This window comes from Neovison vison, chromosome 5 (genome assembly GCF_020171115.1).
Source record: "Neovison vison isolate M4711 chromosome 5, ASM_NN_V1, whole genome shotgun sequence".
Lineage (NCBI taxonomy): Eukaryota > Metazoa > Chordata > Mammalia > Carnivora > Mustelidae > Neogale > Neogale vison.
Genome location: NC_058095.1, coordinates 46,701,960 through 46,772,560, shown reverse-complemented (window position 1 = coordinate 46,772,560; position 70,601 = coordinate 46,701,960). Strand labels below are relative to the sequence as shown.

The 70,601-nt window shown below is 49.9% G+C and overlaps 2 protein-coding genes across 2 annotated transcripts; both read right to left on the bottom strand.

The window, feature by feature from the left end:
- Positions 1-1,599: 1,599 nt before the first annotated feature.
- Positions 1,600-3,287, bottom strand: HOXB13 (homeobox B13). Its single transcript, XM_044250541.1, has 2 exons — positions 2,675-3,287; positions 1,600-1,876 (listed from the first exon to the last, which is right to left on the bottom strand). The coding sequence occupies exons 1-2, from the start codon at positions 3,285-3,287 to the stop codon at positions 1,623-1,625; spliced, it is 867 nt and encodes a 288-aa protein (XP_044106476.1). The 3' UTR covers positions 1,600-1,622.
- A 31,131-nt stretch (positions 3,288-34,418) lies between these two features.
- Positions 34,419-69,451, bottom strand: TTLL6 (tubulin tyrosine ligase like 6). Its single transcript, XM_044250539.1, is given in 17 exon segments — positions 34,419-34,874; positions 38,009-38,268; positions 38,753-39,119; positions 44,331-44,600; positions 45,567-45,741; positions 46,594-46,782; positions 48,972-49,147; positions 50,460-50,685; positions 56,438-56,523; positions 57,182-57,325; positions 58,255-58,411; positions 59,937-60,067; positions 60,209-60,327; positions 61,241-61,281; positions 62,800-63,018; positions 65,245-65,340; positions 69,348-69,451. Coding segments are annotated over 16 exon segments (2,760 nt in total). The 3' UTR covers positions 34,419-34,874.
- Between the last annotated feature and the right edge of the window lie 1,150 nt (positions 69,452-70,601).

The following is a 70,601-nucleotide window of genomic DNA, read 5'->3' as shown; positions in this document are numbered from 1 at the left end:
TTGTGACAGTCACCGCGGGCCTCACAGGCTGCTCCGATGGCGGCTTGGATCGTGTGTGGTGCAGGTCCTCTCCACTTGGAACCTGGGCTGTGGATCGCTGGGAGTGTGTCTGCCCGGATGCCCCAGCCCAGGCTACAGGAAGACCCAGGGCAAACCCGCTGACTTGGCTGCGGGACCATGGTCTTGAATCCCACAGGGCCCCGGGCCCAGGTACACGGCAGGAGGGAGGCAGCACAGAGGTGAAGACTCCGTGTCAGGGTCCTGGGCTCTGCAGCTCTGCAAACAGCCAGTCTGCCCCAGGTTTCTGGAATTCCATACTATGAGTCTCTGTCTACGTGGATGGAGAAAAGAGAGTTGGCGCCAACGTGATCTTCCATCCACCCAGGGTTCAGGGCACTTGGACTAAACCAGGGCAACGTGACAAGGAAAGAAATCTGCAGCCCCAGTTGCCTAAGATGCCTGACCTTGGTCTCTGGGTTTCTGCCACCCGCTGTTCTCCCCTCCACACACACACACACACACACACACACACACACACACACAAAGGCCTGTCCCATTTCCCAGGCCTGGGGGGCCCCCTGCAAGCTTCTCTTGGTACCAAGGGGAGGCAACAGAGGGGGAATGGGTGGTGAAGGTTCGTTTTCCGGTTTTCTCTCCAGCCTGGCTATTCCAGCGTGTTTGCAACGTGCCTGCCAGTAGGGTCACATTCTACTCTCTAGTTCTGTTACTATTTGTGCCTGGAAGGGGCACGTCTACAACGCCACAAATACCTATCTCGTGCAGCTCCCAAATGCCCAATGAACCATAACCCAGACAAAACCACTGGGAAGGTTAAGGGAAGACTTGGAAAGTTTAGGGAAGGAAATGAGAGATGGAGAATTATCCAGGCACTTTCTCAAACTCAGTTTTTCTGGAGGAAGGAGGACTTGGACTCAGGAGAGCAGCTCTCTGGCTTCGTTTTCACCCAAGGACAAAATCTAAGAGTTCACAGTGGGACTTTTTGAGACGGCTGGGTACAACCTTGGGAGTGGGCAGCGAGGGAGGGAGGGAGGAAGGGAGAGGTGCCCTCCAGGGTTGTCCATCCTGCCCAAGGGTCATCTTAGAAAAATGCTAAATAAGAAACAGTAGTCACAGGGATGAATCTGCCTTTTCTCCTCTCTGCTGCAGTTACTGGGATGGGGGAAGGGATTTGGAAACGGAAGTGGATCCAGAGGAAGCTTCCCTGCCTTGGGTCTCCCTCCAAGTTTATTCATAATCAACTCAATTCATGCAAGCAGTTTCTAAAGTGCTCTTCAGAGCTCTAATTAGAAAATACGAAACTAATTATCATAGTAACTCATACTGGTTATGGTGGGTGGTTACTGCCACCACCAGGATGAATGATTATGACTGCCACTGGCCCTGTGGGTGGTGTGTTACTCTGGTGGACTGAACTATAACTCTGGGCCTCACGGGCACCCTAGAACACACAGGGGCACCCAGGCCATCCCTGAGGAACAGCCCAGGAGCTGTGGCCTGGGAGCCCCTCAACAGAGTCCTGTGCTCTAGCCTGGCACCCTTGGGCTCTGGGTCTCCCCAGGATACTCCCACTTCTCCCCCACCTCCCCAGCCAGGGATCTCCCTCACGGATTAGTGGTGGTCTTGACCTTGGCCAGGACTTTCTTCTCCTTAACCCGGCGGTTCTGAAACCAGATGGTGATCTGGCGCTCTGAGAGGCTGGTGGCTGCCGAGATCTTGCGCCTCTTGTCCTTGGTGATGAACTTGTTCGCTGAATATTCCCGCTCCAGCTCCCGCAACTGGCCCTTGCTGTAAGGAATGCGCTTCTTTCGGCCACGTCGGAAGGCGCAGCCATCTGGAGGGTGCTGCACTCCTGACTCTGCGCCCAGGAGAAGGAGGGAGAGAAAACCTCGTTCAGACCTCTGCCCACAAGCCCAGGCGAAGACCCCCGGCCCTACAAGCTGAGTAATCTACAGGAGCACCCAGATCAACTTCTGGACATGCATACACTCTCCCCCAGAGCACCAGGGGACACCTGGACTTCCGGCTGGTTTCTGATGACCGCTCAGGCTTCTGCAGGCCACCGTCACCTATCACTGTCCTCGCGAGTGACTGCAGGTCTGCAAACACACCCATCACGCATGGCCAGACCTTTGCCCACAGTCACACACACCCACCCTCACATGCATTTTCAGCCTCTTGGCCACTCTTATAGATCCTGCAGGCAAATTAAGTAGAGAAGGGCATGCATTTACGCGTGCGCGCACACACACACACACCACACATACACACAACGACATGCACACATATACGCACCCCTAAGTTATGACTTCAGGAAATCTAAAATTTGCTTTGGAAACTGAAAAATTCATCTGAGACAAAATGAGGGCTTGAATTCTTTATAGAATATCTGATATCTATGTTCCTACCCATCCCACCTCCCCTACTCACTGAATTGAGTAATTTTGGTGGAATTAAACCTGGGATCTGAGAGGTGGAAACAGCTTGAGCCCCGCAGCAGCAAAAAGAACCAAACACTCGGACCTAATGAAAAGCTGGTCCCAAGGCCTCCTAGGTTGGCAAAGCCCACAGCCCCGGCTCCCTTCACTTCCATGACAGCGCGGCCTACAACCTCCCTGACAGCACCAACGGGACCCAAAATAGCGGGGCAAGTTACCTGCAAATGCCGCCTTCCAGAAGGGACCCGGTGGGTTCTGTTCCCCCTGGCAACACATCTGGCCATTCCAGCCCCCGGTGAGGGCCCAGGGCTGGTAACTGTCCACAGGCAGCAGGGAGTCGTGGCGGGGCTCCCCCGGGGCGCCCAGAGTCTGCACCACCGACACATCCAGGTAACTGGCCATTGGCTGGTAGGGTCCTGGGTACCCCGGATAGAAGGCAAACTCGGTGGGCCGGCTGGGGTACTCCTCCCCGGGCGCGGCGGTCTCGGCGGGGTAGGCAGCGAGGGTGGCCGCCTGGGCACAGGGCTTCAGCGAGCTCCGGGACACCCGGCAGGAATAGTACCCGCCTCCAAAGTAGCCATAGGGCACCGCAGCGGGGGCCGTCCCCTGGGGCACCCCGGGGCACGGGTGGCACTGCTTTGGCGGTTCCGCAGAGCCCGGCAGGTCTAGGGGAGCATAGCTGACGGCGGCGGGCAGCAGTGGAGGCGCCCCGGCGGCGGCGGGGTGGCTAGGGAGGGGGGAGCGGGCGGCTAGATTCCGGCTCCCTCCGGCTCCGGGCAAGCCTTCCATGGCCTTGGCCCCGTCCAGGGTGGCATAATCGCCGGGCTCCATGGGGCCGAGGGTCGGCTCATGGGGTGCCGGGGGTGGGGGATCCGGGGGGCACCCAGCTCGCTCTCCCCACCCGGGCCCCCAGGAATCCAAGGCGTTTTTAAATCGCTCCCAGCTCGCAGGGCGCCTGCCTTCGCTCCAGCCCGTCCGTCCTGACGCAGGACACGCAGGTGCCAGGGCACGCGCGCTGATTGGCTGCGGCCCCGGGGAGAGAAGCTCATAAAATCTTCATGGCAGAAATTGCGAAAATACTTTACCCTGCTTCTGTCTTTCTCTCGCCCGCTCCTTCCTCTCTCCCTCCCTCTCTCCTCCCTTCCTCCCTCCTTCTCTTCCTCCTTCCCTCCCTCCCCCCTCCCTCCTTCCCTTCCTCCCTCCCTCCCTCTCTCTTCCCCTCTCTCCCTCTTCCCCTCTCCCTCTCCCTCTCCCTCTCTTTTATTGCATTGGAAAACGGGAACAGCAAGGAAAGCCTCTTCCCAGTTTGGGGAAACCGAGCTCCGAGGCGGGAGGGGGCGGGGAGAACTGGGAGGAGGAGGAGGGAGAGATGACAGGGAGCCAACCCCACCTCCGCCCGCCTCCTCTCCCTCCCTGTCTCCCGTGCTTTGGCAGGTTTAACGAGAGAATAAAAAGCTCTCCCTATAAAGTGCGCGTCGTCTCCTGGGCTGGGGGTGGGGTGGGGGGAGCCGGGGGTGGGGCCGGAGGCCGCTCTGCGCCTGAAAGGGGAACCTGGGAACGTGCGTGAACTAGAAGAGACTGGGAAATGGAGACTATAAGGTATTTCTGCGAGCCCCTGGCTTGGGATCCTGGGTACAAAAGCATCCCAGCTCTCTCCGGGTGTCCCTCCAGTTCCGGATGCGCATAGGAAGTGCCTAGGAAGCCCCTTCCCCAAGGATCCCAGCTACCGCCCAGGCGGCTCCCAGATCCGGGTGGGGCAGAAGGAGGGTGGGGAGGGACAAGATCTCCAGAAGGTGAGGGGAGGATCTGGGGCCTGGGACGTGCAACGTTCAGATCTGAAACGGACATGGAGTTTCTAGACGTAGCCTGTGAAAGAGGGTCTGGATTTTAATTTAATGATGTGGAAAGAGATACGGAGAGAGGCGACACACATGACCTCAATATCGAGAGAGAGACGGAGACCCAGGGACATCAGCACAAAGAGAAAAAGAGAAAAGTTGAAGGAAGGAATGGGAGAGGATCTTCCAAAATCCTTAAGTACCTGCCAGAAAAGAGGACCTCTTCTCCCCCCTTTTCTGGGTTTTAAAGAATTTCTGGGAAGCCAGGCCTAATTGACCATACATTAGTTGCAGGAGTTTTGGACCCCAAGAAAGAAGGAGATGTCCCGCCTCTCTGCCCTGCAGCTCTCTTCTTATACTGACCTGGCAACTGACCCTGGCACATTCCTACCCAAACTGAGTGTTCAGAAAGCCCAGGACCCCTATCTGCTTCATCCAGGCTTTACATTTCCTTAAAAGGAAAAAGGGAGGGAGAGAGAGAGAGCCCCACCTCTGCGAGAATTGCTGAAGGTCCCTCTGTAGGGCCCCTTTGTTCAGTGAAATTCAGAAGACTCAAACCCATTTCTTTCACAGACCTTCAGAGATTTTGTTTGCTTTGCTGTCCCTCCCAAATCAAATCCTTCTGACTCTACGTTTTCTCCAGTTTTTCTGGAGAGGACAGAAACTTTTCCACTCCACACCAACATCACAGCATTTATACAGAACAAACCATTCTGACTCTAGGTGGGCTCAGCCACGCTCAACCCTACCAACATGAACCTGAACCTGAGCCATCTTTCGGGAAAGGGCCCATGCAAACTGGAATTTCCCCAAGCTATGTGGCTGTACTGAGATTAAAACTCACCCTCAACAAACATCGGTAGTAACAGAAGACATCAAGCACAAAACCCTTGATAGATTTAATGGTATTTGAAAACAATATGAGAGAAAAAGGAGAAGATATATCTTTGATGCTTTCTAGTTTCTTGTCATAGCCTCTTGCTTGTGTAACAAGGAAAAGCAGATCAGGGAGTCTGGGTGGCTCAGTGGGTTAAGCCTCTGCCTTCAGCTTGGGTCATGATCTCGGGGTCCTGGGATCAAGCCCCACATCAGGCTCTGTGCTCAGGAGAGAGCCTGCTTCCCCCTCTCTCTCTGCCTGCCTCTCTGCCTACTTGTGATCTCTCTGTCAAATAAACAAAATCTTTAAAAAAAAGAAAAAAGAAAGAAAGAAAAGCAGAACTACCAGGATCTGTACCTACAGACTAAGGCTTCTTCACTTAATTGTTGGGATTTTTTTTAAGTATACCCTACACCCAATGTGGGTCTTGAACTTATAACCCCAAGATCAAGAGTTGCATGCTTCACCAAATGAGCCAGCCACGAGCCCCTTTTCACTGGTTTTAACTTGGTAGATGACAGGACAGGCATATAGATCCCTAAATTTAGAAATAAATAATTATTTTTTAAAAAGATTTTATTTATTTATTTGACAGACAGAGCTCTATCACAAGTAGACAGAGAAGCAGGCAGAGGTGGGGGAGGAGAAGGCTCCCTGCTGAGCAGAGAGCCCTATGTGGGGTTCCATCCCAGGACCCCAGGATGAGCCGAAGGCAGAGTCTTTAACCCACTGAGCCACCCAGGCACCCAGAAATAAATAATTCTAATCCTAGCTTATGACCCAGCAATTCCATTCCTGGACATATACCTAGCAGAAATGAATGCTTATGTCCACCAAAAGGCACGTACTAGAAAGTCCAAAGCTGCCCAGTTCACTGGAGCTTAAAAATAAAAACAAGCCAAAGGTCCATCAGTAGTAGAATAGGTAAGTAAATCGTGCACTAATTAAAGAAGGGAGTACTATGTAGCAATAAAAAAAACTACCATTACACACAACATGAATGAGTCACACAGATATGTGAATGAAAGTAGCCAGACACAAGACAGCAACTTTTGTATGATTCTATTTCTGTTCAGTTCAAGAGCAGGCAAAACTGGGGCATCTGGGTGGCTCAGTGAGTTAAAGCCTTTGCCTTCAGCTCAGGTCATGATCCCAGAGTCCTGGGATTGAGCCCCACATCTGGCTCTCTGCTCAGCAGGGAGCCTGCTCCCCACCCCCACACGCCTACTTGTGCCAATCTCTGTCTGTCAAATAAATAAATAAAATCTTTTTTTTTTTTTTTAAGAACAGGCAAAATTATCTATGGTGATAGAGATCAGAAGAGATTACCCTGGGGAGGGAGGTTCCTGACTGGGAGGTGACATAAGGAAGCCTTCGGGGGTGCTGGAAATGTTCCGGAGCTCAGTCTACTTGCTAGATACCTAGGTGTTCCCTTGCGAAAATTCAAGTTGTATGCTTGATATTTCTAGACTTTACTGTCCTTCTGTTTTATCTCTATTTTTTTAGAAGGAAAAATAATTAAACACAAGAATGTAAAGATTCCTAGCAACACTGCCTGTCACTGTGATTTGGGGATATGAAGTGCTCTAGTTCACATCCGTGGCCGTGGAAATAAGCAGCCAAATGCCCCGGGCTCTGCATTACTGTGGAATGCAGAGAGGATGAACTCACACCCAGTCCTCCCTAAGCTCCCCAGCTGTGCTGTGGACCCCTATGTAAACAGATATATTTCAGTACAAATAAGTACCACAGGATTTTTGTTTCTGTTTTCATTATAGTCTACAATTTATTTAGTATCTACTAGATCCCAGGGAATAGTTCTGGATGTCATGTTTATTAGCATATGAACATGTGTTCTCATAATCTGTACAGCATATGTATGTGCATCTGTCTGCGACCTATCATAGACCTTAACTGGAGTCAGCTAAGGTAGGACTAATTGTCCTTATCAGTAAAAATTATCTGTTTCCTCCTGGGGACAATGATTCACAGGAATGCTGTGAAGATTAAGTGGAAGCTTGCACTTGAGAGCATTTTATAAACTGAATAAAAATGAGTTCTATCTGTGCTTCTCTGTGTGTACCTGCGTCTAATCAACTACAGCCACCTGTTCTCAGTTGAAAAGGACAATTGCCCTAAAGCGTACCTGTCACTTCTCACTTGCCTCTCTCAGCCCTGAGTACATCTGAGGTGCCCACAAAGAGAAAAGAGACTCAGAGCTTCCAAATCCTCCCTGGAGCTCCACCTGAGCTCTGCTGAGGTCTCAGGACAACCCAGATCTCCTGACCTCCCAGCCTGAGGTGGGGGAGCGGAAGGGAATGTGGGGAGGGGGGGTGAGCCAACCCTTCCCACAGCCCCACAGGCTCCTTTGTGTCCTGCTGGGAGCCTCCACGCCGCCGACCCTCCGGGACCCCGGAGCCGCTCCCCACCCCCAGCTCCCTTTAGGGACCCAGCCAAACGCCCTGAAAGCCTCAGCTGCTCCTTTACATACCGCCCAGACACCTCCAGGAAGGTCAAGGCCAAGTTGAAAGTTAAGAGTCTGTTTACCTCCGGGAGCCCATTCAGCGCGGCCCCACAGACCGCCTATGTCCTTTATAGCCGGGCCTTTGAGCGCAGCCGCCGCGCCCCCAGGGGTTCCGGCCACGGGGACTTGGAACCTTCGTGTCAACTCCCGCCTCCGCCCCGGCTCAGGCCGCCGGCCAAGGGGGAGGGGGCGAGAGGCGCCCCGTCGCCCCACTTGGGCATTTGTGAAATTATGTATTTTTTTGCAAAGCGAGGTGAGAGCCTGGTGGCTTCGTTCTCCCACCTGGAACAGTGTATACGATCTCGACAACCGCAGGCCTCAGGACGGCCGTGAAGAATAATGCGAATTTATCTGTGGCGGCGACAATTCCTTTTCTGGAACGTTCGGGGCTCCGCTGCCGCTAAACTGCTTGGAGTCGCTTCCTTTACGAAAGGGCCTAATTGCGGGGAGGAAGGGGGTGCCCTTTTCTTTCATCATTTCTAACATTCTTTCTTCCCCTCTGAATTTTCTTTCGTCCGGTCTTAATTCTCTGATATCTTTCTTTTCTTTTATCTTTCCTTTTTGCATTCATAGTTTCCTTTATGACTTTCTTTCCTTCAGTTTTAATGAGCTTTCTTTTTGCACTTTCTTTCTTGCGTTCTTTCTGTTTGTAGTGCCTACCTCCTCGCCCACCCCCATCCCCGTGTGACTTTTTATTTATCCTTTGGTCGCCTTCGCTCTGTCTGTCCCTTACACCATTCCCTTCACCCTATCTGTCCCTTACATTATTTTTTCTTCGTTTGCTTTTTCTTCCTTTCGTTTTCCTTTTTTTTCCCTCTCTCCTTTTCTGTCTTTCCCTCTCATTTATTTCTTTGTTGTGGTTTTTTTTATTATTTATTTCTCCCTTATCTCTGATTTACTGCTCTCTGTCCCCTTCCCCACCAAGGCCCGCTCTCATTTTCTCCTTTCCGGTCCTCTCGATTTTCCATTGTTCTTCTCCAAGTCTAGAAGGGGTCGGCTCGGAGCCAGCCCCTGGCAAGGGCGATCGGCAGGGCGGCCTGGAGCTGGTTGTGGCAGCGGAGCCCTACCAGCAGCTGGGAGTGAGAGGGGGCCCAGGCCCTTCTCTCAGAAATGAAGTCAGGCGGGGCCTCCCCCGACCTTAGAGAAAAGTCTTTTGGGAAAAAATGATGGCTGGATACAGGAGCTACAAGAACCAGAGATTGGAGACAGGGATCTGCAGGAGGCCACTATTACCGTCACCGTCACCGTCCCTCCCCACCAAGGGACCCCCCGGCAACAACCCTGGGATCAGGGCCCACTCGGGACAAATCCAGATGCTTCAGAAGCAGGGACTGAGGAGAGAGCTACAAAAGGAGCTGATCAGGGCCTCCAGTATGGAACACTGGATCTGAGGAGCAATGAAAAGATGGTCTCCTAAGAGAAGCCGCTAGCCCCAACCGCAGGGCCTCTGCTGCCCGCCCTGCTGGCGCCTGGAAATCAGAGGAAGCGCCAAGCCAAGCCCCAGAACCGTGAGTGGGGTCTGGAGGGGAGGGAAGAGGGGGGGGGAGGAGAGGGGGCAAAACTCAGGGTCGCTGAACAGACACCAAGAACCTCCAGTCCTTTGGTCCAGCCGCTGTGGGCCAAACAGCCTGTTCCCTGCCTGCCATGGGTGTCCTGTCCCAGTTTGGAAGGCCCGCTGGCGCTAACGTCCCCAGGCCCCTCTTCCCACCCAGGCTTTGCTGGGGAGAGACTTCAGTCATCCCCACCCCGCACCGGGCTCTCAAGCGGGAAAAGCCCAGCGCAGACCTGGCCCAAACCTCTAGGAATTTGGGGCCTAGAGGGCAACAGTGCAGAGCCCAATTCTTAAGCAAGGTTTTCTTGGACAGTCATTTCCACTCTGCGAGCCTGTTTTCTCATCTGCCTGGGTAAGGAGAGAAGGGCTGGACCAGCTCTCTAAGTCCGCTTCAACGTTCCCTTCGGCCACAAGAGCGGGCACTAGGCAGGAGCAGAGAAGGGAGCATTCCTGGAGGTTGAGGGCCTTAGTGGGGGAGTAAAACCGCAGAGAGAGCCACAAATAGGCCACTGGGCTGGCCACTGATGATTCTGCAAGGATCTATGGTGGAACCCACATATGAGGTCCTTGAGGCGAGTGCTGCCCTGAGACCTGGCTCCGTGGGTCACCCTGGCTGATTAAGTGGGGATGGTCAGTTCTAGGGTGTAAACTCCACAGTGGCCCATTAAATGGTACCAGATTGGCGGGAGAGATCACCTCCTCTACCCTCATCCTGGAAGGCCCTGAGAAGCCCTCTAGCCTCCCTGCTTATACACGGGCTGGAAGTGGAGTAACAGAGGGGGGATTCTCAAATGGAGACTCACAACCAACGTCTTTGGAGTTTGCAGCAGTTTCTTGGGTCCTGAGAGACTCTGCCTTCGTTATTCTAGCCCCTGAGATCTTGGATGGGACTCAGGAATGGGGAATGTATTGAAAAACCCACCTACAAATTCCAGGAAGTGATAGGAGTCCCTTACAACCTCCCCACCCCCATCTCCATGTGTTTTTTTTTTTTTTTCCAAGGCAGAGGGTGGGGTGGGGGGGTGGGGAGATGGCTGTAGATAATAATTATCAGGTTAAATGCTGGCTACTGTTAGAGCTCCCAGTGTATAGACCCCACTAGAAATGAAGACTGAGTTTTCACCCTGCAATCAAGTGGAAAGTCAGCACCAAGGCACTGGCCTCTCGGAGTCCAAACCTACCCACTTGTCCTAGAGTGAAACTGTAGGTTGGAGGCTTAGGAGAGAGTACAGTTTGAGAGATTGAATTTTTTGCTCTGGTTCCCCCATTTCCCTTGTGGAGAGGCCTGAGACCGTTCCAGTGGTCCAGAACATGAACATCTTGTGGCCCACGTCCTTTTCCTCTGTCTCTCCTCCACCACTGTAGCAAAAGATTTCTCCTTTGCTTTTCACTAAGCTATCTGTTCCAGGAAACAAAGTTGGGAGAGGAGAAAGGTAGGCATTACACACACACACACACACACACACACACCATATGCATTTCTGAACCTCAGCCCCAGCCTGAGATGAACATCAAATAGTTCCTAGTTACTGTCTAAGTACTCTGATCTGGAGAAAAGTCCATCTTCGGCAGGCCACCAAGGTTCTGGGCCAGCCCTTTATCCCAGACCCCAACATGTTAAGAGTCTGGAAAATCTGGCAGGCAAAAGCCTGTCTACTCTGGACCGATATTGGGCTGTACACGGGGAACCCCTCCATTAAGGTGAGATTTGGGATTGGAACAGAGCTGTGGACTCTGGATCACATGGGCTTAAAATAGTATTTCTTCCCTTCTCACCTCCTTCAGGGATTTTCTAAGAGCTCTGAGAGGATAGATGAAATGTCCTCCACTTTATTTTTTTTAAGATTTTATTTATTTATCTGAGAGAGAGAGAGAGATCACAAGTAGGCAGAGAGGCAGGCAGAGAGAGAGGAGGAAGCAGGCTCCCCGCTGAGCAGAGAGCCTGATGCAGGGCTCAGTCCCAGGACCCTTAGATCATGACCTGAGCCCAAGGCAGAGGCTTAACCCACTGAGCCACCCAGGCACCCCAAATGTCCTCAACTTCAAATTGGAAAACCACCTGCCTTTTTTTTTTTTTTTTAATATTTTAACTCCACAGAGTCTATAGCTTTGTCCACAGTCAGAGGAAGCTGTAGCTGCTATTGGCGCTGGATTGGCCCTGGATGCCAGAAATCTTCCCCCTGAGACTTCCCCCCAAGAACACTGCTCTCCCTCAGGTTGTTTCTATGGCTGGGGCAGAGCTTGAGAGAAGATTCTGATCATGGAGGCTACTCTGCAGAAACTCACACCAGGCACTAAGGATCTAGGAGCTGAAGAGGATAGAAAAGCTTTCCTTTATGAAGTCATTAGAGTTATCTCTGATCGGGGAATATGTGGGCCCCCCCCTTTCTCTCTTCTCTCCTTGAAGAATAGGAAGTCCCAAATTCTGCAGTGACTCGAACTAGTCTATTGGTGTTTGAGGTTGGGAGGTCCTTAGAGATCACTCCATTTTAGTCCGTGGTGTGTTCAAGTGATTAGGTGGCAGATGCCTAGGGAAAGAAGCTGTCTTGCCCAAGTCAGAATGAATCGACTTCAGAACGAATGGCCCGTTCCATGGTTCCAGGTAGCTCTGAGCTGCCGTAGTAGGAGCAGGAGGACAGATGAAGAACACAGAAGGTAGACCGCTCTGGTGGCTAGATGCGATATTGGAACTTGCAGGGAGGCCCTGACTGTCCCTCTCCATGCCTGCCCCGGGGGAATCCCAAAAGCCAGGCTGGCTGGGACATGAGCATGTAGAAGGTCTACAAGCTACGTTTCATGTTTCCCAGGTTCTATGGGGGCCAAAACTTGGCTGGGACTGCTGGTCCGCCTGTTCCAGCCTCATTGAGCAAGACCAGGGTTCTCAGTTTCTTATTCCTAAGGTTAGCCTAGAAATTTCCCCTAAGAATGGGGCTCAGCCGCAGAGGCCCAGATGGAGGCCTGGACAAGAGCCATGGTAAGCAGGCCCCCATCTCTCCATCCCCCCTCAATTCCTTAATAACCCCTCGGGTCTGAGAAAGCACAGCCCAGGTCTCCAGCTACATGCTTGTGTGTTTGGGGGATGATGTCCACAGGGATTGGGGGCGCTTGCCCTCCAGCCTTGGCTCAGAATCTCCCACACCAGCCTACCTTCAGGTTCTGCCTCATGTGTCCCTTGCTTGCCTCTTCTGTGTGGTGTTTCTAGCGTCAGGAATCACCTGTCCCAGGGGTGCCGGCCAAGGCTTGGACCAGGGCAGCCACAGTTGGACAGCGGACCAGCTCTTCATCCGTGGGTACTCTGTGGTCTGAGATCTGTGCCAGGCGGCTAGGTGGCAACCTCCAGAGAGGAGATTTCATAGGAACCAAAGGGCCCTATGAACAACTGTCCGGCTAGAGAGGAGGGGCAACCGAAAAGACTTTTCCCTTTTAGTCCAAGAGCCTTGGACTTTACTTCCCTTCCTTCCGGGCATGTAAACACCTGGTGGGGCAGATTTTTCTGGAATGCGCCTGAACACTCCGCACCCTGCCAGGCTTACCCACCAGCTCTCAGATGGCCCTGCAGACGAGTGGCTCAGATGGAGCCGCTGGAGAGTGTGGGAGCCTCCTCCTAGACCATCCTTCCGCACACAGAGACCTCTGTGCCAGGAGGGAGCCCTCACCCTGAGGCAGAGGCCTGCCTCCTGGCGGAAGATCCCGCGGGACCAAAACCTGCTTTGTTCGCTCAGAGAGCCATGTGTGTGGTAGGCTGCTGTACCCGGCTTAGGATGGCATTCCCCGAAGGCCACTTTGGCCAGCACCAGGCCTGCAGACCCCCGCATCCCTGCCCCCTGCCCCTCGGGCTCCTGGGGGCTGCCGCTTCAGAATTCCTGGTATCCTAATCCAATGTCCTGCGCTGCTGGACTGTAAGTGCCCTATATGTAAATTTCATTTAATCCCCACAGCGCAAGATCTGGGTTGGGCAATTGTTACTACCGGTTTTGTAGATAAGAAAACTAGGTTGAGGAGGTTAATTTGTCCAACTTCTAGAAGCTAATGATAAATGCTGGACTCTAATACGTGTCTTTACGGAAACCAAATCCTGGCTCTGACCACATCACTTTCTCTTCCCTGTTCAAACGCCAAGCTTTTCCAGTGTTTGAAATGGAAATAAGGGGCGCCTGGGTGACTTAGTCCTTAAGCGCCTGCCTTCGCTCAGGTCGTGATCCTGGGGTCCTGGGATCGAGCCCCTGCCTCTGGCTCCCTAGTCAGTGGGAAGCCTGCTTCTCTCCCACTCCCCCTGCTTGTGTTCCCTCTCTTGCTGTCTCTCTCTCTCTGTCAAATAAATGAATAAAATCTTAAAAAAAAAAAGAAACAGAAATAAAAAGAAACAGAAATAAATCTCATGAAAAATACAAACTGATACTAGATAGACCTGAGATATTTGAGAGGTCCTCAAAGGGAAAAGGGAAAAATAAAGGGGTTTGAGAAAAATAAACTATTGACTCCAAAATAAAGGAACTCTAAGCACAATAATTTTAGACCAGTGACACCACCCCTCCCAATTTTCAAAACCATAAAGGTGGGGACTAAATTCAAATCCCTCTCTTCACCCCACTCTCCCCGCTCTTTCACTTCGGAGCTGAGTCTAGATGAGTAACAAGGAACGATACTGGGAAATTTTCACCTAAAGCTGAATGACTGAAGACCAGACTCCTTAGCCTCTCTGCCTGCCGGGTTGTCCACATCCACAGCACCTAAATCACTTTCCAGAGCTGTCCTGTCCTGCGGGGTAGCGGGGAAGCTGTTTGGTGAGCCTTAAGATTCTGCACCTGTTTCCATGTGCTCAGTCCTTGAAATGGAGGGTGAACGTTGGTGCATGTGTGCGGTTTTCTGGGAGATGGATTCACAACTTTACTGATTTGTTTTCTAGGGGCAAATTTCACATATACAGAAAAGTAAACAGTAAAAAAAAAAGGTAAAATTCACATATGTTGAAGAGGATAATAACCCCTTCTTTATCCTTATTATTCAGCCTCAATTATCATTCATAGCCAGTCTTATTTCATGGTTTTTTTTAGAGTATTTTAAAGCAAATCCTAGACATCATTTTACCCAAACTTACTTCAGTTGGAATGTTTAACAGATAAGGACTTCTACCTTTCTTTCTGTTTTCTGTTGTTGTTGTTTTTTTTTAAGATTTTATTTATTTATTTGACACAGAGAGACAGCAAGAGAAGGAACACAAGCAGGGGGAGTGGGAGAGGGAGTAGCCTGCTTCCCGCTGAGCAGGGAGCTAGATGCGGAGCTTCATTCCAGGACCCTGGGACCCCGACCCCAGCTGAAGGCAGCCGCCTAAGGACTGAGCCACCCAGGTGCCCCTCTGTTCTCTTTTAACAAATCCTCCATACGATTATTACACATAACAAAATTAACAATAATCCGTTAATACTATCCATGTTTCAATTTCCTCGCTGTCTCAAAGTTCTTTCCATGATTAGTTTTTCAAAGCATGACCTAAACAAAATCCACACCTTATATTTGATTGCTACATTTCTTAATTTGCCTATGACCTATACCAGTTTCCTCCTTTCCTTTTTCTCATGCCATTTATTCATTAATTGAGTCAACCCAATTCTCAAAGGACTGCCTTAGAAAAGTCCCCAAAGGACTTATCCTTACAGATTCCCTCCCCATTGTTCAGTACAGCTTGTGGCCTGGAAAGCTAACCTGGCTCCCTCTGCTCCCTCCCAGAGAGAGTGGAGTAGGGCTAGGCAGAGCCCCCTCCCCACCACCACCACTTCCGGACTCGCTTTGGTTCCTTTGCTGCTCTTGGAATGGGAAACCTCTCTCCCTTTCCCTCTCCCAGACAGACAAGAATAGGATCCTCTGATGAGTCTTTGGGTTATCCAGCTCTCAGACTGTCAAAGATAGAACATATAGTCAGACCTAGAGGCAAAATTGCTGCCATTGGGCCAGGACTAACCAGTTCCTTCCTTGGGGATGCCCCCAGAGACCTCCGTTCTCCCCAAAGGAACCAGAGCACCCTCGGTTTCTGAGGTGGAGTGGCCAGACTAGCTTCGCCATCTCTTATTCCTTTCTGCCTGCCCCTAGGGCATCATTGACAGGGGGGCCTTGAACTTCTGTCTCTGCTCGGTCGAGTGTTGCCAGCTGTGTGCCCTTGAGCTAGCCATCTCCTCTCTCTGACCCTCAGTCTCCTCATCGGTAAAATGGAAGTGATTTTCTCTGCCCCACCTTCCAGGCACTACTGCTATGAGACAGACAAAGAGGAAGGAAGCGAAGACAGTCAAGTGTACTATACATATGTAAAGATCATGTTGTTTCTCTCTCAGTTGGTGGTATCTGAGGTGAGGAACCAGCCTACCGCCTTGTTCTGGCCTCATTCCTAGAACAGGACTTCCCAAACTGGAGAGACCTGAGCTTGGTGGTGTCCAGCCTGCGCAGAAGCTGTGACTTCTAGGCTCCGAGAAGAGTTTCAGGATGCCCGTTCCTCTTTCCCAGGGACTGCCAAGGAGCTTGGAGCCAGAATTTTGTCTCATCCCTGAACTCCCTCCCTACAGCCCACACCCCTTCCCTCTTTCCAAGGCTCCCAGCTTTGCTGTATCACCCATCCCAAAACCCCAGCTTGTTTCCAGGAAGAACTCCAGAAAACAATGTTGGGGCCCTGGATAGGGCAGGGGTAGTTGCAACCCAGCTGCTCTGCTCTAGGCTTCCAATCTCAAGTCCCACCCACCGCTGGAAGATTTTGCTCTCTGGGACCTGGTGAGAGGGAGACTCCAGGAGCCAGAGCAGAATGCAGATGGCGTTCATTGAAGAATACTCACATTTTTCATTTCCAAACTACACTTAGCTCATAAAAAGCTGAAAAATGTAATAAATTCTCCCCTGCAGGACATGGTTTTAATTAATTATTGGGTTATTCAAGGTGACTCATGTGTGAAATACAATTTGCCCTCGTAAAGGGAACCTCACATAATCCATTCTGAGTAACAGGCTGCTTGTGATCCTCCCTGAGACATACGCAAAGCTTATATGGATCCTTTGAAAGTCTTGGGGGTGAAATTTGGCTTAGAGCAAGTTTACTCATCCCAGCAGCAGTGTCCTTGGAGGGGGGCGGGGGCAACTGGGGGAGCTCAGGCAGAGCGAATGAGCTCAGCCAGCTAGGGGTATTAAGAGATTGAGTCTGATTTTCTCAACTGCTGGTTTGATAGCATTTCTTTCTTAGAAAATCTGGTGTTGGGGCACCTGGGTGGCTCAGTGGGTTAAGTGTCTGCCTTCGGCTCAGGTCCTGATCTCAGGGTCCTGGGATTGAGCCCCCGCTTCTGGCTCTCTGCTCAGCAGGGAGCCTGCTTCCCCCTCTCTCTGCCTGCCTCTCTGCTTACTTGTGCTCTCTCTCTCTCTGTCAAGTAAATAAATAAAATTTTAAAAAAAGAAAATTTGGTGTTATATACCCGTTCCACATATATATTTATATACCTTATTCACTTGTTTTGCAATATCTGCAGAGAAAATGTGAAGCCATCTCATTGCAGAAAAGAAATTTATGCTGACTTTTCCTTCCACTGACCTGGGCAGCCTCAGCTCCTCCTGCTACTGAAGACGCTGGGTCTTTATCATCCAAGGTTCATGTTTGCCTTATAGCATGAGGTCTCTACTGTGCAGCCCGGAGTCTCCATTTGGGAGTTAAACTCACTTCTATCTAACTTAAAAGCCCTTTCCTCCAGGCCCCTCATCTACTGAGCGGGCTCCTTCCCCCCGGAGAGCTGGATCCCTACAGAGACATTAGCATTGCGGGGCTGGTTCCCCGCACCAGTGTATCTACATTTCCAAAACTTTTTTCCCCCCTGGGATTGGAAAGCTGATGCTCCAGAAGTACAATGGTGGGGGGCAGTCTGGGGACTCTGGGCAGCGACACCTGTATGTCAGACTCCTCCCCCCTGACCAAGGCAGTGCAGAGTGGAGTGGGGAAGGTAGGCGGAGGGCAGGATTCAAGGCGGACTTTGAGCGGGCCACCCAGACTTCAGCCACAGAAGGGGTGGAAGACTCAGGCACTGTGGCTGGGTTCCTGCCCCAGGGAAGTGTATGGGTCTTTGAGGGGCAAAAAGAAGGGGAGATTTAAGGAAGAACTGCAGATGCCTTCTTTTCTCTTTGGTCCCTGAGTTGGGTGTGGAAGGGCCTGCCAGGGGCCCTGTACTGAGCCAGTTCTGAGCTAAGAAAGGGCTCTCCCAGCTTTTTTTCCTTCCTGGTCTTCTCTTCCCTTTTGCGTTCTTTAATTTCCTTCCTTGATTTGGATGCCAGAACTTATTTATTTTTTAGTAAAAGGAAGGCTCGATTCGGAACACCCCCTGAACTCCCTCTGGACCCCCGAACTCTGTCCTGGCCAGTCCATACGGTTCCCCAGATCCTTCCAAATGGTGGGAGAAGTCATATCTCAACTGGAGTCTTGGCCTGGATTTTTTTTTTCCCCATTCACGGCCAGGCCAACAAGACTACAAACTGAAACGAAACAAAATCCTCTTCCATCTCTGACCTCCTCGAATGTTCAGTTTCAAGAGAAAAGAAATTTTTATACTATTTCGAAGTATGTGAATTTAGTAAACACAGGTGATGGTGGGTCACCCTCCTCATGAAGGTAAACTTTACCCCCAAGCACCTGCCGGGAAAAGACGGACTGAGGGAACGACAGGCAGCAGCTGCGTCCTCCCATTCAGGTGCTCTGACCTAGCATTTGAACAAGCCAGTTTTGCGTTAACCAGTTAATTCCATCACCAGACCTGTGGGACTGGACCCAGAGGACCCTCCCTCGCCTCCCAGAGAAATGGATGCAGAGTGTAACAGAGAAACAGGAGCATACATGGATGGGGGGGGCAGGGGATGAAACTCGAGGTTAAAGAACGTAGGGAATTTCAGTGCAAATTCCCTGAGCAAAGGGAAGTCTTGGCAAGCAGGACAGGAGGGCAGCAGCGGCTGGGATCATGCAGAACCCAGGTCGACACAGATACAGATCACGCAGCTCAGCACCCCCTAGGCTGGCTTTCTAAGATGTCAAAATAACCAGCCACTCAGCCAATTCTGGGAGAGATCAGCCAGAGCCATCATCGGGCTTTTCTTTGACCAAACACTATTTGATTGGCTGGAATCTTTACTTTACCTGAGTTGTTAACTCCGGTAGGGAGTCTGTCAGGCCCCCCTTTGCCCTTATCTAGGAACTGACCCACCCACATGGGGGAAAAATCTCTCACCTCCTCCTGATTGGATATCAGAGAGAAGACGGCCTGGTTCATTGTTTATAAACAAAACAATCCAGAACGATCCTGAAGTTTTATCAACTCTAATCTTAGATCGGAAGCAAGACCAGACACCCACCCACAATTTTAAAGTCCCCCAAAGCCAATGAGGTTTTGTTTTTATTTTTTTATTTTTAAAAGGTTTTGTTTATTCACTTGAAACAGAGAGAGAGAGAGAGAAGCAGACTCCCCTCTGAGCCGGGAACCCGAGGTGGGGTTCCATCCCATGACCTGGAGATCATGAAGGCAGACACTTAATTATCTGAGCCCCCCAGGTGCCCCTAGTTTTTATTTTTAGTATTAGTCTTATTCTTGGTCATTTCCTCTCTGGTGTGACAGTGTCACAGCCACATGGACACAAAGAAAGCTGGAGCACTCCCGTTCCAAGCCTCCCCCAGTTTTAGCCACACCAGTCAAATGGGGGGGGGAAGCATAGGGAGGTGGGACAGAGGAGTAAGAGTCCAAGGACCCTACTGGCTGACTCTAACCGTCCTTCATTTAGCAGTTTCTTTTGAGGGAACTGACTTGCTGACAGTCCCCAGGAAGGGACAGGAAGGAGAAAAGAGTGGACATTGCTGGTTTGGAGGGGGCGGCGGGGGGTGGGGGATTTAATCCAGTCGGTTTATCACTCCAGTAATGTTTGGGTCATTTTAGCATGTCAGAGGCTGCTTTTTGAGAAACACCAGAAGCTGGGGAGGCTGACCGCTAGCTCTCAAGTTAGAGTCCTCCACCCCAGGGCTCCTTGTGGGGCTCCTGGGGGCAGGCTGCTCCTGTCCTCCAGACCCCCTCTGGTAGCCCAGATGTTCCTCACCAACCCCCCACCCGCCCAGGGCCACCCTTACCTGTTTGTTTCCCTTCGCACGTTGCATCCTCCAGCCTTGCCAAGGATCCTGTTAACCAAGAAACCATCCCCAAGATCTCCTAATCCAGCAAATGTCTTTAACCTCGCGTGCCTCCGTTTCCCTCTATTTTTAGCGAGGGAGACTCAGCAGACAGCCCAGGCCTCGGTCTAGGCAAGAAAGAGGATTTGGGCAAAGCTGTGGGGAGGGGGTTTGACCGGAGGCCCAGGTTTCTCCCGCACGGGTCGGAATCGGTCGCTCCTCGCTCCAGGGACACGGAGAGCAAAGCGCCCAGAGTCGCCCCCACCGAAACGGGTGGGAGACCCGGACCCACGGGCGCCCGGCTCTTGCCCCGCGGGGGAGGCGGGGAGCCAGCTCAATGCAGGCAGCGTGAGAACCTCAGGCCCGAAGGCTCCTCCACCAAATCCTCGGATGACCCGCACCAGGGGCCGACCTCCTTTTGGATGAGGCGGGGGAACCGGCTCAACCCGGTGAGATTGCCCCGAAGCGGGGCCCCAGCGGCCGGGGTGGGTCGCGGAGCGGAGGGCTCCGGGTTTGGGCTCTCACCTCTCCCCTGAGGGTCGTTTAGGGGACGCATTTCCCTGGAGACGCATTTCTTTCGGTCAGGGGTACGGTGCACCCTCTCTCCGCAGGGTGTGGGTCCCCAGATGCCCTGGGACCCCAGCCTCCGCGGCCCAGTTGGCCCAGTAGCGGCGCCTCTGCGGCCCCAGGCGGGCGGGAGATCTACAGAGCCTCCCGCCCCGGGCGGGGGTAAGTCGGGGGGGGGGTGCCCAACAGGCACACAGGGCCTATGTTTCCACCGTTAGACTTCGGCTTCATTTTTAGTCTGAATGGTGCAAATTGTTCAATTGTTTGAAACGTTCAATTGTTTGAAAAAACAATTTCAGGGCGCCTGGGTGGCTCAGTGGGTTAAGCCGCTGCCTTCGGCTCAGGTCATGATCTCAGGGTCCTGGGATCGAGTCCCGCATCGGGCTCTCTGCTCAGCAGGGAGCCTGCTTCCTCCTATGTCTCTCTGCCTGCCTCTCTGCCTACTTGTAATCTCTCTCTGTCAAATAAATAAATAAAATCTTAAAAAAAAAAGAAAAAACAATTTCAATTGTTTTTTCATTCGGCCTTCGGAGGTCTCAGCTGTACAGACCTGGTGTGGGAGCTAAAAGAGCGAGTTGCTATACACCCTCCACCCCACCGAGTACATCTTTGCACGCAGACTACCAGCTAAGTACCTGCTTTGCCATCGTTCTCTTTCAGTTAAACTCAATTAAACTTAGTTCAGAAAAAAAAACAACTTTTTTTATGAATTAAGTCAACAATCTGATTTTTGTTAGTTCGAAGTATCTGAGAAAAGTCCACACTTTGGTTGTCATCTGGATTGTGTAGAGACCTTATAAACAGAAATGTAATTAGTTTCTAATTTTTCTGCTTTCAATTTTTTTATAAGAAACTTCTATTGCTTATAAAACTAAAAAGGAACAACATTAAAATAATAATTGCTGGATTTTAATCTATCTTTTTAAAAATCAGGTAATGTATGCTTAAGGAAAAATCCAAAATTTACCAAAGGACATACGTTGAAAAGAAAAGTAATTCTTTTTCCCACTTCTTAACTCCTTCCCAGAAGCAGCCACCGCCTTGAGTTTCATATGCACCCTTCCAAATATAGCCTTTACCACAAATGGCAGTATACTGTACACAAAGCTTTGTATTTTGTCTTTTTAAAAAAAAATCATGTTGATAATGGTTCTGTATCTTTACTAATGCCTCATTTTTAGTGACTCCATTTCATTGCATGGATGTGCTGTAACAATCAGGCAACTACGGATAGCTGTTTAAACTGCTTCCAATTTTTTTCTTCCTTTTTTTCTGCTACTGTATACAATAGTCACGACTCTGTATATATGCAATGTATCTGTATGGTATATTCTTAGAAATGGGTCGTATCAAAAGCCTTGTGCATTTTTAACGTTCACAGAGTTTAAACTTATTTTCTTAGTGTTACTTTTAACAATTTGCGTGTCCATTTTTAGAAAACTGTCTTTTTGTGTCCTCCCGTTTTCTATGTTTTTTGTTGATCTAGATTCTTACTGATCTGTTTTTGTGAAACTTGATTAAAATGTAAGATTGTGGTTTTGTTCTGTCGATAGGGTTAAGCATGTGACAGAGGATGTAAAATTTATCCATCCGTATGTACTGGAGTTTTCCCAACAATTTTTTCTGGGAGATGGAGAACAGAATAGAGGAAATGGGGTATAGATTTTGGACTATTGCCCACTTGGATTTTCTCTTGCAGAATTCCATCTGTATTGGAAAACAGGGGGAGATTTTCTTTCTCTTAATCATCTCCTCGTCTTCTCCACTCTCCTTAAGATTAGAGGACACAGGGGCACCTGGCTGTCTCTTTCATCCTGGGTTGTAAATTCAAGATTAAAGATTACTTTAAAGAAAAAGAAAAAGATTAGAAGACACAGAAAAGTCCCTCATGGGACTATGATGGAAACTTCAGTGCTGCAGATAGAGCCCTCAGGCCCAGTTCCCTGAATCCTGGCTCCCTCTGATCCTCACCCCAGGGCAACCCCCTCCCCAGCTCACCAGACTCTCACCCAGCAGCTTACAAAACACTAAAAATTGGGGTAGTGTCTAATATATGGCTCCTCCAGACATCTGGTAGCTGGGCTTCTGGAAATTCTACATTTTCACGAGGGGTGATGGTCTGTCTTCTAGCCCTCCACTTTTCTGGGGAACAGAGAGAAAACAGCTAGTGCCCCTGGCCGCTACCTCCCACCACCTAGCGACCTGTGCTTATTATGTCCCCAGAAGACCCATGGGAGACTGCAGACTGGCGGGGGCGGGAGGGGGGGGAATAGGAGGGTCGGTGGGGATGGAGTTGAGGGGCAAGAGGGGCAAGGGAGGGGTCAGAGGGATCCAGGGGGCCGCAGAGACCACTCTCAGCCTCAGGATCCCGGCGGTGAGCCGATCACCCCTCACCCCCGCAGCGCCGAACTCCAAGCTGGGGCTCCGCCGTCCCAGGCTAGGTCGCAAAAGCAGCCCCTTGAGGCTGCACCGGTTTTCGTCTGACCCACTTTCCAGCCGTAGCCAGCGCCTTGCTGGGGGGTTTGCTGCTTGGCCCCGCGCTCCCAGCGAGCTCTTTGGAAGGCAGAATGGTTGCGTCCGTTTACGCACTTGAGATACCAGTGGAGAAACTGGGCAAAACCCCTAAGCGGATCTTTAGAGGGAAGTCAAGAGAGAATTCGGGCCCTGCAGAGTCCATCGATGGGAGCCAAGCCCTCCGCAGTGGGGGAGAGGATGTTGCCAGCATTTCCTGAGCACTTCCTTGGAGCTGGGAACTTGCTAACAACTTCGGATGTGCCGGGTTCTCCCTTCTGCTCAAATGCTTGAGGGCAGTGTTGAAGGTTTGAAAATGAAATATATTCCCCCCTGGGTTTTGTTATCGAGTTTGATCTCTTCAGAATTGTTGGAAGTGTCATATAGGTTGGGGAAACTCAAATTTTAGAGGTTTTTTTTTTTAAGTATTCAGGTAATGACTTAATATCTATTTATTTCTTTTTTGTCAAAAGACCTCTCTCTCAGGAGAAGTCTTCAGGGCTATATTACCTAATTTCTGACCAAACGACATTGAACTTTTTGGTCCTTTCACTGCATTGTTTTAAGTTAGAAAATGTTCCGATGTATCCAAATAATTGTTCGAATTGTTCCAAGAAACTGCACACTTGGACTTAAGACCTGAGCTCCTGTCTAGAAAGGGGGTGACCGCTCCAGGAAGGATGAGCTCCCATCCCCTCCCCATCCGCCCTCTCCTGTGGATGCCACATCCCCACATCCCCACCCTGCTTCCTTGGCCAGAGCCTGTCTTCCAGGGGTCTTCTCCAGGAACCTTCTCTTTCTTTGGAGAAGGAGTGGGGAGAAGAGAGCTAAGAAAGGACTTGAGGGCAGAATCCATACTGCTGGTGGGAGTGGGGGTGCCTGGAGCAAGCAGCTGTAACAGTGACCAGCTTGCTTTCTTTCCTTCCTTTTTTCTTTCTTCTTAAGGCTTTTATTTATTTTAGAGAAAGAGAGAGCAAGTGGGGACAGGCAGAGGGACAGCAAGTCTCAGGCAGACTCTTGAGATTGGATACTCAGTGCCCAGCCCAACATGGGGTTCGATCCAGCGACCCTGAGATCCTGACCTGAGCTGAAACCAAGAGTCAGTAGGAGACTTAAACAACTATGCTACCCAGGGATAACCACCATCCCGATACCTCCCAGCAACTGGTTGTTTTGGGGTAGACATTTCCTCCTATCCTTTTTTGTGTGTGATTTCTCCTTTTTGTGTGTGAACGAAGTTTTAACAAGGCAAAGGGAAAGGAAAAAACGAGAGAGCACTATTCGGATGCGCTGTCCTAGGGGACAGTCCACCCCTACTCCCTCTTCCCCTCATGTTCAGGGTTGAGCTGAGAGGGATTTTAGCTTTCAGTTTCTGAAAACGTTGTTGACCTTCTCTGGCATCAATTTCCCCTTTCTGTCTTTTGTTTTTTACTGGTTCCTGGAAGTTTTCTCCGACAGGGTCCACACCGCCAGGGGAGATGAGCTGTGGTATAGTGGAGGGTGAGGGAACACTATTTTATTTTTTTTTAAGATTTTATTTATTTATTTGACAGAGATCACAAGTAGGCAGAGAGGGAGAGGGAGAGAAGCAGGCTCCCTCTTGAGCAGAGAGCCCGATGCGGGGGCTTGATCCTAGGACCCTGGGATCATGACCTGAGCCGAAGGCAGAGGCTTTAACCACGGAGCTAGCCAGGCGCCCTGAGGGAACACTACTTTAGACCACCCAAAAGTGGCAGAAAGTTCGCTCCCGGTCCAGAAGCAGGAAGATGGGAAAGGGAGTGTGTGGCGAAGTTCAAATGTACGGTGTGTAAGAGTCCAGCTCCTGGGGGAGCTAGGGGCACACACCCAGGCAAGCCCTCAGCCCCAGGTTGGAGAAAAGACAGGCAGGAGTCTAGAAAGGCAAAGAAATTAACAATGTTTGGCCGTCTGGGGGCTTATCAGTGCGTCGAGGTCGGGCGGGGGCTGAGGCGATATGCTCAGGCAGAGGCAGCCGGGGTGGGAGCTGCGCAGGTGTGGAGGGGCTGCGTGGGGCCCAGGCCTCCCCACTGACCCAACCTGGGACACCGTGGTGGCTGGGCCCCTGGGGACCTGCCCTTTCCCAGCCTCCAGATGGAAAGGGTAGCTGGTGAAATATTAACCCCTTCTGGGTTCTGAAGTGGGGATGCTGCAAGTCCTTGGAGGGTATGGAGAAAGAGAGATGGGAAGCTACACCCCCTTCTCCTTCCCTGCATCCTGGGACTCAAATCCAAGCCTTTCAACCCCCAACTCCCGGGTAGGGTGGGGCGAAGGGGCAAGTTCTTGGGTTTCTTCTGCCTCCAGGCTCCTCCTCTGCCAGAGGGAAGAGCTGTCAGCCTGGTTAAGGGGTGGAAGGTGGCTGGGCAGAGATCACAGGAGGGGATGCCTCAGGCAGGGTCAAGAAAATCTTCTAGTGAATTGAGGGGGAGCAGATTATGGGCACCCCCTCTCCACAGCTCTTCATCTCAATCGGGCCCAGAGGATGGGGAGGTGTCCAGGGCCCTCTTGGAGTTCCCTCACAGTAGTGCCCACATCTGGGCCTAGCTGACAGAGCAGGGAGGAGGGTTGGTGGCAGTGGAGGGAGGGATGCCCTCCAGTCTGGGGAGTTGCAGAGGCATTTATTGGCCGGGTGGGGTGGCGTTTCCCAGTCTCAGTCTCCTGGCTCAAGCGGGGGCACCGGGTGGGGGCCGAGCTCGGGTGCCTCCCTGCAGTGAATCAGGCTTCTGACCTCAGCCCCAAGTCAGCCTCACTCCCGAGGGTAAACATCCTCTGTGCTCTAGAAACTGGTGGGACCAGAAAGGCGAAGGGGTGGTGAGGTTGAGGGGGGGCAGCGGGTAGGAGAGAGGCCTAGAAGAGGGGGGTTCTGAAATCCTGTCTGTCTCCTGCCAGGTGACAGTGGTGACCTTCCTTGGGGGCAGCTGTGCTGCCTGCTTTCTCCTGCTAAATAAAGAATCCATTGCTCAAACCTAGGAAAAGCGCTTTGGACAAGGTCCCAGGCTTGGGGGGGCTGGGGGGAGAAGGAAAGGGCTCAGAAGTGCCGGCCCTATTCCCATTCTTCCAGGATCACCTGAAGGACATCTGTCTGAAGCGAGACTGGGCATGTGTGAGGGGTTAAGGACGGAGGAAGGACAAGAATGGAAAAGGAAATGGAAGCCCTCACCCCTTAAGGAAGGATTTGGTCATTAGACTTTAAGAATATGGTTACTATGGCATTGGTTTTTTTTGTTTTTTTTTTTTTTTTAATGTTGAAGATGATGTGGAAAAAGCCTGTTTTGACTCACAATTCAAAAGGGTAGAAAGAAGCTGTCAAGTCAAACAGACTCAGCATAGACCTGGATCCCAGTGCCCATGAGCTTCAGGTCCCAGAAAGTGTCTTCGTCGCCCTGAGCACAGTCTCTTTGCCTGTAAGAGAAGGTTGATACTAACATCCACAGAGTTGATGCTGGAATGAAATCAACCAACGAGCGTGACACACCCAGCACAGCGGAGCCACAGGGTTGCTCTGCCGGCCTCAGCTTCCTCTTAGACCTTGCCAAGCCCCAACTGCATGTGTCCCAGAGACACCCTCAGCCACTTGCCCTCTGCTTAGTAGTCCCAGCCAAATGACTAGAGGCACTGAGAAGTGGAACAAAGAAAAAGCCATTCTCGGCTCCTCTCCTCAGCCCCCAAGGAAGGGAGGGAGGCAGGGAGCTCAGTTCCCTTGGCTCTGGCGAAGAGGGGTAGATGTGAGTAGATCTTCGCTACTGTGGCCCAGAGACACTCCACAAGCCTGTGTTTTCAGCACCCCACTTAAAAAAAAAAAAAAACATTTTATTTATTTGTCAGAGAGAGCGCGCGCCCAAGCAGGGGGAGCAGCAGGCAGAGGGAGAAGCAGGCTCCTCACTGAGTAGGGAGACTAATGTGGGACTCACCCTGGGATCATGACCTGAGCCAAAGGCTGGTGCTTAACAGACGGAGCCACCCAGGCATCCCACTAGCACCCTGTTTACTTTAAAAATGAAAATAATTGGGGCGTCTGGGTGGCTCAGTGGGTTAAGCCGCTGCCTTCGGCTCAGGTCATGATCTCAGGGTCCTGGGATCGAGTCCCGCATCAGGTTCTCTGCTCAGCAGGGAGCCTGCTTCCTCCTCTCTCTCTCTCTGCCTGCCTCTCTGTCTACTTGTGATCTCTCTCTGTCAAATAAATAAATAAAATCTTTTTAAAAAATGAAAATAATTCAGCAGAAGTCCTGGCTGATAACCCTTCCTGGGTTTAGGACATCAAAAGACCTTTTCTGGACCTCACCTCTGGACTATTTGCCCTGGTTGCACCTGTTCCTGTTCCAGTCTGTAAAACTGGGGTAACACCATTCCTACCTTGTCTGGGGTGGGGAGTCCTTATAAGAACAGTGACAGAATGGAGGTGACTACCCTGGAATGCTCTGTCCCCTGCATGGTATTATACTGATCTCCAGACTAGAAACTAATCCCGAGTGCATGGTTCAAGTTCAAGCAACTTGAACTTGGCCTGGAAGGGTCTCACCAAGGTTTTGCCTGGTCTTGGAGCCATGCCCCAGTTCATCCTTGCCGTCCACACATATTGCCTCAAAAATTATTCCGCCTCTCAGGACCCAGTTTTCTCGTCTGTAAATGGGGATTGAACCCCGTCACCCCCCCCCCATCAGGTAGTTTGGGGAAGAATAAAGTTTCTAAAGCGCTTGGCTCCGCTCCTGACACATAATACGCGCTAAATAAACAGCAGGGACGTGTATTCCTAAATAGATACCCGAGGCCACTGATTGCAATGCCCCCTGCGGGGGACTTGACTTCCGAGGCTTTGGGGTATTTGAGCGGGAGCCGCTGGGGCGCAGCCGGGAGAGCAGCGGGAGGGAGGCGCTTGGTAACTTGCTGTCTGTCCGGCCCTGAGCACTGTTACTGGGAGCTCTGGCGCATCTCCTCCAACCTCCGTCGTACTTCTTCCAGCCCGGAGCGGATCGTCCTGGAACCCCGCTGGGGCGAAAGCCCGCTTCTCTCCGGGAGCCGCGGGGACCCGCGCTGCCCGTGGCCGCCGAGCCGCGTCCCTCCTGGGACGCCGGAGCCGGGTTGCGCTGGGCTGGGCTGCGCTTGGAGCGAGGCGTCCGGGAGGCGGGCAGGGAGCAACGGTCCACCCGGGATTATTCCTCGCCGAGGAGCGCGGAGCTCAGCACCCTGAATCAGCCGAACTCCTCCGGTCGCATGGAGCAGCATCCCCGGCCTGGATTGTGGGCAGCGAGGTGTTCTCCAATTCTGTGCGAAGTCGCCCGGCTGTGCCTTTTCTGCGCACACTTTCTCCAACAGCTCCGCACAGGCCTCTCTCTTCTCTCTCTCTGGCGGATCCCCAGCTCCACCTTACTCTCTAGGTCCTCTCTCCAGATATGGGGAATGGAATGAGACCGCGCTTCAATCATGCCCTCCACCTCCACTGTCCCAGACCCCAGCAGGGTCCCCAGAGGCAGAGCAAATGAAAATGCCAGGGAAGGAGGGCAGGTTGTAGGCTTTGAGTCTAATAAAAGACGCCATTTTCCTTCTTCGGTTGGTCTTTCTCGCCCCTCAAACAGGAAGGTTGGAAAAGAACCTGGAATTTTCAAAGGATCAGGAAATTTGCTGAGGACTGGAGACCCAGAAGAGAACAGGCAATCCAACGGCTTTCTTCTCTCCCTAGGAATCCAGCCCATAGGAACGCAGTCCCTCCATTAGATATGAATACAGCTACTGGGCATCTTTCCACGAAATATAAATTTCCTAACCAGGCTGCAAGGAATATGAATTTTCATAGATACATTGAGCCCTCTAACCACCATGAGGCCAGAAGAGTATCTATTTAGGCAATGTCTAAATACAACCAAATTAGAACATGAAAACCAGAGAACTTGATTCAGATCTTTTATGTTTAAATAAAGAGGGGGAAAGCACTTTTGAAAAATGCAAATAATGGGAAACATTCATAAATATATTAATCTCATTGGGATTCTGGTAGTTTGGTGGGTGTGGCAGACAAAATCTAGGACATCAACTAGCTGTTTTCTGGTCTAAAAACAAACCTAACCCGGGACACACATCTCCTTTGAGCCTCTGCTTCTCGGTTACAAAATGGAAAGAAGCCAAGTCCCATTTATTTTTTTTTAATGATTTTATTTATTTGACACAGAGAGGTCACAAGTAGGCAGGCAGAGAGAGGGGGAAACAGGCTCCCTGCTGAGCAGAGAGCCCCAGTGCAGGCTCCATCCCAGGACCCTGAGATCATGACCTGAGCCGAAGACCGAGGCTTAACCCACTGAGCCACCCAGGTGCCCCCCCAAGTCCCATTTAGATGGTGGGAATTGACTTTGGAGAGTTCAAGTGGGAGGGCAGAGGGAATGGGAAGTGCAGCCGGCACTGAGTCAGAGACTCTGAGTCGGATCCTGGCTCTGTGTCTTTGGTGGCTCTTAGCCTCTGTGTTCTCTCATCTGTGAGAGGGGAATAATACGGATCTCACAGGACTGCTGTGAGGAATAAGCAAAGTAATACATGCGAAAGTCCTTTATCAGTATCAGACTTTCCCTGGCCTATCCCAAATTGAAAGGGGACCGCGGCAAGGAATCCAAGGGTCCAGCTTGGGCCCTTGCCCAGGAATGGACATACGCATCCCCACAGCTACCTGATGCCCTGACATGCGGCTCTGCTGGCTCAGTCTCCCAAGAGATATCCAAGGGGAAGCAAGAGTCCGCTGCAGCGGGCCTGCCTCAGCCTCTGTTTGCTTTGGCCAAACCTCTGCTGGGTTTGCCAACAGGATTTTGGTGTTTGCTCTCCTGCCTGGCATGACTGCTGAGGCAGCTGGCACTCTGTTCCCAATTACTACGCCGACCAATGTTGTATCAAGAGGGATCTATTTCAGCACACCTGTTCTACGTCCTGCTGCTTCCACCCCTTTCTCAGATGGATGGGCACCCTTTTCATTTTTAAAGCAGGATGGAGAGTGATGGCACAGTCTTTCCCTTTAAAATGAGGCACCTGGGTGGCTCAGTTGGTTAAGCATCTGCCTTTGGCTCAGGTCATGATCCCAGGGTCCTGCTTCTCCCTCTCCCCTGCCCGCCACTCCCCCTGCTTGTGCTCTCTCTCTCTGGGTCAAATAAATTTTAAAAATCTTAAAAAAAAAATGGCTGTGCAAGAAGCCCACTCAAAGATTGAGAAGAATCAAGAGAGACCAGGCACTGATTCTAGATTTTTTTTTTTAAGGTCTTGTTTTGCTTTCCCACATTCCTTTCCTCTTGTTTTCTGAGGATAGTACATAGTTCAGGAGTAAAGGGGAAGGGGACGCTTGCTGAAGCTCACCCCAGACCAGTCGGAATCTATGGTTCAGGAGAGTCATGGCTAATGTAAGATTAGCAAGTGCATGATGGGAAGAATGCATGCGCAGAGCGATCACAATCCCTTCCCTCCTGCCTGGAAGGGTCTCACCAAGGTTTTGCCTGGTCTTGGAGCCATGCCCCAGCACACAGTGGGCACTCGCGAGTCATGAAATAGCCTCCACACGGCACATGGCCTGCTTGGCTTTCCCAGGCTGCTGGTTAATAACTTAAGAGTCATGGCTGAAGAATGCAAAATAATTGAAAGCAATGCTTAGTAAATTGCAGTTCCACGGTCTTCATTGCCTTCCTAACAATTTGCAGAGCCCATTTCATTGCTTTTTTAGATTCCTTGAATTGAAATGGCACTGTGTGCTGTAATTAAGCTAAGTGACATGCCAGCTGTAAAGACAAGGGTTGGGAATGATTACATTCGGCTCATGTAATCATCCAGCACTGGTGGAGGAGGACACTGGAGCAAACCAGCTGCCAATCTGCCTGACTTCCATTCTAGGCCAGAGTGGAAGGAAAACTGGAATCTGCGGTGGCCACCCTCCCCCGCTTTTTTTTTTTTTTAAGATTTTATTTATTTGACACACACACACAGAGATCATAAGTAGGCAGAGAGGGAAGGGGAAGCAGGCTCCCTGCTGAGCAGAGAGCCCAATGTGGGACTCCAACCCAGGATCCTGAGATCATGACCTGAGCCGAAGGCAAAGGCTTAAGCCACTGAGCCACCCAGGTGCCCATGCAGTGGCCCTTTTAAGTCTAGGGAGAGTTCCTCCCAGCTAGTGTGAGGAGGGCTAGGGGTTGTAGAGTGTGGAGTGAGTCAGGTAAGTGGTTCCCAAACGTGGCTATGCATCAGAACCCTCTGGGGGAGCTTTCTAGTCCAGGACAATGTCCTCCCCCAGACTGACTATTCTGGCTTTCAGGAGGTGGGAGCACACGTGTCTTTTCAGCTGTCCAGGTAGTTCTGAGCCTGGAGAACCTCCCCAGTCCAAGATGGCTGTTTTTAACCATCTGGTCGTCAAGGAAAATAATTTTTGCACTTGGAGGGTTTTCCTTCAGTGTTGCTTATTCTTTCTTATTTATTTAAAATATTTTATTTATTATTTCATAGAGAGAATGACAGCAAGAGCAGGAACACAAGCAGGGCAAGTGGGAGAGGGAAAGCAGGCTTCCCGCTGAGCAGGGAGCTGGATGCAGGGCTGGATTCCAGGATGCTGGGATCATGACCTGAGCAAAAAGCAGATGCTTAACCATCTGAGCCACCCAGGCACCCTAAGTACTGCTCTTTTATATACATCTGGGAACAGGAACTCATCCATCTGCCTTATGAAATGGATACTCTGACTTCCATCCCCACAAAGCTCCTTCTCCCAATGTTTCTATTTTCTTGGAGGGGACTCAGTTTTCTTTTCTTTTTTTCTTTTCTTTCTTTAAGTAGTCTCCATGCCCAACGTGGAGTCCAATGTGGGACTTGAACTCACGACCCTGAGATCAAGACCTGAGCTGAGATCAAGTGTTGGATGCTTAATCAACTGCATTACCCAGGCACGGGACTCTCTTTTGAAGCTGTCATTGTTGTTCCCTTTTCCTACTCCCTTCCATTCACTCAGCTATGATGTCCCAGATCTACAGTGCTTTTCTCGCCTGCCTCCTTCTCTTTCCCACAGCTCACCATCCTAAGAGAGGCTGAAAGGCTTGAAACCTGGGCCACCAGAAGAGCCTCCTAACCACTTGCCCAATGGTCTCTCCCTTTGCCAGTCATCCTTCTACCATCTTCTACCAGATTCGACTTTCTAACCCTAAAAGCCCACATTCTAAACCTCCAGTGGTTTTCCACTGAATTATGTAAACACTTCCCAGTGTAACATTTTAGATTCAGCAAATAGTTATTGAATTTTATTGAATTTTTATAGTTATTGAATTTTTTATTGAATTTTTATCATGTCCAAAGCACTAGGCTAAAAGCAGGTAATATAAAGATTTAAAGACATGGTACAGTTCCGCAGAGAGACAACCACATAAATTGGTTCACCGCCACAAGGATGAAATAAACAAGGGCACCAGGGTCTCCAGTATGGCCTCACACATTATTTTCCCATTGTCACTTCCCAATTTTCCTTTCAGATCAGCCTGATTGGACCAAAGTTTACTTCTCAACCATGTTCAGGGTTGTTTTTTTCTTCCAGACCAGTATGCCTCATATCACACCTCATATCCACTTTTTAAAATCATATTATGCAGCACCTTGATGGCTCAGTTGGTTATACACTGGACTCTTGTTGGTTTCAGCTCAAGTCACGATCTCGGGGTTGTGGGATTGAGGCCCACGCCGGGCTCCACACTCGGTGGGGAGTCTCTGCTTGAGATTCTCTTCTCCCTCTCCTTCTACCCCTCTCCCGCCCCCAAATCAATCTTTTTAAAACAATTTAAGATTGTATTTCTCTTTCCCTGCTATCTCAAATATCACCTCCTCTAAAGAAGGGGACTTGATCCTCTCAGCTGGTGCGAGGGCATTTCCTTCTCAACTAATGACAGTTAGTGGCACTTAACTCAGGCCAGCTGTCTGTGGACCTGTCTTGCTCCAACGCACACTCCATGGGGGCAAGGTCGCCCACAAACATTCAGCAGACAATTGCTAGGCTTAGCCCTGAGGGTGAACAGGCAAGAGGTGCAAGGGGGCTGCCATTTTGCCTTCTCTTTGGATAACCCAGACCTGTTAAAGTCTCTGAGCAGGACTGGCTACATAGTGTGGTGTGTACAAAATGAAAATATGGGGCTCCTTGTTCAAAAAATGCTCAGAATTTCATGAGGGTAACAACAGAGCATTTAACCAAGTACAGGGCCCTTCTAAGGGTGGAGCCTGTGGGACTACACAGATGGCATGCCCATGAAGCTGAGCCTATTTCTAGGATCAAAGATGCTGACACCAAATTGTCCCCTAGAAAGACAAATAATTCTGACTTCATCTTATTAAAAGACTTTCTTTTTATCAGCTTAGGAACCTTAACTGGCTGGTTCAGTGGTGACTAGGGAGAAAAAGGGAGAGATGCAGAGGTTCTAGAAAGCCCTATTTCAGCAAGTCTTACAGCTTTTGTGTGGTCCAGACTATAATCTGTGGCAACCTGATAATGACAATGGAAAAACTGGCCTTGAATCATTTCATTTGGAGGCTCCTAAATGGCATTGGGAAGGGCTGGCAAAGGGAGGGTTAATTTAAAAAAATTTTTTTTTAATTTTTAAATTTTTTAACAGCTTTTTTAAAAAAAGATTTTATTTATTCATTTGACAGACAGAGATCACAAGTAGGTAGAGAAGCAGGCAGAGAGAGAAAAGGAAGCAGGCTCCCCGCTGAGCAGAGAGCCTGATGCGGAGCTTGATCCCAGGACCCTGGGATCATGACCTGAGCTGAAGGCAGAGGCTTAACCCATTGAGCCTCCCAGGCACCCCGGGTTAATTTTTTTAAAGTCATCTCTATGCCCAACATGGGGCTCAAACTCACAACCCCGAGATCAAGAGTCACATGCTCCACCGACTGAGCCAGCCAGGTGGCCCAGTTAATTTTTTAGTAGTCTCCCTAGTTGTAATCAGGGCTTCCTTTTTTTGCCATCCAGGTGAGACCTGACTTACTTAGAAGAAGAAGTCTACACCAGGAGTCCTTGAAAACCAGGCCTTAAGGTGTTGTGTGTATGTGTGCTTCACAGCTGGACACAAATGGCTTCTCTATTCACTACTCCATCCACTACTTTGGATAACTGAGGAGTACTGAGGGCTTCAAGTATCCCAGAATACCCTGACATCCTTGAGGCCAGAAAGTCATCCCATCAGGACTTCATAAAGCAAATCTGGGTCAACATTGTGAAGGAGATTCTTGACTTCAGACATCAACTTTCTGCCACCCCTGCCCCGTACTTCCTCCAAAGCTCATTTCTGGGATCTAATTCCGAAAGAGCAAGTGAGGCATTCACTTGTATCACATTCTTGGAGAGGATGAACAAAATGAAATGGCATGAACAAAATGGCAAAATGAAATGTTATGCCTGGAGTCTAGCCAGGGTTGATGTTGGGCAGACACATGGCAACCACAGGGATCCCAAAAGGGTCCCCTAGACACCAGGCTCCCAACAGGGAGGGCCAGGCTTATTATTCATCCAAAGAAATTCTTCAAGTGCTCCCAACATGTTTTTGGCGAATTTGGAGCTTTCTTAATGAGGAGAGCTCAGGAGAACTCTCTCTCCTGCTTCCCCCTTCCCATTCTTACTCTGGATCAGGGTCACCATCCCACCAGCATTGAGCATGACAATTTATTTTATTAGTGTACACTTCAGGGGAAGATGTATCATTCTTGCAAGTTGATATAAAAAGACCTGCAGGCTGGGTAACTCTCCCCTCACTTCTTCATCAGAAAGATTGATGTGGATGTGGACTGGTAAGAGAGGTAGCAGGAAGGTGTTAGGCATTGGGGTGGCTCAGGTGGGAGGTGGTCTGGTCTGTACCTGGTAAAGTTACATCTGCACCAATTCCCTTACCCAGGGCTCAGAATCCTCCAACATGCCTCACCCTTTCTCTGTCTTTTCTCTTTGGGATCGAAAACCAAGTGACGCAGACCTGTTGGTAGACTGAGGGCTTTGGATTCCTGGAAACTTTGAGTCCTTCTCTGAAACACTCCTCCTTTCACACTGCTCTATCTGGGGTTGGGGTCAGGGAGTGTTCTGGATGATGGGGCCACCTGAGGGACCAATAGAAATGCTACCGGTGGGGCAACTGGGCTGTGTCCTGGGGCAGAACCAATACGTTTCAGAGGTCATGGTCCTACAGCCCTGGAAGCTAACTGGGAGGGCACAGAAGACAAGGCTGTTGGCCCCATGCTGTTAATGGGAAGTCGTTATAAGACCAGGATATCTAGACGAGGAAATAAAACTTTCAGTTGACTCTATGGACATTGTAGACACTTTAAGAAACGATAAATTATTTCCTGGGCGTAAGAGATGGAAAGAGGGGAAAATGACAGAGATCCAGTCTGATTCTGAAAAGAAAAAAAAAAAAGAATTTTTCCTTAGCGTTTCCTTTAAAATGGCCTTTAGAATATTCAAGCCAATTAACTTTTATCACCATCCTGTCTAGTAGGTCAGGAGACACTCCTAGATCCATATCCACAGTCACCAGAAACTCATTTTACCTATGCACCATTCACCTTCCTGCATCCTTCTAGCGCCAGATGCTATGGTATGGACCATTCAAGAGCGGCCAAGATGGCTGGACAGAGACAAGAAGCGGTAGCGGTTAAGTGTGTGAGTGTAGGATCTCTCAATGCCCTTTTGCAAGTTATTTAACCTCTCTCACCCTTTTTTCTTTTGAAAAAAGAGAATGACAACAGCACTCACCACACAGCGTTGCTTTGAGGACTGAGAGAAGGTAGGCAAAGCCTTTAGTCCACTGAAAGCAAGTGCGTCTTGCTTCAGTCCCTGCTGGGCTCATCGCCATCAACGTGGCATCGCCACCATCATCATGCTGGTGGGTCGTCCTCACCAGTGCCGCCAACTAACTCGGGTGCCAGGCATCCTGCTTTGGCAAGCTTTTAATCATCTTAAAATCTATAAAATGCGCTATTTATCCCCTAAAACTCAGTTGTTGACAGATTTGGAATCTGAGGCTCGTTGACCGACCTACTGTGAAAGTGGATCCAGAGGAAGGAAGATGAGATTATAGTGATTTAAGGAAAAACATGGAGGAATGTGTCAGGCCTCCTGTCCTCACATGGGGCAAGGTGGAAGAAACATCATGTTCTTTTGTCCAGAACCCATCACTTCTGTGAGGTTGGGGGAGTCACTTACTATCCCCCAAACCCTGATTCTCTTCCTCTGCAAATTGAGGATAAATCATAATGTCTTCTTGTCAACCTCACAATATTGACCTGAGGATTGCATGAGACATGGCACCTCTCCTTGATGTGTGGAAGGTATTACAGCAACTGGGAGAGCCCCTGATCCACAATTTGGACCTTTCCTCTTTCTTTCGTTCAACCATTAGTCATTATGCCGAAGCCCTATTCTTATGCCACATCATCTTTCATTTGTACATCAATGCATCGATAGCCGGGCATTGCCCTGTATATAACCAGATTTTATGAGTTTGCCTTGTATGTGTCAGTCCTTTGTGGACTGATTAATTGGGATTTTTAGTCACCATCATTTGACATAAGAGCAGAGGGCCAGCTCTGAGATCTGGTGACCCCATACAACATGCTAAGAGGGCCTGCCTGGTCTTTCTGGCTACCTGCAGAAATAGAAGAGCTATTTACTACAACTTTAGCTCAAACTGAAGACTATTACAAACACCATTGGAAAGAAAGATGGTATGGTTTGGGCATCAGAACCATGTGACTCAAATCCTTGCTCTGTCACCAACAAGCTATGGGACCTCCCAAAAGTTAGGCGTTAATGTTTTTTGAGCCTCATTTTTTTTTCTTTTCTAAAAGGCACGATGTGATTGAAATGAAATTAGATAAAAAAATATATGTAGAAGTGTTCTGGCACCTCTATGGTAGGCTCCCAAAAAAAGGGATAACTATTACCATCATTAATATTCATTAAAAAGTTACTGCCTTCAGCCACTGTCCACTACGGTAGTAAAAGTCTATAACAGAAGACTCCGTGTGACAAACTGCTCTTAGAAATTAGAGCCAGAGAAACAAGTCTCTCCTACAGAACTAGCTACCTATTTATCTCTCCTTTTGAACTTATTTTTACTCACTTAGGAGAAAATATCAAAAACTTCTCTGCCAACAAAATCCCAGAGCCTCTCAGGGAGCCTGAAACCAAGCTGGACTTTGCTGAAGAATGATACAGACACGATAAAATGAGCACTGGGTGTTGTATGCAACAGATGAGTAACTGACCTCCACATCTGACACTGACGATACACTCTATGTCAACTAACTGAATTTAAGTAAAATAAGTTAAAAGGAAAAAAAAATAGAGGGGTGACTGGGTGGCTCAGTGGGTTAAGGCCTCTGCCTTGGGCCTGGGTCATGGTCCCAAGGTCCTGGGATCGAGCCCCGCATCAGGCTCTCTGCTGGGCAGGGAGCCTGTTTCCCCTTCTCTCTCTGCCTGTCTCTCTGCCTACTTGTGATCTCGCTCTGTCAAATAAATAAATAAAGTCTTTAAAAAAAAAGAAAAAAGAAAAAAATTCCATCTGAAAAAGAAGGACACCTGATGTCAGGGGTTCAAGTAGGTGAGAAGCTCATTTCTAATTCACTATGGCCCAAACCTGGTGTTGGGTCACCAATCCCTTAAGTGCCAGTATGGGGACAACTAGGTGGCACAGTGTGGTAAGCCTTCGACTCTGGTTTTTAACTCTCTTTCTCACTAAAATAAATAAATCTTAAAAAAAAAATTTTTTTTTTAATTTTAGTACTGGAAGATTACAAATCGAAGATAGTAGGGGTGGGTTTGAGCTCCCTAAGGGCAGGCCAGTAGGTCAGGCCTGGCTGTCACAGGTTCCTCTGCCCAGGCCTGGGTCTAGATGCAGGACAGTCCTCCCTACCACACCTGAAATGCTTATTTGAGAGACAGATTCCCAGGGCTTCATCTCAAGCCTCTTGCATCAGAACTTTCAGGGGGTGTGACCCAGAAAACTATAGGCTTAACAAGCACCTCCCCCCCCCCACCGTGATTCATATTGTCAGGGAAGTTTGGGAAACACCAGGCCCAGTTTTTCTCTGACGGTGGTGAGAAGGGCATCAGAATCATGGAGAAGCCCTCCTCAAATGCAGATTTCTGGACCCTCCCAGGACCTACTGAATCAGAATTTCCGGAAGCAGGCCGTAGACGTATGCATTTTTACAAGCACCCAAAGTGATGTCTGTGGGCTGATGTTTACCTGTTTGCCCTCCTGCTGCGTGAGCTACTGGTCACAAGGGTCAAACTGGCGGTCACAGTCTGCTTTAGTAGGAGGGAGGGAGGGAGGTCATAGCAGAATCACACATTGCAAGGGGCAGGGGGCGGGGCAAATTTTGATTGAGGTCCGTCTGAACTGTTTACTTACCTGGATGTCTTTTATCAATCCAGGCACCCTCCTACCTCCCTGACGTTCCAGAAATACACACCTGCGGTGCTGGTCAGGGAAACAAGCCCATGAAGGGAATACAGGTGGACCCACCTAGTCCCTCTCACATCCTTTTTGGCCAGAGACCAGGTTGCGGCTGTAGACTTCCTGACATGGGTCTCTTGCGGTGCTGCTGTAGCTCCTGCCAGGCCTCGGATCCAGTCGGGCTGGGGTGGCGACCACCAGCAGGTCACTGAGGGTCATTTCGTGGCTGGGAGGACTGTGCAGGAGCAGGAGCGAGGACAGACGCAGCTGCCTCTTCTCGCCAGAGCTTCGGCTGCTGAAGCAGCACTCCCAGGGCAGGCAGCGGTTTTCTGGAAAGGCGAAATCATTGGCATCACCCATTTGTAAGGCTGGGCGAGGCGCACATGGCCCGCGGAGGCCGCCTCGCCTCCCGCCGGGGTTCCCTGGCTTCAAGCTAGCTCAAGTTCCTGAACCAGAATCCGCCTCTGCTCCTCTCCTGCCAGAAGCTTCTCTTTCCTGTTTCCCCTTTGTGCCCTTCCGCTGATTCCGACTCAGCCAAATGCCCCTCGCCTCAATGACAACCAGCAATCAGGAATCGTCAGACAGGGAGCTTGCCAAAAGCAGTTTGTTTTTACCTTTTTTTGTAATTTCAGTAAGACCAGAGACTCCCTAAGAATGTGAATGATATCTCCCCCACCAGGCAGGGAAGGGGGTGTCTTCCTAAGGCTGCATCCCCCCACCGCCACCCCAGACTGGGCGCTCCACAAAGACAAGGACTGGTCCTGTTGGGAACCCCTAAGATCTTGGCACCCGCCTGGCTGGGCTGGCACTCACGTGACTTGCGACTCCGCCCCAGCTTTGGGCTGCCGCAAGCTGGGAACAGGGAGAGCTTCTCCCGAAGTGGGACCTTGGTGAAGAGCTCTGACAGCAGGGGCTGCTTCTGAGTCTCATTCTCCAGCGCCGGCCAGCTTGGCTTCAGACTTCGTGAAAAGCTCTGGGATTTTGCTGGAAGGCAAATTTTGGATATTTTCCCCTGGATGAGGTCTTGCGGGAAGTGATGCTCCTTGTATTTAAAGGCCACCTTGTCCATCTCGGGGCTACCGCAGTCAGAGCTGGTTGTCCCGGTCCCACCAGGCAGAGGTTCTGGGGAGTCTGAGACCTGAGTGGTAGGAGCTGGGCACGTTTCTATCGAGGCTAAGGGCTGGAAGAGAGAACAGTCCAACGTGAGATTGTGGAAGCCCGACACGCCTTCCCATACCTTCTTGATTTAAATAAACAGACTAAGGAGGCCAAGTTCATCAGCAGCAAGAAAGATTAGGTTAGAATAGGGCGCCTGGGTGGCTCAGTTGGTTGGACGACTGCCTTCAGCTCAGGTCATGATCCTGGAGTCCCGGGATCGAGTCCCACATCAGGCTCCCAGCTCCATGGGAAGTCTGCTTCTCCCTCTGACCTTCTCCTCGCTCATGTTCTCTCTCACTTCTCTCTCTTAAATAAATAAATAAAATCTTAAAAAAAAAAAAAAAAGATTAGGTTAGAATACTTTCGTAACCAGGAATTGGCTGAACACTAGGGCAGAGGATGGCGAATGTCCATAGAGCTTCCTCTGGTTTTTTGTTTTGGGGGTATTTTTTTTTTTAACAAAAGAGAAATTTTATTTTTCAAATTTATTTATTTATTATTTAAAGATTTTATTTATTTATTTCAGAGAGAAAGGGAACACAAGCATCTGCCTGAGATTCTCTCTCTCCCTCTGCCCCACCCTCCATGTGCATGTGTGCTCTCTCTTTCTAAATAAATACATCTTTAAAAAAAAGATTTGATGGAGTGCCTGGGTGTCAGTGGGTTAAGCCTCTGCCTTTGGCTCAGATCATGATCTCAGGGTTCTGGGACTGAGCCCCGCATCGGGCTCTCTGTTCAGCGGGGAGCCTGTGGCTCCCCCACCCCCTCTGCTTGCTTCTCTGCCTACTTGTGATCGCTGTCTGTCAAATAAATAAATAAAATATTTTTAAAAAAAGATTTGAGCATTTCAATGCATGTAAATTTAATCTTAAAAAAAAAAAAAAAAAGAAAAACAGGCTCAACACGAAAAAGGTCACAGAATGAGATAAATGACCCAATCACATTTAAATAAAGTTTAAATGCATATATATATATATATATATTTTAAATACCTCCTTTGCCAGGAAACATATTAACAAAAGATGGTGGATAGGAGAATGGGAGGTGAGCATAGAGATAAGAGGGAAATATACTTTTTTTTAAAAGATTTTATTTATTTATTTGACAGACAGAGATCACAAGTAGGCAGAGAGAGAGAGAAGGAAGCAGGCTCCCCGCCGAGCAGAGAACCCGATGCGGGGCTTGATCCCAGAACCCTGGGATCATGACCTGAGCCGAAGGCAGAGGCTTTAACCCACTGAGCCACCCAGGCTCCCCAAGAGGGAAATATAAATAAATGAAAGATGTAAAGTCTTTGAATGAAGCAGGGCTTTTTATTAAATTAACACTATGCACATGAAATTAAAAAAACAATAAAAAATTGCTGCTTATTTTAAAAAAATCTCTTTGGAGTTAAGTAATACTACTTTACACTTAGATTAATGAGAGAAGAACAAAGACAGTCTTAAGAAGTCGCAGTAATATTAAAATAACAGCTAATGCTTCCTGAACCCTCTATGGCAGGTGCCACTCTCTACATTTTCATGTATTCTTCCATTTAAGCCTCAAAGCAATCCACTGGCAGGTACTATTATTAAAGTTCCGTTTTTTAGGGGCACCTGGGTGGCTCAGTGGGTTAAAGCCTCTGCCTTCGGCTCAGGTCATGATCCAGGGTCCTGGGATCGAGCCCCAGATCAGGCTCTTTGCTCAGCAGGGAGCCTGCTTCCTCTTCTCTATCTGCCTACTTGTGATCTCTGTCAAATAAACAAAAATCTTTTTAAAAATTTCCATTTTTAAAAGATTTTATTTATTTATTTGAGAGAATGAGAGAGAGACAGAGACAGAGAGAGTGCAAGAGCTGGAGGAGGGGCAGAGGGAGAGGGAGAAGCAGACTCCCTGCTGAGTGCAGAGCCTGCCAACAGGGGGCTGGATCCCAGGATCCCAGGATCCTGAAATTGTGACCTACGCTGAAGTCAGACGCTTAACCCACTGAGCTACCCAGGTGCCAAAATTCCAGTTTTTTCAGTTAAGGAAACTGAGGCGTGGGGAGATAAGAGTGACTAAACACAAGTCATAGAGGAGACTCCAGGATCCAAATAGAGGCAACCAGATCAATGCATACTCTTTACTCTTTTTTTTTCCTTTATTGCAGGAAAAAATGCACATGCGCACGCATGACATAGAATTTGCTACCTTAACCATTTTTTAAAAGATTTTATTTATTTGACAGAGAGAGACACAGCGAGAGAGGGAACACAAGCAGGGAGAGTGGGAGAGGGAGAAGCAGGCTTCCCGCTGAGCAGGACCCTGGGGTCATGACCTGAGCTGAAGGCAGGCGCTTAACAACTGAGCCACCGAGGTGCCCCATCTACTTTAACCACATTTTAAAAAAAAAGATTTTACTTATTTATTTGACAGACAGAGATCCTAAGTAGGCAGAGAGGCAGGCAGAGAGAGAGGAGGAAGCAGGCGCTCCACAGAGAGCCCGATGCGGGGCTCGAACCCAGGACCCTGAGATCATGACCTGAGCCAAAGGCAGAGGTTTAACCCACTGAGCCACCCAGGCGCCCCTACCTTAACCATTTTTAAGTATACAGTAAGTAGCATCAGTAATATCCCCATCACTGTGCAACAGGCCTCCAGGGAGACTCCCTGCTGAGTAGGGAGCCTGACCTGGGGCTTGATCCCACACCCATGAGCAAGGACCTGAGCTAAAACCAAGAGTCAGATGTTTAACCAACTGAGCCACCCTGGTGCCCCTCAGGTTTTTAAAGATTTGTTTGTTTATTTATTTATTTGAGAAAGAGCAGGAGGATGGGCAGAGGGAGACAGGGAAAGAATCTCAAACAGACTCCACACTGAGGGCAGAGCCCAATGGGGGACTTGACCCCACGACCCCAAGATCACAACCTGAGTGGAAACCAAGAGTCAGGCACTCAACCAAATGGACCACCCATAAATCCTTCAGCCATTTAAAAAATCAGGTTATCTTTGGTATGAGTTGTAAGAATCCTTTATATATTCTGGATACGAACCCCTTATCAGAGACATAGTTTGAAAGTATTTTCTCCCATTTCATAGGTTGCCTTTTCACTCTGTTGACTGTTCAAGTTTATATAGTCCCACTTACCTACTTTTGCTTTTTTTTTTTTTTAAGAAATGGCTTTTTTTTTTAAAGATTTTATTTATTTATTTGACAGAGAGAGATCACAAGCAGGCAGAGAGGCAGGCAGAGAGAGAGAGGAGCAAGCAGGCTCCCTGCTGAGCAGAGAGCCCGACGCGGGGTTGGATCCCAGGACCCTGAGATCATGACCTGAGCCAAAGGCAGCGGCTTAACCACTGAGCCACCCAGGCGCCCCTGCTTTTTTTTTTAAGTTTTGTTTCCTTCTTTATTATTTAAGTATAATAAATACTTAAATACTTAATAAAACTAAATTACTTAAATAAATTTAAGTAATCTCTATATGTAACATGGGACTTGAATTCACGACCCTGAGATCAAGAGCCACAAGGTCTTCTGCCTGAACCAGGCAGGCAGCCCTGCTTTTGGTGTGAAATCCAGTGTCATGAAGCTTCAAAGCCTAACCTCTCTCTTTTTTTTTAAGATTTTATTTATTTATCCGACAGACAGAGATCACAAGTAGGCAGAGAGGCAGGCAGAGAGAGAGGAGGAAGCAGGCTCCCTGCTGAGCAGAGAGCCCGATGTGGGGCTCCATCCCAGGACCCTGGGATCATGACCCAAGCCGAAGGCAGCAGCCCAACCCACTGAGCCACTCAGGTGCCCCCAAAGCCTAATCTCTTAAAGGTGTTTATGGAATGGTGGTTGTAAACCTATTAATAAGTCATGAAATTAATCTAGTGGGTTGTAACAGGTATTTTTATTTATTTATTTTAAAGATTTTATTTATTCATTTGAGAGAGACAGAGAGAACACAAGCAGGGAGAGACGGTGAAGCAGACTTCCCATTGAGCTGGGAGCCTAACATGGGGCTGGATCCCAGGACCCTGGGATCATGATCTGAGCTGAAGGCAGAGGCTTAGTCAACTGAGCCACCCAGCTGCCCCAGGAACTGGTATTTTTGAAAGAACAGAACAGAATAAAAAATATCAAAGGAGTCACCATCCATAGTATGGCTCATCATTGTTTTAGAAGCTTTTTTCCAGTGTGTGTGTATGGACGGATGAAATGAAACAGATTTCTACTGCAGGCTATGGTTAGGAACTTGAAAAGCATTGCACTCCTCCGTATTGCACTTGGGTCTAGCAATGCCCAGCAAAGCCGAACATTTTCCAGGACTTACAATACAGTCATCACATAGCCTGACTACAGTAAACACAAAAGGACCCATTCTAGAGCTGTCAGGACCACATTTATGCGGCACCCTAGTGTCCACAAAAATAGAAAATCGACTGTCACATTAATTAATGTTCTTGATGTGAACTTTATGGGTGATGTTTGTTTTAATTTCCTCATTGTAGAAGAGTTATAAAGATTGTATACATCTGGTTTTCTGCTTATAAATATCTATAAAAGTTATTTAGGGCTCCCGTGGAGATCTGAAAGAGTGTTCTCTCCTTTAACAGGTGTCCATACACGAATGGAGTTTGAGAAACATTGTGTAAGGGGATGAGCTGGGTTCGACACTGCCACAAAGCTCAGACTGTGACCTTATTCGGAAACAGGGTCTTTGCAGATATCACGAGGCAGGTGAAAGTGAGGTCATATTGGATCCGGTGGAGCCCTCAGTCCAATGACTGGTGGTGTGCTTACAGGAAGGCCACGTGAAGACCTACAGAAGAAACACTCAACAAGTCCCACTGGAGTCCCAGTGCCACAAGCCAAGGAGCGCCAAGGATTGTTGGCAGCCACCAGAATCTAGCAAGAATCAAGGAAGGAAGAGAAGGATCCTCCCTTTAGAGCCTTCAGATGAGGCACGGCCCCACCAACATCTTGTTTTCAGACTTCTAGCCTCCAGCACTATGAACAAATAAATGTGTGTTTTAAGCCCCCAAGTCGGTGGTGATTTGCTCCAGCAGCCAGAGGTGAGAACATGCCTAAAGATGGGGTGCAGAAGACAGCCACTAGAAAAGCCCTAAAATTATGGATCCATTCTCCTAGCATGTACGCTCTCGCACAACTTGGACTTCCCAGGTGGGGACACCGAGGCTTAAGTGGCTTGCTCAGAAAGCAAGACTCCTACCACTGCCCCTTGAGTGAGCAGAGCCCTCTGGGGAGGTAGACCGCTCTACTCACCCCTGTGCTGGGAAATATGTTCACTGCGGAGGCAGATTTGACCTCCTCGATTCTGGAGATGGGTTGACTGAGCTCCAGCCCCGGGCAGCTGAGAAGGTTCGAGTGGCTGAGGTCAGGTACAGATGTGTAACGCCTTGCAGCTATAGGCTTGCAAGGAGGAGGGCTGGCCCCTTCTGGGTCGAGGCTGCTGTCTGTCTCATTTGTCTTTGCGTCTCTGACACTCAGGAAGAAGTCCGGTGTGCAGGATACCAATGCCATTGGCTGGAGATGCTGGGAAGGAGGAAACCAAACACAGCCCGTGGGAACCCAGCTCTGTCCACTTCCAGATTTATCTGCACCAAGGGTAGGTGCCGAGGAGAGGAGGAGGAGAAGGAAAGCAACAGGTATCAAAGTCTCTCTAATCTGAGGTTCTTATCCTGGGGTGCAGGGACCCCCTAGAGGGCTCATGGACAGTTTCACAGGATCTTTGAGCCGCTTAAACCTGTAGTTTTAGAACTTTGTATACTTTGTATCTTTGTATACTTTATGGTAAGAGAGTATCATTTTTTATCAGTTTCTTAAAAGACCTATGACCCTAGCAAAGTTACAAAAAAAAAAAAAAAACCCTAAAAATATCCTGCTGTCATCCTGTCCCTTCAGGTGAGGGTTCAAGAAAAAGGAGATGGACCAAAAAGCCAGTTGAGTCCTTCCCCTGAGCCGGAAGAAATAGTGAGGCAGAGAAGGTCAATCCAAAGATTCAGACTGGAAGACAACAGGACAGCTGCCCCCCGCCCCGCCACGTCCAGTGCTGGTCCACACTTCGAGCAGAGAGCAGGCTGGAAGGACCTAGCTGTGGCGCCTTACCCCACATAAAGGTGAGGGTCCTGCCTCCGTGAAGCCCTTCTCTGCGGCCCCCTCTCTCAGCTGCACCCCTGGCCTGCTAGAGGGGAGCACTCCAGCCCAAACTGGGCTTGGGACCCATGAGTAGGATGGTCCCGGAGCCCGCTCCCTACACGGGGAATCAAGCTCAGCCTCCCAGTGGCTTTTCTTCCCGACGGAGGAGACTAGGACAGAGCAGCGAGAGTCCTCTGAAGGATGCCCGGCACGTCGTGACTTCCTGTGGGCTGGCCCTCTGTCAGCCCCCTTCGTTCAGTGCGTCAGGGCTCTGAGCAGCGGTCTCCTGAGCACCCCCCCACGGAGCGGCCCCAGCCGGGGAAGGGTGCCGGGCACACACGCTCCCCTCCCAGCGGGGTTTACTTGTTTGAAGGTGAAGGTGGCGGCCTGGGGTTTCTGCTGGGGTTTCTGTCGGCAGCTCTTCGTCCTCTTGCCCCTCGCTTGCTCGCCCGCCGACTCCCCCTGCATCTCCACCTTCTTCTCCTTCACTGGGAAGGACTTTTTCTCCTGCTTCAGCCTCAGGTCCTGGATCAGCTGCCTGTCCAGGTGGAACAGGGTGGGTCGCCGAGGTTAGGGATGGGCTGCAAAAGTGGGAGCTCCCCCACCCCTCCCCGAGGGGTCGCTGATGCTTGGCAAAGAGTGTGGTGTCTTGCCCCCGGGTGTCCAGTCTGCTCAAATGACTATAGGGCCCCACGCAGGAGGTGGAGGGGACAGCCGTGCCTCCCACCATACCATTCCCAGTCTGGGGAATAGCATCTAAGGAGTGGACACAGTCGGGGCCTCTGCCCACCTCCTCCACCTTCTCTCTCTCTCTTCACTTCCCAGCAGGCCAAATCCCACATGTGGCGGGGCTGGGAAGAGGGTCTGGGTAGGGGTCCAACCCGAGGGGCCCCTACGTTGGGCCACTTTATATCCTGGGCCTTTCTGGCTAATGATGTAGTGGGAATAACACAGTCACATGGGTCAGGAGACAGGGATCCCAATCCCTCTTTGGTCATCATCATTCTATGACCCCTTCTGTGCTCCGACCTCCCCGTCTATAAAATGAGGTGATGGGTAGGGACTGGACAGGACAGGATGAGTGCCTTTCAGCTCTTAGATTTTAGGCGTATGTGAATCTAGGAGATCGCTCCCTGGGAATTCTGGAGGAGGGTGCAGGTTCCTGTCTTAGAAGTGAGTTTCTAGAAGCAGCTACATACTGAACACCCCACACCAACGATGCCTATGATGCCTGGTCCCTGTGAGACTAAAGCAAATGCTTCCCTGACAATATCTAGGTTGGGGATTGAAGCTCAGAGACCCTCCTCACCATCCTAGGCCCGTCACCCAGAAGGTCAAGCATGACCCAATCCATCGCAACACCCATCCACCTGGCCCGGAGCCTTCCTACCGGGCATACTCCTCCCGAGCCCTGGAGGTAATAGTATTCTGGAAGAGGGAGTTGTTGTCCTGGAAAAACTTCTCATACTTCTCCGAATTCAGAGTAGGATAAATCAGGCGGAACCCCCCACGATTCTCCTGCTCATACTTCTCAGTTTTCTCCAACTGGACAGCCTGGAAACCCTTGACTTCCTCCATCCTGTGGGGGAACAGAATGCAGGGCTGCCGTAGATTTTCTCGGGATGAAGCCTGGAAGGGACATGCCAAGCCGGACGTCCCGTGGGGCCAGGCCGAGGCCTTGCACACAACAGTGGTCAACCCGTATTTGCTAAATAAACGTGTGAACGTGTCCCTGAAAGGAGATCCTAGCCCTCTCAGGACGGCCAATGTCCTAATGCACAGGAACTGATCAGAATGGTCGGTCTTTCTGTATGAGACTCTCTCCTCACACAAAAAACCATCTCCCCTTGGCTCAGCTCTGAGGAGGCAGACCGTCATCACCTCCCTGTTCACAGCCCCGGCAACCCTCCTCTGGAGAACGGCAGCAGCTTGTGTTTGGCTAAATGTGAGGGCCTTTTGGATGCGCTTTTATGAGAGCTGTGATGATCTCATTCTCCTTCACAGCCCCTCAGGGAGGTGGAGGTCAGGGAGGGAGGAATGAGAAACCCCTTTCACAGGAGGGAAACCGAGAGCCCTGAGCTACCAGGGCCAATTCATGACCAAGAGAATGACTCGGGGGAGGGCCCCAGCTTCTCCCTGGTGGATGGATGCTGCCTCCTCCTTGAGCAGTGGAGAGAGAGCTGGCCCAGCAGAAGGCATTCTGGAATCCTAAAGAGCATACTCGCTGCGCTCTGGCCCCAGGCCTGCCCCTTCCCAGCAAGGGGACCTTGCACACAAGTCGGTTCCCCTTCCAGAAGCCTGGTCTCCTTAGCTCCAGCGACAGGACCACACAAGAGCCCCTGCTACCGACCCGCCTCGGAGGGAAGACAGAGAGCACAGACGGAGAGAATCTCAGTGTCCTCCCAATACAGAGGCTACTGTCCCAGTTCCCAAAACTCTGGCCCCAAGAATCAGTGGGCTCTGCTCATGTGGGCATGGCGGTTGCTGTGGGATCTGAAAAGAAACAAAGGCATGTCCTCGGCCGGGTTTAGTCTTCAGACACTAGAATCACCCCACAGAATGAAGGCCCCTATTTACAGGCAAATGCTGCCAGGCAGGGAGCTGGGCACACTCGCCCCCACCAACCCAGGGACTTGTTCCTGTCAATCCAGGGATGCGGGGAGATGGGGGGTAGGGAGTGAGGGGGTAGTGGGGGTGGGTAGTAGGGCTCATGTGTCTTTCCATAAAAGTAAAGCAACAGTTTTAATTTTTGATTGGTAATCCCTGAATCTTCCTGTTGTATTCGTAAACTCATACCCATAATGTCTAGTTCTGTCTACAACTTAATCTCCTATTTTTAGGTTAAAAAAAAAAAAGGCTCAGAGTGAAACTATAGAAGTTGCCACATTCTGCAAATATAAACTGATTTTCCAAATAGGATTATCATTTGTTAGAACTGACTCCACTCCCCACCAACTCCAAGCAAGATTATTTTCTAAAACGTAATGACTTTTTAAAATTGAAGTATAATTGATATAGAACAGTCTGTTAGTTTCTCAGGTGCGCAAACACGATTCACTACTTGTATGTATTGGGAAATGAACACCACAATAAGTCTACTTAACATCTGTCGCCATACACAGTTAACAAAGTTTTTTTCCAGGGTGCCTAGGTGCCTCAGTAGGTTAAGCATTAAAATTTAAAAAATGACCTGCCTTTGGCTCAGGTCATGATCCCAGGGCTCTGGGATGAGGCCCTGCGTCAGGTTCCCTGCTCACCATGGAACCTACTTCTCCATCAGCCCCTCCCTCTGCTCATGCTCTCTTTCTCTCTCAACTAAATAAACAAAATCTTTTTTAAAATGTTTTTTTTCTTGTGATGAGAACTTTTAAGATCTTAGCAACTTTCAAATATGCAACACAGCCTTACTAACTAGAGTCTCCATGCCCTACATTACCTCCCCGTGACTTATTTTATAACTGAAAGTTTGTACCTCTTAAGCCCCTTCACTCATTTTGCCCACTGCCCCCTGCCAGGCAAGACTTTTCACCACCTCTAATATACGCTATTGTGCCAGACACTATGATGAACCTTTTATTACACATTATCTCATTTAATTCCACCTTATAGATCACTGGCTCCATTTCACAGAAAGAACACTGAGGCTCAGAGAAGAGACATACAGGCCATATAACTAGTAGGTTGCTGAGGACCAGGACAACTCAGTCTTATTGGGAGCAAGAAAGTCATAGAGAATGGGGTCCCCAGAGTGAGGGGACACCTCTGTACCTGGTCTCCCGAGAACGACACTGCTGCCGGAATCGCCCCCGTTGTCTCTCCTCCTCCAAGACTTTCTTTTTGTCACAGTTTCCCAGATTGATCAGGACCAAGGTGTCATATAGCAGACTGTCTTTCACCTCTTTATCTAGCCAGGAGTCGGTGGAGAAGCTCGGAGAGTGGTTAACCTGTGAGGGCAGCAGGGGGCCGGGCTGTCGGGTGTGGAAGCAGGGAGTAAGGCCCACATGCCACCTCCAGGGAGCTCCCTAAGCCCAGCATGGGGCCTTGGCTACCACACAGGGGTGGGGGGGGTGGGGGGGAAGAGGGAGAGGGAGTCTGCCCCAGAGGCGCGGTGAGGAGAGGAGGAAGCAGAACCTCCTCTAGTTTAACCAGCTTCGATTTCGGTCCTTTCCTCTTGAGAAGCATCAGGGCCACCGTGTCTGGTTTTCTTGCACCTGGTGGGTGTGCTTTCCCACGTACATGGCAAGGCCTTGAGCAGAGGGAAGGGTGCTGTCTAAAGGACCGGCCTGGGAGGTGGGGAAGAAACCAGACTGATGTCTTTGGGACCCTCACCAGGACTGAGGGAGAGGCAGGTGGGAGGAGGGAGAGGCCTTGTTCCTGCTCACGGAAAAGACCAGATCATTCAGACGCACTCTGTAACATTTGAAGGTTTTTAGTGATTTCTGAAGGCCTGTGTCCCGTGGCCAATTCCACTCATTGGGTAAGCGGTCCAAACAGCCATATTCTCCTTCCTACCTATATCTGAGAACAAAGGCTGGGAATGGAGGAAAGCCAAGGCCCCAGGAAGGGCACACATGATTCGGGCTCTGCCCTCTAAAGACTCTGACTCTGTGCCAACCGTCCCTAACCGCTGGGACTTGGCACCTGGCTCGGCCAACCCCCTTCTCCTATAATGCAAACTGACGGGCCCCTTGAGGGCTGCTGACCTCAGGTGTAATGGGGAAGCCACCCAGATGCTTTCCTTCCTCCTCCAACCACTCTGCCATGGGTCTGGGGGAGGCAGGAAACTCACTGAGTGGTTCGCCACTCCTTCCCTTGGCCACAGACACCAGGCCCCGAGTGGCCCAAGCCCCTGAGATCGAGGACTGGCTGCTCCTGTATGATCTTGAACCCTACCACCCAGCTTTGAGGAAGAACACCCCCTTTCTGGAAGATGATTCTGCGACCAAAAAATCAAGTTGTCCCTAGAGTCTTTCTTGTTTTCTCTAGAGTCTTTCTGTGCCTGAGTTCAAAGATTCCAGGTCTGGGTGGACCTCAAGAGGGCACAGGAGCTCTCTAATTCCCGGCCATCTACCCCCCTCTGGTGGCCACTTCTTAGCTCAGAGAGAAGCCCCAGGCAGCCAGCACCACTGGATGAACGGGCCTGGCCAGGAAGTTGATTAAAATGACTGGCTGAACCAGAGATGAAGGCATGAGCCTGACCCCGGCTGATCCCCAGGAACAGCAGCCAATTTTCACCCCTAACCCCATCCCCTCTACCTCCAGCAGCCAGGGCTTGAGTTTGTGGTCCAACAAAATGTCGAAGCCCAGGATTTCAAAGCAGGCGCTGTTGAGGGTGTGGTTGGGGAAGCAGGTGTGGTAGTTATGCTTGATGATGGGGTGGGCGGAGATGATGGTCTTGATGATGACGTCCTCCATGTCTCTCCAGATCTGCTCCATGTTGTAGCCATGGGTCTCCATGTACATGTTGAAGGTGGAGAGCTTCCTGGAAGGAAACCACAGGCCGTGAGGCGAGACAGCCCACCTTCTGGTCATCTGAGGCCATCTCCTGCTGGAAACCAGAAACCTCTGGAGAAGTTAAGACCCCAGAGGTAATGGGGACAGATGCCCAGGACCCAGGGTGACAACCAGGGCTATGACAGCTCAGAAGGGGTCTTCAGGAACCTCTATAGCCCAGAAGTGGGTGCAGATAATGACACAGAAGACCTGGCTTGGGCACTGTCCCTGTGACCCGGAAAATACATGGGAGGCTGGGGCAGGGACTGGGTATTTGAGGTGGAAAGCTTAATAGATGGGTGAATAAAAAAATATAAAAAAAAAAACCATTCTACATCATGGTTTTGTTTTGATGGCAAATATTTTACAACCTTTGGTGGTCATTAGAAACTCACAGGGAGCCTTTTAAGAACACCAATCCCTGGGTCCCCCCCACCAGCCATCTGACGGGATTCTGGGGGGCACCAAAGACACGGAAACTTTGCTTGAGGACTATTCGCAGAGAAAAGGCAGCCCCTGGGCATTTCCACAGATAGGGTTACCAACTGTCCCAGCAAACCAGGATGGTCCCAATTGTTTAGATAAAGAAGATGTGGTGTGTATCTACAATGGAATATGATGCAGCCATCCAAAAAATGGAATCTCACCATTTGTAACCACGTGGATGGAACTAGAGGGTATTATGCTAAGCAAAATAAGCCAATCAGAGGAAGACAATTATCCCATGATCTCACTCATGGGTGGAATTTGAGAAACAAAACAGAGAGAATTTAAGAAACAAAACAAAAAATAGGGAAAGGATGGGAAAAATAAAATAAAACAAAATCAGAGAGGGAGGCAAACCGTAAGAGACTCTTAACTACAGGAAATAAACTGAGGGTCGCTGGAGGGGATGTGGGTAGGGGGATGGGGTAACTGGGTGACGGGTATTAAGGAGGGCACGGGATGGAATGAGCACTGGGTGTTATATGCAACAATGAGTCGCTGACCTCTACCTCTGAAACTAATGATACAGTATACTTTAATTACTTGGATTTAAATAAGCTAAAATTTTTAAAAATAATAAATTAAAAAAAAAGAACTGAAAGTCTCACATCATGGGAAACCCCTCAGGCAGAGGCAAACTGAGGTGGCTTGTCACCCTATTACAGAGATCGGAGGATGTCTACGGTTCATGAGGAAACATCTGAAGGGTTGCTCTGGTCAGCTCTGAGCTGGGCGCTACAGAAAAGAGGCAAAGCTGAGGGTCTGAGAGACAAGGATGGGGACACAGACACACTCTCCCCCACAGGCACGCGCGTGCGCACAGAGAGTTGAAATGGGAAGTGAGAAAGTGAGAGGAAGAGGCAGGGGCGTAAAGAGTAAAGAAGAGAGACCAAGACAAGAGACATGGCTCACAAGGTTGTTCAAAGAGCTCACTGGACCCCAGCCAGTGGAGCCAAAAAGAAGGAAACAGGAATGTACACTTGCTGAGGGCCTGCTGTCCATGCAAAGCTCAGGAAATGAGAGAACCCCAAGAAACCACCCCCAGGGTCATAGGAAGCCTAAGGACCATTTGGGGGGTCAACTCACATAGGAAACAACCAAGGTTGCATTTATATAAAGACACATTAGCAAAGGCCACTCGATACAGAGGCCCTTCCTCTACTTGCCAATGCCAGGGAAGTGTGGCACATAAATGAATCTTCCAGATTGCTTGAAGCCAAGCCATTCAAGTGCAAAATAAAAATGTATTTAATTTGCCTAATTGGGAAATAAATTTTCCCAAAATAGATTATACACTTCCCTGCCTTCGTATAACAGACACTGCAAATCATAACATAACCTCTTCTTGATGACTCAGGCGCATCACAATGAGCGTACATTACTGTATAATTTCCTAATGCCCCATGGTTAGCCAATTCAATTGAACACATCAGCTATGTGCCAAGCACCCCAGAAGATGCAGAGGACCTGATCTCTGACCCCCAAGCCCTGCCAGATATCCAGTTGTTCTGTCTTCCCCTTCACTGTTCCTGCTGAGTGCATGACTGGTTGGGGGGAGTCTACTGGGGAGCGCAGTTGGCCTCCTGCTGGGGACGGGGAAACTGGGGACAGGTGAGACAGTCAACAAGAGAAGCAGATCACCTCAGAAGATGGGGAAGAAGAAGAGAGGAAAGGTGAGGGGCGCCTGGGTGGCTTAGTGGGTTAAGCCACTTAGTGGGTTAACTTAGTGGGTTAAGCTTCGGCTCAGGTCATGATCTCAGGGTCCTGGAATCGAGCCCTGCGTTGAGCTCTCTGCTCAGCAGGGAGCCTGTTTCCCCCTCTCTCTCTGCCTGCCTCTCCGCCTACTTGTGGTCTCTGTCAAATAAATTAATAAAATCTTTAAAAAAAAAAAAGAAGAAGAAGAAGAAGAAGAGGAAAGGTGAAAAGAAAAGGGAGGCACAGAAGAAAAGGAAGACTCTGCCTGTCCCATGGGAAGTGCTCGGAAGGCCAGGAAGCCACTCGAACCTTCGGAGAGCTTAAGCATAATGGAGAACACATGAAAACGTGTGCACCAAGCCAAAGCAGTTATGGGCTATGGTCGATGTTGACCAGAGCGTGGAAGGAGTCCAGAGATGGGAATGTTCCTGCAGAACCTTCAGATCCACGGGCTCGTCCTCAGAGATTGACCCCCAGTTCTCTCATCTGATTATCAAGTGAGCAGAGACTCACGGAGAAGACGGGCTGCACGGCAGCTCTGTGGCCGGACCAGGACCTACAGCCAGATCAGAGAAGGCAACATGGAAGCCTAGCAAGCCAGAGGGCCTTCAAGGATGTTCTCTCATGTATTCTGTTGGAGCTGAGCAAAGATGGAGAAGCGGGAATGGGCAAGGCCTATATACTGAATGTGAGCCAGAGCGTCCTGGCGGATAATCACAAAGGGGACTGACAGACAGCGCACCCTAGTGGTGAAGGGTAGACACTCGGACATTTTCATGGCGGTTCTATCACCTCCTGGCTGTGGGACCTTGGGCAAGTTACTTAACCCTTTTGCCGCAGAATTCTAATACGCAAAATCGTGCTGATGATAATTCTTAGAGTGTTGTTATGAGGATTAGAGGGGATGAGGTGTGTGTATTTCTTAGAACAGTGCCTGGAACCTAGCAAGCCCTCAACAAATAGAAAGCCCCCTACCCGTGTAGCGGGACAACAATGGAAAGTGGTATCTGGTCACATTACTGTAGATTGAGCAGAAGAGTTTGAACTTGACGCTCTAGGCACCCGGGAGCCACAGTGATGTGGAAGTAAGCAGCAGAGAAGTCCCCCCGTTACTCGGAGAAGGTATGTTCTAAGACCCCCAGAGGATGCCGGAACCCATCCATGGGTAGTACCCAACTCTACAGGTACTGGTTTTTCCTATACATATACAACTATAATAAAGGTTAATTTCTAAATGAGACAGAGTAAGCAATTCATAATAATAACTAAAAATAGAAAAATTACAACATTACACCATAATGAATGTAATGTGAATGTTGTTTCTCTCTCTTGGGCTCTCAAAATAGCTTCCTGGGCTGTACTCGCCTTTCTTATGAGGATGATGTGAGATGACGAGACGCCTACCTGGTCAGATGAATGAGGACAACACAGGCACGTGACCTAGCATTAGGCTACCATTGACCTTCTGACGATGCATCAGAAGGAAGACCATCCATTACCGGACCTCAGTTAACCTTAGCCAGTGATACAAACACAGAATAAGGACTACAGAATATCCACAGCATCTCCCCGCGTGGGGGTTTTTGCTTCTGAAGCTCATTCATACATGTCCTCTCAATAGGTCCTTAACAGCATGTCTGAGGCTGGCCAGCCAGGATTGTACATTTCTGTCATTCTAGAGATGAGAAAATGGAGGCACAGAGAGATCGAAGCCTGGATTTAGGGAGAAGGGCAAGGAGGCCAAGCAGCCGTCAGGTCTGAGGCTGAAGGGAGGCCTGGGTCTGGTGGAAAGGAAGGGACACGGGGACATCTGCAGGAGGAACGTTCAGGATTCAACTATGGAGATGACATCAAACTCTCTAACCTTGCTGGTCAGGAGGCAGAGAAGGGGAGCTGGGCAGGGGAGCCAGTTTGGAAGGCTGGGCTGGGAGCAAGGAGCAAGAAAACGCTGAGTTGGGGGCAACAGATGTCAGGGTGCACCGAGGAGGAATGAGCCTGGAGCTCAGGGAGAAGGGGCAGTGTGGAGGCTAGGGGAGTGGAGCAGAGGGGCAAGGCCTTGCCTGGTGGGGAGGGGGCAGAGGTGAGGGAAAAGAGGAGGAAGGGGGGGTGGGCATCACAGAACAATACTGCACACTCTCCCCTGAGCCCTGGCCCCCTAACACCCCCTCCATCGTGGCCTGAGAGTCCAAAGCCTGTCGCTGGGAGGTCTTCTTGTAAGAGGAGGGGAAATGGAGGCCCTTAGATTACATGCCTTCCGACCGAGGAAAAATCACAGTAAACACCAGCAGTGTCCAAGCAGCCATCGCGGGTCATCTGAGCCTCACAATGACCCTGGGGGGGCGGTGAAGAAGCAGCAGTTCAGAGAGAGGAAGAGACGAACCCACGTGTGTCCTGCTGGTGAGAGTCAGGGCCAGGCCTGAGAGCCAGGCCTCGCTGAGTACTGACTCTCGGCTGACCTGGTGCCCAGGGTCCAGGTGGGGAGCCAAGGAGGCAGGACAGCTTCAGGCACCCTCTGAAACAGCGGAGACTGCCCCTCCAAGCTGGTTTCAGCTGGCGATTTTCCATTTGCTTTTTGGAACTCTGCCACCAGGGGAGTTGTGAAATTTCACGTGCCTCTCTGATGCTTTGAAGCCAAACAGACTGTGTGTTTACCAGGCCTTTGAAGCCCGGGGCAGGGAACGGAGCCACACCTTGCAATTCAACAGACCTACCTTCTCACCCGACTCTAGAATTTACGACCATGTTATCTTGGGCAGTTTAATCTCTCAGAGTCTCAGTTTCCTTGTCTGTAAAATGGAGATGGTACCTAATTCATGGTTCTGCACCTAAAAAGAGCCGATTACGATGCCTCGGTCATAGAAGAGAGAAGATGCAAAGGGGGAAAACATGTGCAGAGCCCCCGGCATGGGCCCCCCAACACAGGAGGCCTTAGTACATACTGCCTTGCCTTCCCCTTGGGCCTGGCCCATGTTCACTTCCTCCAGTCCCCCCTTTTGCCTAAATGTCGAATGAGACAGGATCAGACAACAACGTGAAAGTGATAACTGGGAAGACACTCACGCATTCCTTGCCTTTCCCCCCTTCTGGGGAGTCTCAAAGCCAGCCAGCCACGGCCAGGCCACAGCAGGCATCATGACCTATCACTCAAGAATCTCTGTTGGAGCATCACCCCGGGAAACCACAGGCCAAAGGAACAATGGCTTGACATGTCCCTCTCCCTTGGCCAACTAGCAACAGATAAATATCTATTGGTTTGGAAATGTCAGAAGGGCCCGGTGTAATAAATGCATGTTTTGGTGTGTATGTGGTGAGTGTGTGTGTGTGTGTGTGTGTGTGTGTCCAGCTGGGGATATTTATCTCTCCTCCTCCCAACCTTCTAGGTTTACGATGTAGCCTTCTTTTAATGATTAACAGCCAGAGGGCAGAGAATAAGGAGGCAAAGGAATATTTGCTGAGCCCAGGTGACCCAAGATGGAAACACTAATGTGGACGGACGACAGGCAGGATCTGAGCTCTGAGTGTGGCAGAGCAAGAAGACAGAAATGAGGCAGCCTCCTTACCTCTTGCTTCCGGTATTAGCATCTTGAATGAAATTGGAACTGTGCTTATTAATGGAATAATTAGTCAGGTGCATGCAGATATCATCCTGGGGAAAGAGACACAAGTCTGTGTCATCAGGAGGTAGGGCAGGCCTCCTGCTTCTTCTCTGTGCCCTCCCCTGTGGCCGCTGGGGCTTAAAGAGGAGGAAAAGAGAGGGACCGCCTTGGGGCTTAAACTGGTAAAACAGGAAGTAATATGGTAGCCTTCAGCCTGGGGTAGAAGAGAGTCTAGCTACTCCCAAGACTGGGGGTTCACTGCCCGAGGGACATTTCAGGAATCCTGGGGGGGTCAAAGAGTGAAGGGTGGGAGTGGGGGAGAGACGGGGGCTCGCCCATGACCTTCTCTCCTCACGCATCAGAGATCTGGGGCACTGGCTTTGCAGAAGGGAGATCCGGCCACGAGTCGCAGCCTCATCTCTTCCCAGTTCTGTGACCTTGGACAAGTTCCTCAAACTCTTTTTTGAGTTTTCATGAGGAAATGAAAGTGAGTTTTCATTTCCTCATCTGTAAAATGGAGATCATAATCTCTGCTTCTGAGGGCTCCTGAGAGGGCTAAAGGAAAGGATATCTGGACGTCCGCACCCTGGCACATAGTAAGTGTTCAACAAATGACGGCCACATCCACAGTGCCTGGAGAATGTGGACTGAAGTGGGATTTTTCATCCCGCTAAGGAAGAGGGGGCAGGGCCCATCCCTGGAGCTCACCACGTTGTCTGGGCTGGGGTGGCAGTAGGAGCTGGTGGCAAAGCGTGCCAGTCCTTCGTTGTACACAAAAATCCTGAGAGGGTCACAGGAGGTCATCAGCACATAAATCCGTAGGTCGAACTTGAAGCCATCAATGATAAAGGGCTGCAAGGAGGGAAGAGAAGTCACAGAAGCCTCAGAGGGGAGATTCAGACTTGAAGATTAGTACCTTGGCTTGGTTTCGCCTGGTACTACAGAGCACAGTTTGGGCTGAGGGGAAGAAGACAAGGGGCCTTGACCTGTGGGAGTCACTAAACCCCACTGTGCCTCGGTTTCCTACAGCACAATAACCACCTCCCAGAGATCTCTGGGCAACCAAGCGAAGTAACATTAAAAAGTTCTGTGATGGGGCGCCTGGGTGGCTCAGTGGGTGAAGTCTGCCTTCGGCTCGGGTCATGATGCCAGGGTCATGGGATCGAGCCCTGCACTGGGCTTTCTACTCAGCGAGGACCATGCTTCTCCCTCTCCCTCTGCTGCTCCCCCTACTCTCTCTCTCTGTCTCTCTTTCTCAAATAAATAAATATTTTTTTTTTTTTTTATTAAAAGTCCCGTGATGAAGGACATGTTGTCACCATCTAGGGCTGTGTTACATGGCAGTTCGGCAAGAGAGTGTTCCTGCAGAGCTAACCAGCCCTTCCCAGTCCATGCACACTTCCAGAGGGCTCCCTCCCTGCGGTGGGCTCTGCCACTATGACCTCTGACCGCCAGCCACAGAGCAAACCCGGTTACCATGATCCCTCCAGGACTACTGCCTTCTCCCAAATGAAGCTGGACATCCACAGACCAACAGTGTCCTCCAGGGGTCATCTGCTAGAGGCGACAGGCCCAGCCAAGTAAGGCCAGACCAGCTACAAGGGTTCAAGGGTGATGCTCTGGGCCAGACACATGTCACATCCCAGTTAGAAGGCCTGGTCTGACAACTTTCAAGGCTGAAGACAGGATATGGCTTTGCCCCCGTCACCTCATTTCCCATGTTGTGGCAGAGCTAGAAGGTTGCTGTGGGCGAGAAAGAAACGATCACCATGAAGAAGTACCTTTGAAATATAGAGTTGACAGATCATATCTTCGCCTGGCTTGATATCTTTCACTGTCCGGGTGATGAATATACCTCTCCCTTGGCAGCCCGAATCCGGCTTACAAATGAATGTCTTATTTTTTCTTGACCTGCTGTAGTTCTGCAAATCTCCCCAGCTACCAGAGCAGCAGGGAGGGAACGAGAGACACCTTTAGCGGGGGGAGCAGTGAAAAGGAACACTAGGTCTTTATTAAAACGAAAACAGTAACAACGACAAAAAACCACTAAAGCTATCTAATGCGGCAAAACTCTAAAGTCGACAGACACACGTTGGGAGATCTGGCAATAGAAGAGACAGCCAAGCACGTACACACATGGTGGAGAGAGGGTGGGCTTTGGAGGAAACTCAGGCCTGGATTTAAACCCAGGTGACGCCACTCACCAGCCGTGTCACCCTGTGCAAGGACTTGACCTCTGTAAGCCTCACTTCCATCATCTACACACTGAGGATGAGGACCCCTGTCTTGTCTAGAGTTTAATCACGTGACAGAATGCAGGCAAGGTTTCCGATACATGCGACATGCACCATGAAGGTAGCTGTGACCCAAGGATTTTGGCTTTCTGGGTTTGCAGATAAGAGATGTGGAGTTCAGCCCAGACAGGTTGCATGACCTTGGATCAACCAGTCTCCTCCCCTGCTCTAGGCTTCAGGTCTTCCCAGGGAACATCTCCACTCCAGCCAGAGCATCGTGGCATAACTACTCTCCTTGAACACACCCTGAAGACACTATCTTCAGAAGAAAGAAACCAACTTAATGCATTCTGAATCTCAGTCTTGCTACACTTCTTGTCTTGCGTTGCAACTCATCGGCATGGTGACCACTGGCGAACTCACTTCAAGGCAGTGTTCCTCAGTGGCCACTAAACTCTGGAGGTGCCCATTGGTCTGAAGGCAAACATGTTTCCTTCTAAGTTGCTACTAAGTCTTGAAAGTTGTTCCGGACAAGCTAGGGAAGTCTGGGGATCCTGGAGCTCTTGGTTTGGAAAAGTACTGGGCATAGAGGACAGAGTGGGATTCTCACCCTGTGAAAAGAATTCCAGTGGCAATGCCTCTCTGTCCCCTCGTCCTTATCCCGAAGACCAGACCCGGGTTACGTTTGTGTCATCTCACCTTTGCTCTGTTTCTTGGTGGTGGGGCCCAGAGCGTTTTCTGTATTAATGCCTGGATGCCCGATTTTAAGATGGATAAAGTGAGAAAGGAGACAGGGAAAGGCTGGCTGTCGTTCCTGATCCTACCAAGGACCAGAGGTCAGGCGTCCCTCCCTGCTCCTAATCTGGGCACTAACCACTATCCAACTCCAGAAGTGCTCACAGTCCTTAAAAATTCAGAAACTGCACAGTTAAAAGGTTGGAACAAGTTCAAAATCAACAGCTTTCAGGGTCAGAACAAATTCTCATCCCAACTGCAGGTGCAGGATCCAAGGCACCCAGCCCTGAAATGTCATCTCATTTTTTATAGCAGAGCCTGGTGTTCTGTTCTCTCAACCTTGGACACACCCTTTATGCCTTCTCTTCCTGAAAAGGAGAGAGAGAGACGGGGAGATCCTTTGGGAAGAGAAAGCAGCACTGGGGAATCTGGAACAAGAGGGAAACGTAAATTGGGGGTGGGTAGCGTGGAAGGGAATACAGGTGGGCGCTCACTCGGCAGGAAGACACCAGGTCCTAGGGAAAAAGTGGAAATCCTTAGGGAACAGCTTCAACATACGGCTCATATTCCTGGCCAGCAAGTCCTTGCGGCAGATTTCACTCATCCCTGGGAAGTGATTGATTTTCTGCAAAGGAAGCCAGAATTCATGAACAATGGCGTCCATGGGAGTACCCATGAGATGCCCTCAGGGGACAGTCCTAAAATTGGGGGCCCACTGGGTAGATGCCAGACTTATACTGAGGACCGGCTCTGCCCCGGATAATACCTGGTAACTTTTCATTTCCATCACCCTCTCCAGCGACACCGAGTAGTCTGTCCAGTAGAGAGTCCAGTCATTGGTCTCCCCTCCTTCTCGAAGGCCATATCGCTGGGCTGCCCTGCGCACTGCCATGGAGTTGGAAAAAGGAAGGCCTGTTAGCCCAGGGAGTGGGGGAGGAGCATGGGGTAGGGAGGTTATGGGTTATGTTTCTCGTTTCTCTCAGACGGTGTGCTGGAGAGAGATGCCTCAGCTCGTTGAGCCTGGAAGCCATCTTGCCTGGTCTGAACGCACCATTGCCAAGAAAGGAACAAGAAGAGCCATTGAGGCATTCGGCCAATACCCAGTGAGCCCCACAGAAGGCTCTCTGGGAAGAATGTTTTACCCGCCCTGGCTTCCCCTTGCCAGGAAGTAGGCTTCTGGCTCTCCTCCAAACACCAAGCACAGAATGTTCAGGGAATATAAACTAATCCTTAACATCAGTCAGAGCCAAGCTTAATTAGGAAGGTAAACTGACAGGAAAAAAAAAAAAGTATACGATGCATTTCAAAATCACATATATGCTATGGCATCCTTCTTCCCCTGTTCCTGTTAGCACTGGTAACACAATACAAATGCCTTCAAGGGCCTGAGAGAGAAGTGCCAGTGACCCAGGGGAGTCAGCACCAGCCTAAAACATTCAAACTTGAAATCGGTAGAATGACTGCTCTGTTCCACAACTCAGTGTAGGTCTGTAGGTCGTCTTCGGTCTGTGGACTGCCAGTCTCTAACTCGTGCTCTAACAAGAAGCAACAGCTGCCTTCTCTACAGTCAGATTCCCAAATCACCCTGGAGAGGAGCTATACACACCACTGGGGCCAAACCCCATATTTCCTTGGAATGAGATCCCCAACTTCCTCAAATAGTTAATTGAGGACGGAGACAATGGGATGTAGAAACACCCCCATTTCATCCTCAAGAATACACAAGAATGACCCTTCCCAACCCTTTGGGGTAATCCACTGGGTCCCCGTCGTGGATCCCTTGAACGCAGGTGCTCACCGCTCTCATACCGGCAGGTGGAGAGATTGATCACCAATCATCTGGAAAAGAGAAAAAGGAAAGCAAGACAGAGACAGACACGCTTGCCAGAATGGGTGACCACACCCAGAAGCCTCTGATCACAGGCGGGGCTGCATGAGATCCATCCTGCCACACGAAGCCTGGTCTGACTACCCCGGCGACTGAAGACACAGATCCCAGGGGTGGCAGACATGGACTGTACCAGGACCCTGCCCACAGAGGCAGAAATTCTGTATTGTTGTTGTAACTAATTCTGCTTCCGCTTTATATGAACATTATCACCTCCTCAATCCTTTTACTCCAGCGGCCCGTCAGGAACAGGAAGCGAAAATCTTTGGGGCCAAATTACTTCATGGTCTCCCTCCTCTTGCCCCCCACTAAGAGAAGCAGTGAGTTAGAAAGTGGACGAGGGATGCCTGGGTGGCTCAGTCGGTAAGTGTCTGCCTTCAGCTCAGGCCATGATCCCAGGATCCTAGGGTAGAGTCCCCCATCTGGCTCCTGGCTCAGCAGGAAGCCTGCTTTTCCCTCTCCCTCAGCTGCTCCCCTGCTTGTGTTCCCACTATCACTGTGTCTCTCTCTGTCAAATAAATAAATAAAATCTTGAAGGAAGGAAAGAAAGGAAGGAAGGAAGGGGGAGGACAAGCTTTCTAGGATCAGTGAATCTGAGGAGTGACCCGTTGTCCCCGAATGGAGACATGTCCCTGAATGTAATGGAATAGTAAATAGGAACCAGAATGCAGAAGCCACAGGCAGATCCTAAGAAGTCAGCGTCAGTTTCATTATTTTTAAAATGTACTAAGTTGGGCACCCGAGTGGCTCAGTTAGTTGAGCGGTTGCCTTTGGCTCAGGTCGAGATCCCGGAGTCCTGGGCTCCCTGCTTGGTGGGGAGTCTGCTTCTACCTCTGACCTTCCCCGCTCTCACGCTCTCTTTCTCTCTCTTAAATAAATAAATAAATAAAATCTTAAATAAAATAAAATGTACCAAGTTCCCAGGACAATAAGCACTTCCTTAAAACAAGGAAATAGTCTTTCCCCACACAATTTTTTAAAAAAGCAAGCATTCTAAACACAAATAGAATGAAGATTAGAACAAGATGTGGTTTGAGATAACACACATCATATTTGATCCTATAAAACAGATCACTGGGGTGCCTGAGGGGCTCAGGCAGTTAAGTGTCTGCCTTCGGCTCAGGTCATGATCCCAGGGTCCTGGGATGGATCCTGCACTGGGGAGTGGGGGAGGGGGTGGGGGGTGTTCCATGCTCAGCAGAGAATCTGCTTCTCCCTCTGCCTGCCACTACTCCTGTTTGTGCTCTCTCTCTCTGACAAATAAATAAATAAAATCTTTGAACAATCAATCAGTTAATCAAACTGATCACCAGGTAGATTCTTCTCACAAGAACTGAAGGGGGTGTGATTTTGAAGACCCCAGGACACAACATCTCTTTAACCTCTCATCAGTGGCCAAAGTCCCCTCCCCTCCAGGTCCCTTCTGCTCCCAACAACACAGATCCCCATTCTCATCTTTCAATCCTAACCTTTTTTTCTTCCTCTTCTTGCCTTGCTGCTGAGCGTTCTGAAGCCCCTCTTGCCCCCCAGCATTCTCGCTCACGAAAGCCAGGGTGACGCTTTCTTTCGGATCTTCTAGGGAACTGTCCTCCCGCTCTTCAGAGTCTGCCCCTTCTTCGCCTTCTAAAGGCAGGCACTGGAGCATCTCCCCAGGCTGGGAAGCGGCTCTGGGGAAATCCCCGAGCACCCTGGGGAGAGAGCAGAGGGAGCAGCAGTTACTCGGATCCGCCTGCAGGGGGACCCCCTCCCTTGCTCATGTGGGTGGTAGACCCAGTCCAAGACCAGGCACCATCGCCCTTTAGAAAATGCCACCCGACCTCCAGGGTTGGTACAAGCTCAGGGAGAGAGAGCTGATTCCACCTTTTGTCCTTGGGGACGCTGACCTTGGGGACTCACTCAGCCAACCCTGGCTTTAGCTTTTGCTCTCCTGGGATTTTCAGGAGCAGGCTGAGATGCTATGCATGGCACCAGCTGGTAAACAATCTTATTAAAGTGAGAGTGTCTGGAGACGGCCTCAGAACCAAGCCCTAAGCCTTCCCAACTGAGGGAGTGAGTCCCACAGGGTGCAGATGGGGTGCTCTGAGGAGGTCTGTTAACTGTTTCGACGCTACACAGAACCTCCCACGCCCAGCCTGTTGTTGATGGTGAAGACAACAGTCACTCACGGAGTTCAAGGTCAATGCGTAGCTAACTGAACACAGTTCAAGCCCAGGGCCAGACGGAGACCTTCAGAGATCTCACACACAGCAAAGGTACAGGTGTCTCCCGCACCATGTGATTCAACACAAAAACAAGACCAGATGGCAAAATACCAATAAGGAGGTCCAGCAAAGTTCTTGTCCCTCCCCCATTCCAAGGATGACTTCTTTGTCGTTTGCTTGAATCAAATTCTTTTCATGGTTTTTGATGCCCCTGCTTCAGTAGTCCTTAGGAATATGCTTCGTGTGCCTTTGGCTAGCCCGGAACAGCCAGATCCAATGAACTACTCCATCTCCTTCACATCTGAGGCTCCTGTGACCATAAAGCCAACTTTCTGGGGCTCCTCCTCCTCTTTACCTCCCAAACCTGGCCAACCTCCTCACCATGGCAACCCCTGCCCTTTGATGTCTTTGCCACTTACTACCTGCTCTTCCCTCATCAAGTCTTTGCTTTTAAAAAAAGATAGTAATATCTTTATGATAATTTATTACAATGAAATCATAAAACAACAAAGGGAGTTTAGAAAAGGATAGGGTGGGAAGTCCACCTGTGGCTTTTCTACCCTGGAAGAGCAACTTTGCTCCTTTTGCATATTCTCTTTGATTCTTAATTTCTAAGCATGATTATTCCTCCATAATCATAACAATAATATAGAAACCATTTTCTATCTGCTTTCCTCCACACACACACACTTAATATCATATCAGAAACATCCTTTCGGTGGTGACAAAGTTTACATATTTCCAGTGTTCCACGACTGTATAATAACACCGCACTGAAGGAATGTGTCTGAATTTGACCGACCATTGCCCTATTGTTGGCCATGTAAGTTGCTTCCAATTTTGCTATTACAGTAATAGCTCTGAAACGCACACTTTCATGTATAGAGGGCCTTTTATCTCTTGAGGATTATTTTATCTAAGATAATATCCAGAATGAGGATTACTAGGTTAATGTAAAAATTATATAGCTTCTGGCTTTATCGATCGATCTATCTATCTATCTTATTTATACCGCCATGTTCTTTCCCAGAGGGACTCCAACAATCAGGATTACCACCATACATGATAACAGCAGGCCCAGCAGGGCCACACAATCTCATGGGAATCACATTTCCTCCACACCTGCACTTGCTAATTCTCACCAACATTTTGTACCTTACAGGTCATGTTTTTAACATTACTGCACCCTTCTGTGCGTCTCTGCCCCTTTCCCAAACCAAAACTGGGGACTGGAGGGCTCTAACATGGAGGCTACCTAGAAATAACGTAATCATAAGCCTTTATGTGAGGGTACTTCTTTATGTTTTTCAGAGAATTACCCTGTACACCGTCAGTCACACTGAATGTTCACAGCCATCGCCAAGAGGAAGGGCAACCAAGAGTCACCATGGGTTTCTCTCTTGCTCAGGAGGGCTGCCACTTACAGCCAACCCCCTTTATGGTGACACCCAGGCAGGGGGTGAAAGAGTTGTACGCAGCACAACAAACCAATGACACCTGGCCCTTGTGAGTCCGTTTTCCCAGTGACCAGGCACATTCTCATTCAAGAGCACCAAGGTGCCTGAAATCTTGACCTTGAGCTACTCCCTCGATTCCAGGTAAACGGCCACTTCCACTCCCCTAGCCCTCCACAAGTGGTTTCTGTTTACCAAGCCCTGGAGGAGTGGCTCCATTTACCCAAACGTTAATGTTAACGGAGGAGAGAAAACTGACCCTGAATTTGGCCTCTGGAGCTGCGAATTGTCTCTGCTCTTTCTTGAGTCGCTGCCCAAGTGATACGAACAAGTCATGGCTGCTGCTGTTTGTCTGCTTCAAAGAGAAAAACAACAACAGGAAAAAGATCAGATTCTGTTGACTCTTGCACGAGAGAGCCCCAGGCACAGAGACCAAGGAGTTGAGCCCATGTACTTCTCAAGGAACTGGTCCCCGCAGCATACTTACCTTCCCCCGGATTCTATGCTGTCCATGACATGAGATCCACATGAATGGTACCCAAGCTGGGCACAAGACGGTAGAGAGCAGTCAATGCCACATGCATCTCTTTTGGCTTTGCCTTTGGCCCCCTAGCTTTCTCTTTCCCCAGTCCTCTCATTCCTGTTCCATCCCCAATGCTAAATCCCCGCTGACTTCTCTCAAAGTCTCCTAACAGGGAATATCTTGCTCCAGGTTCGCTGGGGTGGGAGTTGGGGGGCTGGGGGATTGCGGGAGTTAGTCCGCAGAAATGTTCACTTGGCCCACCACTGTGCATCCTTGTAGTTTTAAATACAAGTAGTTGCCAACAACTAGACAATGTGGATTTCTCATAAAAATCCAGACTTCCACTTCTTTTGGGAAAGTAGGGCCCCATTGCTTCATGCCAGCAATCCACAGAGCCAAGTCATGGCTCCTTCTTTGGGTACTTTCCAGTCTGCCCCAATTCCATCCCGATGGTCTCCCTAATCCTGGAGCCAAGCGACAGCTGTCCTGGTGCTATCCCTTTCCTTACAGTAGCATTAAGTGAGAGGCAACATTTTTGTATGCCCGGATCACTTCTCTTCTTCAGGACAGAGGCCCAGCCTCCTGGACCCCTGGTTTGAGCTGTCCTCCTTTAACACACCTCTGGCCCCCAAGTGGCAATGAGTTAAAGCAAAAGCTGCTTGCCCCAGAACCTCTCAGGTCTCCTCCGACTCCACCAGCCTTCTCTTTGCTAGTCTCAGCAGCCACTCCCTGCTAACCCGGGGGTCCCCAACTACTCTCTTGCCCAACAATTTCATTGTCAAAAGCAGTCTTGCAGCCTTGAGGAATCAGAGGAGGAGAGGCACTAAATTTTAAGGACAAAGCCTAAGGAGAATACAAAAGAGTGAAATGGGGGCTGCCAGCATCCTGAGCCATACACATACCCTGTCTAAGTGCCTCTGCAGTCAGAGAAGTGACATTTATTTATTTATTTAAAAAATAGATTCCATGCCCAGTGTGGGGCACAATGTGGGACCTGAACTCACACCTCTGAAATCAAGACCTGAGCTGAGATCAAGAGTCAGACGCTCAACCAACTGAGCCACCCCAGCAAAGCATCTGATTCTTAGATCTCAGCTCATGGCTTGACCTCAGGATCATCAGTTCAAGCCCAGTGTTTGGTCCCACACTGGGTGTAGAGCCTACTTAGGGAAAAAAAAAGAAAAATAATTGGATGTTTAAGCAAATGGGCCACCCAGACACCCCCCAGAGATGTGACGTTAAATCCTTGCTAAGAGGCAGCTGAAGTTTCCTTCCATTTTAGTGTGGGCTTTAATCTTGGATCTTCCAAGCCAGACAAAGCCAACCAAACCCTGGTCAGACAGCATGAAAATGTACTTCGTTGGCCACCAGGGGGAGGAAATGAGCCTTGGGATGGCTTCATGCAACCACATCCCGGTTATTTGGAAAATCTCAAAGGAGGAACCGTATTTCATTTCCAGCTCTGAAGGACTCTACAGGTCAACTACACTTCTTACCTCCTAGAGGTGCTGCAGAGCGTGGAAAATATTTAGGGTTTTCTTTTGCAAGGCTGAATTCAAATACAGGTGCCAAGAAACTGGAGGAAAGAATCATTTGGAGGTTGATTAAAAACAGAGTAGAGCATGTTAAAAGTTTTTGTTTAAAGTTTTAACTGAGTTTTCTCCCCTGAACTTCAGAGCCTGGATCTTGTTTTTGTTTTTGTTTTTAAGATTTTATTTATTTACTTGACAGAGAGACAGTGAAAGAAGAAACACAAGCAGGGGGAGTGGGAAAGGGAGAAGCAGGCTTCCCGCTGAGCAGGGAGCCTGATGCGGGACTTGATTCCAGGACTTGGGATCATGACCAGAGCCGAATGCCCACACTTAATGATTGAGCCACCCAGGCACCCCAGAGCCTGGACCTTTCTTTCAGTCTGTAGCCCTATACATGACACTGAAGAGCTATCCTACTGTGTCTGCTGAGGACTTCCTTCTCTTCTCACAAATAATATATTTTCCTGCACCTCCTCGCCTTTTCATCTTTTGGTCCTCATTCCCCTACCAGAAGCATCCCTCGGAAGGCTTCCAGTGGCCAACTCTTGGAAAAGGTCAAAGTAGATGGGGGGAGAAGGTGTAGAGGTAAGAACTCTGGATCTTGCTTCCAGCTTTGCTTCTTTGACTTTATATGCCATAAGAAGCCAAGTAATATCTCCTCCCTTATCTCCTATCTTTTTTTTCTTTTCTTTTCTTTCTTTCTTCTTTTTTTTTTTTTAAGAATAGCTGATGTACAAGGTTACATTAGTTTCAGGTGTACCCTGATTCCGTGTCTTTTCTGCGATTACAGGACCACTAGGAAGATAAAAACTTGACATCTAGAAAAGTGCTTTGAGCTTGAATGTAAGCCGGATAAATTAAGATGCTTTTTATGACCTTTTGGCTTTCCATTCTAGCCACCTTTGAACTTTCAGTACAGGGACTGAATAGGTTCTTAGCAAGACATGGACTAACAAGGGAGGGATGGGGGAACTCAGTTGTTCAAGGAATGGGCCAGTAAGAAGTGCTGAGAATGACTCGCCCCATTCCCTGGAAACACTAAGAATCTTGTGGACTCAGATGACATTTTTTATTCTGCTAAAAATGGAGAGGAATGGGGCACCTGGGTGGCTCAGTGGGTTAAAGCCTCTGCCTTCAGCTCAGGTCATAATCTCAGGGTCCTGGAATTGAGCCCCACATCAGACTCTCTGCTCCGTGGGGAGCCTGTTCCCCCCCCCCCCACCTCTCTACCTGCCTCTCTGCCTACTTGTGATCTCTGTCTGTCAAATAAATAAATAAATAAATAATAAAATCTTAAAAATACATATATATAAAAAATAGAACAGTAGGGTTGGTGCACCTATTAAATAACTTCTTGAGGTGCCTGGCACAGGCTGGGGCTTAGTAAACGTTAGCTCTCTTCCACGTGGTCCCCAGATGTAAGTTACATTTTCCCTACTATTCCAATCCCAAAGGAGAACATTCCTCAAGCCTAGAAGAATTCTCCTTCAGAAGATGAGAAATAGGGGTGCCTGGGTGGGTCAGTTGTTAACAGTCTGCCTCCGGATGGGTCATGATCCCAGAGTCTTGGGATCGAGTCCCACATCGCGCTCCCTGCTCTGCCGAAGCCTGCTTCTCTCTCTTCCTCTCCCACTCTCCCTGCTTGTACTCCCTTTTTCCCTGTGTCTCTATCAAATGAATAAATAATTTTTTTTAAAGGAGGTGATAAAGAATACTGGAAGGAGGAGGGGGTCTGGAAAGGAGGTAGGAATATTTGCAGAGGGCTGCGCTGGCTATTCAAAACAGAAGTGTGTCTCTGAAAGATTTCTCCAGACAAAGGAAGAAAGGTGATGGGGAGAAGGACCCAGGGATAGGGAAGCAGGAGGCAGAGAGAGTTTTGTGATTCCCAGGGATCTCTGGTATCCACGGAACAGCTCCCCGGGCGTACCGGGTTTGGGAAATCGGGGGAGGGCAGGAAGTAAGGGACAGGAGGGACAGGAGGGACTACGGAGCTACGAAAAGAAGAGTTGGCGTGTGGACAAGATCTTGGCATCATCGGAGTCTTGAGGATGAGAAAGGGAACGAGGGTCTTTCAGAGGTGAACGCGAGGATGGGGCTGGGAAGAGACGAGCTACCCCGCCAAGGGAGGACAGGGACCGGGAGGGTGAGTGGCTTTGGAGGTAGAGCGCCACTGGGGAGGGCGGAAAGGGGTAACCCTGGGGAACTGGGCTTTGAGGGGGGTTGGGGGGTACGACGGACCCGGTTTTCGGCGGAGAGACACTAGAAGGCCACGATCTAGGGCCAGCACCGAGCTTGGGGGGCTCTTACCCGCGATTCCTACTCCCCGGTCTTGCCCGGGCTCTGCTGCCCGTACCGCTGGCAACTACACCTGCGGGGCCCCTCCTCAAAAGATTAAGGAGACACGCTCCCATTGGCTGCTCGACAACCCGCGCACCCAACCCTCGCTCCTCCTAACTTGGGGTGCGCCCAGCCCTCATGTATTTGCATATAGGGCTTTCTAGGTCGTCGATTGGCCCCAGCAGTAGGCTGCCGTGCCCCCACCTCCCGAATCCAATTAACCGCCCGGCTCTCTGAGAGGGCAGCGCCGGAGGTTGTCCCGGGAGACGCGGAGGACGCTTGGGCCGCGCTCCCTGCGCTCGCGGGCCCCACTACCCGCAGCCCCGCGGGGGTCCCCACCCTCCCCCGCCCGCGCCGTCGGGGCGTCGTGCGCAGGCGCAGCCGGAGCCCCAGGGCCCAGCGGACTCGAACCGCGGGCTTCAGAAGCTGCAGCTGCTACGGAGGGGTCGGCGGTTGGGTTGCGCTGAGCCGGGCCGCTCTGTATCCAGGCCCTCGCGGGAGGGTAAATAACCGAAACCAGGACCGGGGGAAAGCCCTGCAAAGAGCTCCGGATTGAGACCCCAGTCAAGACCTCAGGCACGTGTGTCATCGAACCTCTCTCTGGGCTCAGCGTCTCTAACAGTAAAGTAGCTAATCGTAAACCTGCCAATGAACCGCTCTGGCTTCTTAAATCATGACATCTCAAAGAGTGGGGAGCCTGGCCGAAGAGAGAGAGGGCCGCCCAGAGCTCTGGGGTCTTGGCTTCTCCCAGCGACATTTTGGCTGTCGTCTGGCAGGTAGGGAATCTGGATTCAAATGTGGTTTCCTTCCGTTTCCACCTGTCTAAGCCCAGACCCATGCGTGCCAGGCTGCCTGCAAAGGACTGACAGCTGGTAGACCTGGTTCTGCCTGGGTTAGTTAGGGATTGGTGAAAAATGATCGGTTTAAAATTCCTGAACCACAGTGTTTTTAGGAAACTCTCTTAGGGATCGAGTCAAAGATTCTTGTTGCCCATATCCATCCCTCTCGTTCTGGAGATTTCCAGATGCTTGAATTGATGCTGCGGGAATGTATAATTACAACAGTCAGCTGGCCCTCTGGCTCATACATCCCCTAAACCCTGGGGGAAATCTCCAGGCAGGCAGGCTCTGTCCTTGGACATATGGACAGGCCAAAAATTGTGTAAACAAATCTCACTAGGGGCCCATTTTGAAGCCCTAACTCCCACCCCTTAGAAAAGGGATA

What these genes read in the sequence shown, in the direction of transcription:
- HOXB13 (XM_044250541.1), bottom strand. Translation starts at nt 3,287, where the DNA reads ATGGAGCCCGGCGATTATGCCACCCTGGACGGGGCCAAGGCCATGGAA. An exon ending in CTGGAAGGCGGCATTTGCAG is followed by an intron (nt 1,877 to 2,674) that starts GTAACTTGCCCC and finishes TCCTGGGCGCAG; the next exon opens with AGTCAGGAGTGCAGCACCCT.